The sequence below is a fragment of the Corticium candelabrum genome, chromosome 2 (assembly GCF_963422355.1).
Source record: "Corticium candelabrum chromosome 2, ooCorCand1.1, whole genome shotgun sequence".
In the NCBI taxonomy this organism is placed as follows: Eukaryota; Metazoa; Porifera; class Homoscleromorpha; order Homosclerophorida; family Plakinidae; genus Corticium; species Corticium candelabrum.
Genome location: NC_085086.1, coordinates 4,187,669 through 4,249,457, shown reverse-complemented (window position 1 = coordinate 4,249,457; position 61,789 = coordinate 4,187,669). Strand labels below are relative to the sequence as shown.

Here is a 61,789-nt window from a genome sequence, read left to right as displayed (position 1 = left end):
CGCGAGGCTCGGCAGTCAATGGACATCTTGCAACTGCGATTTTGACATAAACGAAGTGCTGTCTTCTTGCGCACCTTTCGAGTAGTAACCTGCGCCGTTTATTGAAAGGGGGCCTCAGTTTTTGTCGTCTGCTGAACGTGGTTTTCTCGACACAAATCAACTTCAATAAATTAGACGACAGGTAAAGTCATTTATAATTACTATTCTTCGCAGTTAAGCAAATTTTTATTTTTTATAAAATCTTTTCGGGTGCGATTTATGCGTCAATATTGACACTGTTGCATGCACTGCGTACATCAAATCATGTACTATTTATTGCAAATTTATTTCCTGTGTGCAATTAATTAAATAATATGCAGAAAAGTGCAAAGTACTCAGGTAATTTAATTCTATTTCACAACTACTAAGTTACTAAAAAGATTTATTAACAGATAAACACTCTAATAGGGTAGTATACAATTAAAATAACAGCATATGACATGTGTGTGTACACAATATTTACTAAGCATTATCTAGTTGGATAAACACGTACACAAAATAATGTACTCTAATAATCATTACTAATCGGATCATTTAATGTAAACAACATACTAATTACTAATGCATAGAATATGATGATGATGACGACGACATATTGATAACACTGCTGGTTGTCACACAGCTATTATTGAGGTAATCTATATTTAGAGCTAACACATTGGTTTAAATTAAATTATGTTAATTAATTTAAGTTAAGTTAATGACTTAGTTAAGTTGATGGTATCAGTCATTGTGTTGTGACACTTATAGGTGTATACATTGGATATGCATTTTGGCAACTTGCATTATATTTCAAACTAGGCATTGGTTGTTATATGGTTGGTGACATGAATGACAGTAACTGAGTTATATAATTAGTATACTGTGTGTGTGTGTGTGTGTGTGTGTGTGTGTGTGTGTGTGTGTGTGTGTGTGTGGGTGTGGGTGTGTGTGTGTGTGTGTGTGTGTGTGTGTGTGTGTGTGTGTGTGTGTGTGTGTGTGTGTGTGTGTGTGTGTGTGTGTGTGTGTGTGTGTGTGTGTGTGTGTGTGTAATGGTGTAAGGAAGTTGAAATAGAGTATTTGCACAAGGGAGAAGTCTAACAGAAGTCCTATCAGACAGGTGCCAACTGGTTCTTCTAAAGGCAGGAAAATCTTAGAGACTTGGCCAAAGTCAGTGGTAACGGCAAGCTTAATACTTAAATGTTACATGGAACTTAAATGCTGTTAGAATGGCTTTCATTGGAAGCTTAATTTTTTGTACAGTCTGAATTGCCTTTAGAATTCTCATGATATATGTTTGCAGCCAATGACTAGGAACCTTATATTTGCTTACATTAGTCAAAGTAAAATTTGTTATGTTAATTAATTAATGGTGAACTCTACCTTGGACTTTGAACAATTTCTAAATGTGTTATTAAAAGAACCTATTTTTACATGTTGTTCTTACATGTTCAATTTCCTTACATGCTTTGCTGACAGAGAATTAGGCAAAGTATTCCTTGTACAATGCTTTTTTAAGACAAATAGTCTGCACAATCGTTTCGACTAAAACTAATTTACTTACTTTTGCAAGAGCACAAACAAGAAAGAAATCATGCAATAAGGCAAACATTAGTAAAGTTTGTGAGTCACTGCTTTACTCAAATCAAAAATGCACAACTACCTGATGTAAACAAACTGAAGTTAGAACAAGTAACTGTATAATCAATCTAGACCAGAATCAGACAAGAGGAGGCAAACAATTATTGTGTGCTAGAGCACCACACTTTGCTTGATACCGGCCATTTTAGCAAGCTTTCTGTCTCCTATTATCAATACTTGTTTGAAGACTGTGAACTCTTTTTGACCGGAGCTTTCTTTTTGGTAGAGTGTGATGATATAAGTTTTTCATGTTGGTATTGTTTGATTTTCTCTGCATTAATGATGGACGACCAGCCTTAAGAGGTTTTCCTCCACACTTTTTAATGGCCCGTCTGCTTACAGCTGTTGGTTGAACTGTAATGGTGCGTTTGTTGCTTCTGATTTTACGTCCGTGTCCCTTTTCAAACTTGTGCAGAGCAGATATTAACAATGGCTTTGTGTAAGATTTCTCTTTGCTATCAGCACCTCTTTTTTTGTACTGGCTGCAAAATTCTCGTATAGCTGTTGTAAATACAGTGTTCCTACCTGCCAATCCTTTCTTAATGTCTGTCATGACGTATGTCAAATCTGTTAGAGTGTCTTCAAAATTGCTAGAGGTGGTGTGGCTCTGATGCTGTTGTGGGTCTTCACTTGCATGATCAGATTCTGGTGATGCAGGTTCATAGTCAATAGTTGTTTCTTGGTCTTCAATTTCTGTGTGTTGAGAGCTTGGAAATGTTTCGGTTCTTTTACTCCACTCCGGTTGCAACCCTAGATCTTTCACATAGGTGTCTTCTTCTTTCTGGTGCAGATGGCTGTAGAATGCAACTGGTAGTGCTGCCTCTTCGATTGCTATTTTGGCATACAGTTGGCGGTCACATACTGATGATGTTGGTATTTTATTTAAAGAGTGACGTTTGTATTTTAATGAAGCTGCCAGCTGATGTCCACATGGCTGACCGTTTCTTCCTCTTGGACAGGTACAAGTTCCTACAGTCAAATCCACTTTCCATGTTTGTTGATTGCCCGTCCTACTTTGAACGTGAAATACGTCATCTGAGTCAGTGGCTTGGATGGTATGAGATGAAACTGTATCTGCTGTACTACGTGAAATGGTAAATCGAAGAGCAACGAAGTTATCAAGACGATTGTTAGCCAGAGAAAGCAAACGCTGTTTGTAGTAGAGATCCATTGTTGTTGTAACAAATTGGAACATCTGGATACTGTTGTAGGCCTTCAGTCGATCAAATACTATAGCTTTAGTAATGCGAATTGCTGCCTCGGAGTAGTTATTTGTGTTGTTTCCTCGAGTTATAAAATCTTTTTAAGGCTAACACACCATTCTTCACGTCTTTCCCAATAGGACTGCAACCTGTTTCAAAACTTAATATTTTGCTGAACTTTTACATTACTGTCAATTCTTTGTTTAGCAGCAAGCAACTTTTCAGAAGAATCTGCGAATAACAGTTCCTTTACCATGCTCATAAACAATAGTCTGTCATTACCAGCAACGCCTGACGTTGAATTCCATAGCCACTGCCAAGTGCTCTGCAAAAAATGAAAGGCACCCAAAACAGTGTAGCTTGAGGCCATGTTGTTTTCAAGGCCTGTCGCTCACTTGTTGAGTCATCAGTCATAAATCCCATGGGTCCTATTTCTACTCCTCGACTAAAGAATGCGTCTGATGGCAAAACTGTTTTGAGAGTTTCAAAAGCCTGTGTTGAAAGTTTCTACATCTTCTCCTGAAGTCATCACTACAGCTAATGGTACAGCTCCAGCAGCAGTTGCTGCACTTATGATAAAAACAGGGGTATTTAGCCTATCCAGACTTGCAGTAGCATCGCAGAAGACCATTTCTCCTGCTTGTCGGACAAGCTTGTACGCTCTTGCCATAAGAGGGGTAACGATGGCAAGAATAAATGGTTTCTCAAGTTGCTGCTGGTCCACCTTCGACTTGGAATATGCATGTTCTTGCAGTTCGCTGTCTCCATTCTGTCTTTGTTTCAGAGTGGCAGTGTACCTCTGTATATATGCTTGTCCACCATCAGCAGCAACAGTCTTGTTGTACCTGTTTACCTCATCCTCTAACCTCTCAAACATGGCCTTGCCATTCTCAGCTCCCACTGTAGATTCTCTCCAGTTTCGAAACTGCCTTTGGACATCTTGAACATTAGGATTTGTGGATCGATCAGCTAATAGTCTTTGGATATCTGGCTTTCCATCATGTTCCAATTGTAGATGTCTCACATCCTCATGCCTTGCACTGGATGCAGAATTTCCATTCTCAAATAGCCGTATGTATTCATCTTTGGTTTCTTGTGACACTGGTCGAAAACTTAATGCATGTCCTGAGTGCAGTGGATGATTGTGGTTGAAGTGTAATTTGACAGAGCATGGATACTGTGGGTATTTTAAGGGATGTTGTTTTGCTGATACTGAAACAGACAGGTTGGATGGACATCATATTTTTTTGTCTCGTGTGCTTCTTTCACACCCTTCCTTTGGTGCACCAAACTTCTTGTCTCTGCTACTTGCTGTCATCTTTTTTGCATTGTGGTATGTTAGCGAATTAAATAAATTCTCATTTAATTCAATAGCTGTTGTCTACGTTTTGACTGCATCATGTGTATAGATGCTGATCTGCATCCTGTGAGAAAAGAAATACCGACTGCTGCTGTTGCACATACACAATGGAAGTTGCCTATTACAAGTCACAAATTATAGATCTGACCACAATGTTTGGACATGATTATAATTATAGTTCTAACAAGAGTCAGATGGCTCACGATTATTTGTGGACATCCAATGCATATGCAAGATAAGCAGTGACAAACATTTTATTGCTAAAGGCAATGTAATACTTTGTTAAAGTATAGTTATCTAAAGTCACATCTGAAGTCACAACTGTCCTCTTGGTACAACTAGCAACTAAGACTACTTTCATCACTCACAGTTCTGTAGTAGTGCAGGTTTCACTGATCACGACTCCTTCTTCTAGTTAGAGCATGGCTTCAAATGAACTCATGACAAGTAGCAGACATCAACTCATTGTTAATTAATAATGTAGACAAAGAATTTCAGTCAAACAACTGTCAGCTGGCTGGTAACAGATCATTTTAGAAGTATTAAGGACCTGCATAGCAATTGTGCTTTAATTCTACCATTTCTCTTACGGGTCATTTTGCCTCACCATGTTGATTTTGCTGTTGTCTCAAATACATGGTGTCTTTCAAGTGTCATTAACCTACAGTTGTATCATCAAAGTACACAGATTCAAGACAGGCAAATGGTTATCACGAATATCCATATTAAACATACCAGTAATGTGACATAGCCAACAAAAGGACAAACACCATGCTTGGCTACCTGGATTATTTCAGTACCAGGTGTAGCTTGATGGCCCAGGTAATGCTCTCACATTTCTAGGTACAACCACACATGTTAGGTTCTGCCATAGCTGCCACATTAACATGCAGACTAACATATACCGTACTTCACATGGCCATTAGTAATGGTCAAAACACCCAGAATGCAGCAAGCCAGACAGTTCTTGTCGACAACAACAGTCACAGACCTTGTCCACCTCAATGAAATACCAGTTACTCAATATATACACTAGAATCAAATGAGGCAAAGACGGGAGTTTCTTGTCCAATCATTGCTAGGACGATAGTAGTTCATGCATTAATGTGTCTTGAATGTACCAATCCTACGAGAGGACACTTTTCCAATTGAGTAAACAGCCATATGAATACACACACGCACGCACGCACACACACACACACACACACACACACACACACACACACACACACACACGAGTATACTAACTAGTAAATGCTCGGTTAGCATTGTGTTTGGCGAGCGATGGTGTTCCATCTTTACCTATTCGCGTAACAATGGTTGCGTTACGTAGCAATAGTTTCTGTCAAACAAACGCGTTGACTCAGGAAACAGACTTTCAGTTGCTCTTCTATAGTATTTTGGGTTCAATTATCCGAATCCGGTGTTCAGTTATCCTATTCAGGCGTTCAATTATCCGTTGCTTACCGCTGTTGTGCAATATCATGGAAAACTGAATAACTTACATAGTCTGCGGTTGGGCAGCTGCTCAAATATCATCATTCATCAGCTGTATAGACGCAATAATTTGTAGACTTTTACTTGCTCTTTTATAGTATTTTGCGTTCAGTTATACGAATCCGTTGGTCAATTGTCCGAATTGGGCGTTCATTTACCCGTTGCCAGGGGCTGTTGTGCAATATCATGGAAAACTGAATAACTTACCTAGTCTGCGGTTGGGCAGCTGCTTAGACATCATCATTCATCAGCTGTCTAGTCGCAATAATTTTGTAATTAATCTTGACTTTAGTGTAAATATTTAGTAAGTGTTGTACGATAATTTCTTTTGCACTAATCTTGGTGTCCCACGTTTCCGCGGATGTCTAACTAAGCTGTTGTGAGTGAACTAAATCTACATATCTAGGAAGCCTACAACAACGCCTTGCTCCGTCAATCGTGGTGTAATCCGCATACTTTGTAAACAGCGCGTCCTGCATGATACCATGCAACAGTCCATCATGCGTTGTAGCAGGTTCCTAGCTAATCAAGAGCTCGAATTTTACTGGTTCGCCTTCTCACCTTTCTTGAATCAATCATTTATTGTTCAGCTGAAACGTGAGTGAGCATCATAGAAAGACGTCATGAAAGAAATGTGCGCGGTTTTGACTTGACGTATCAGACTGAAACAATTATTTCTATAAATTTAGTACTTCTAAGACAGAACATCGGATAATTGAATACCTGAGTCGGATAATTGAATGCCTGAATGGGATAACTGAACGCCCAATTCGGATAACTGATTGCCTGAATCGGATAATTGAACGCAAAATACTCTAGTTGTCTTCAATTTTTCGTTCACGCTTCAATTGTCTCACTCGTTTATTAGCTGAGATAGGCGCGTAGCAATGGTCGCGTAGTCACGTGATAATGGTTGCGTCACAATAATTTCTGTCAAAGTAACGCGCGGAAACTCAAAAAACAGACTTTTCCCTTCTTTTAGCTTTTTACTTTCCATTTCGTTTGTCACGCATCAGTCTCCTTTGCTCTTTAGTCGCGTAAGGGAGCAAAATCGAGAGTCGTTTTACTCTTATCGCCACGAAATTACAATTGAGTCGACCCCTCGAAAGGGGACACGTTATTCAATTTTCGCGCATATGTTACGGAGTCAAAATTGCATTCATCTGGCATCGTCGTTTTTTCGATCCGCCTTTCCGTTTTGCCGTAAATCTATATGACAAGTGCTGACGTACGCATATAAATATATAAATATATAAATATATAAATAAAATATATCTCGAGCTCAATTGACATGACAAGAGAGAGGCTCGCTTCGCTCGCCAATTATACTAGTAAATGCTCGGTTAGCATTGTGTTGGCAAGCGATGGTGTTCTGTCTTTACCAATTCGCGTAACAATGGTTGCGTTACCTAGCAATAGTTTTTGTCAAACAAACGCGGGAACTCAGGAAACAGACTTTCAGTTGCTCTTCTAAAGTATTTTGTGTTCAATTAACCGATTCAAGAGTTCAATTATCCGTTGCTTACGGCTGATGTGCAACTAAATAACTTACATAGTCTGCGGTTGGGCAGCTGCTCAAATATCATCATTCATCAGCTGTATAGACTCAATAATTTGTAATTAATCTTGACTTTAGCGTGAATTTTTAGCGTGTGTTGTAGGATAATTTCCTTTGCACTAATCTTGGTGTCCCACGTTTCCGCGGAGGTCTAACTAAACTGTTGTGAGCGAACTAAATCTACATATCTAGGAAGCCTACAACAACGCCTTGCTCCGTCAATCGTGGTGTAATCCGCATACTTTGTAAATCGCGCGTCTTGCGTGATACCATGCAACAGTCCATCATGCGTCGCAGCTGGTTTTTAGCTAATCAAGAGCTCGAATTTCACTACTTCGCCTTCTCACCTTTCTTGAATCAATCATTTATTGTTCAGCTGAAACGTGAGTGAGCATCATAGAAAGACGTCATGAAAGAAATGTGCGACTAAAATAATTATTTCTATATTTGGTACTTCTAATTAGGACAGAACATCGGATAATTGAATGCCCGAATCGGATAACTGAACGCCCAATTCGGATAATTGCTTGCCTGAATCGGGTAACTGAACGCCGAGTTCAGATAATTGAACGCAAAACACTCTAGTTGTCTTCAATTCTTCGTTCACGCTTCAGTCGTCTCACTCGTTTACTGAGATAGTCGCGTAACAATGATCGTATAGTCACGTGACAATGGTTGCGTAGCAATAATTTCTATCAAAGTAACGCGCGGAAACTCAAAAAACAGACTTTTCTCTTCTTTTAGCTTTTCTTTTTCATTCCGTTTGTCACGAATCAGTCTCCTTTTCTCTTTAGTCGCGTAAGGGAGCAAAATCGAGAGTCGTTTGACTCTCATCGCCAAGAAATTACAATTGAGTCGACCCCTCAAAAGAGGTCCCATGCTTCAATTTTTAGCGCATATGTTACGGAGCCAAAATTGCATTCATCTGGCATCGTCGTTTTGTTGATTTGTCTTTCTGTTTTGCCGTAAATCCATGTGCTGACGTACGTATATATATAAATATATAAATAAAATATATCTCGAGCTCAATTGACATGACAAGAGAGAGGCTCGCTTCGCTCGCCAATAACTCAGTTACTGTCATTCATGTCAACAACCATAGAACAACCAATGCCTAGTTTGAAATATAATGCAAGTTGCCAAAATGCATATCTAATGTATACACCTGTAAGTGTCACAACACAATGACTGATACCATCAACTTAACTAAGTCATTAACTTAACTTAAATTAATTAACATAATTTAATTTAAACCAATGTGTTAGCTCTAAATATAGATTACCTCAATAATAGCTGTGTGACAACCAGCAGTGTTATCAATGTCGTCATCACCATCATCATATTCTATGCATTAGTAATTAGTATGTTGTTTACATTAAATGATCCGATTAGTAATGATTATTAGAGTACATTATTTTGTGTACGTGTTTATCCAACTAGATAATGCTTAGTAAATATTGTGTACACACACATATCATATGCTGTTATTTTAATTGTATACTACCCTATTAGAGTGTTTATCTGTTAATAAATCTTTTTAGTAACTTAGTAGTTGTGAAATAGAATTAAATTACCTGAGTACTTTGCACTTTTCTGCATATTATTTAATTAATTGCACACAGGAAATAAATTTGGAATAAATAGTACATGATTTGATGTATGCAGTGCATGCAACAGTGTCAATATTGACGCATAAATCGCACCCGAAAAACATTTTATGAAAAACAAAAATTTGCTTAACTGTGAAGAATAGTAATTTTAAATGACTTTACCTGTCGTCTAATCTATTGAAGCTGATTTGTGCCGAGAAAACCACACTCAGCAGATAACAAAAACTAGGGCCCCCTTTCAATAAACGGCGCAGGTTACTGCTCGAGAGGTGCGCAAAAAGACAGCACTTCGTTTATGTCAAAATCGCGGTTGCAATTGACTGCCAAGCCTCGTAGTACCAGACCACTGCAAACCGCGAGGAAGTGCATACGGGAACAGCTAAAGCCACACCCAACGGGACCCAAAAAAATTCACCACGTATTATAGTATAGGATAGAGACCCGGATGTGAATGGCAAAGTATACTTGACAAAGAAACTCACAGTTCCATGCGATGCACTGTTGTCAGATTTGGAAATTTTGATTTTCTAGCCTTCTTGCTTCTGGCAATGCAATCGCCTGGTATAATATCTTGTCCAATTGCTGATTGTGCGGTCAAAAGGTATCGTCGTGGCTCACGCCAGCGAGTATTCGATCACATTCGACGCAATCACGATGTCAGTGTCATCCCCACGGATTTCCTCATTCGAAACTCGCTAGAACCATGTCAATTTTGTGGTAAGCCCTATGTCACTCGCAGTGCCTACACCGGCTTCAACGCTCTTGAGAAACACGCAAGGATTTGTCCTGGTCGGAATCCTTCTCGCTTGACAAGCACTTCTTCTGGAATTGTCGATTCTCTTATTTCGGGTGTTCCTAATAGTCGTGGTTTGTCTAACGATCAAAGATCGTTTGAATATTCGTCTTGTTGCGATGCCGATCTCCTATTGGATAGCGCGGTGGCTGAAAAGGTGTCATCTGACCAATCGGGAAGTGATAAATTACTTGGCAATTCCCCTTCTAACACGCCACTCCTTGCCAATTCTTCGAATACGAACACTTTACGTAACGATGCGCCTATGAATGGATGGGATTTCTTGGCCAATCTGGACACTGAGTCTATTGGTAAATTTATCGTTCAGTTAGTTGCTCATGTCCCTCGTCATTTACAGGACCTTTGTAGAAAATGTTGATCTTTGTCACTTACAAGACTTGCAGAAAATAGTGGAGATGTACCTGCATGGAATTTTTTTCTGACACCAAGGCTCCTCTTGCAGTCAGTGTCACGAGGTGGAAAATCAGGTGCAAAAGAGTATGAAACGCGATTTAACAAATTCAGGGAATTGAAATTCAAAGAACTTTTTGAATCATTTGTCCATTACTACCATGAGCCTTCAGAAGTTATAGACAAGACCCAGGATTCAGATTCATCACTGCCGTCTTCTCTAATTAAATCTGTTCAAATCCAAAATCAGAGCTGGTGAATCTCCAGAGCTGCCAACATATTATCTAGCTCTGATTTAGCTAAAGCGTCCGAGACGACTTTTCAATGGCTCAAAGAGAAACATCCACCAAGACAACGTCATGTATCTGACTTTCTGAAAGACTTCTAACCAGCCTGTTCACCACTTGCAGTTCCATTTTCTTCCTTCGTAAAAGTTATTAAGGATAGCCCGAATGGTTCGAGTTGTGGCTGCACTGGCTGGAGATTTGAACACTTCAAGTTGTTGCTGGACTTTGAATATGCAACTAGTCTTCTATTTTCTCTATGCAATAGCTATTGTCTATTGTCTATTTGTCTGGCTCTATACCCGCAGCAGTTGCAAAAGTTTTAGCTGGGGCAAAGCTGATTGCACTTAACAAAAGTACACAAGATGTACGTCCAATAGCAGTTGGTGACTGTTTTCGTCGTGTGACAGCCAAAGTTGCATGTTATCATCTTAGGGAAAAGATTTCAAATTACCTTGCATCACATCAATATGGAGTTGCCACTCCAAGTGGTGCTGAGTTGATGTCGCACCTTGTTCAAACCGTCTTGAAACAAAATCCAAGTTGGATAATTATCAAAGTGGATGCTAAGAATGCGTTCAATAGTGTACACAGAGCTTCGTTTTTGTCTGAAGTGGCGAAAGAGTTTCCAGAATTCAATCCATCTGTAGCAAAATGTTACATCAACCCTGGCTTTCTCACTATGAGAATTGGCTCGATGACAAAGTACATTCTGTCAGAAGAGGGTGTGCAGCAAGGGGATCCGTTAGGTCCTTTCTTGTTTTCATTGGCTTTGCAGCCTATTCTAATATCAGCCGCTGCCAAGCACAATACAGTAATAACACCTAACTACCTCGACGACACCATGGTGTTAGAACCAAAAGAAGATTCAATCCAATGTTATCATATGGTGAAAAATCAATGTTGCAAGATTGGATTGCATTGAGAGCTGATAAATGTGAGGCTTTTTCTCCATCAGACATCAACGATAGCAATTGGCCGTTATCAGTTCCTGTTGTGATGACTAAGCGTAGGCTTCTGTAACACAACACAAGACTGTTCTGTATTTAGGAAACCCAGCTTATATATACATCCTACGCGCATGCGCAACACTACACATGACACTCCTCCCCTTAAAAAATTAAGTTCACCGTGCCATTAAAAATCTTCATCATCCTCCTCCGTGTACCGGTATTCGACCTCTTCATATCTGTTAGCGTATGGGTCTGGTGTGAGATGTCTCACACAACGTCTTTGTCTCATTGGATACCGTCTTCTATATCCTTCAGGATGCTCTCTCTGGTCTTGTGATACCGGTCCACCAAAGTCATCTTCTGTATCCAATTCACTGTCCGTCCTCCTCTTATCCATGATGTTCTTTTCCCACGATAATGTTCCTTCCTGAGCTAGTTCTAAGTCGTTGTAATGCCTTTGAATGGTTCGTGGGTTTGTACCTTCAATTTCACGACACCAATATGTGTCTCCTTGTTTTGCGATTATCACATATCTAGAACTCTTGTATGGTGAAAGTTTCCCTAATCACCTTTCAGCTGGTGACAGCTTTCTTCGTACCACTTGTCCCACTTCATATGGAACACCTTGTTGTATAGCTCGTACCTTCCGTTTTTCTCGACACTGTGCAATCCGCCTTCTTACACTTCTAAATATTTTGTCCATTTTCTGAATCGTATTTACCACTCGCCTCCTAGCCATTTCTTTGTGTGTCTCGTCATTTTCCCAATCCTCGTCTGATAATCTTCCTGATAGTGATAGCTGTCTAGCTAACAGTGTCTTTGGACGTTGTGATGCCTGACCAAGCAATAACTGATGAGGAGTATATCCAGTGGCAGCATTCACTGCGGTATTATGTGCAAACTGTACTACCGCGACTGCTTTAGGCCAAGAATATGGCTCCTCCTCTATTACACAACGAATATTATCCACCAACTGATTCTAACGCTCGAACTGTCCCTGAGATTGTGGGTGATTTGCTGAACTCAATATGTGCTTAATCCCTAAAGCTTTACAAGTCTCTTGGAAAACCAATGCCGTGAAATGTGTACCTCTATCTGATTGTACCATGACAGGAATTCCAAACTGGCACACCCACCTCTCTCAAAATACTCGTGCAGCAGTCTCCGCTTTACAATCTCTTGTTGGTATCAAAATACAATATCTGCTGAATACGTCTTGGATAGCCAATATGTACTCCATTCCATCTCTAATTGACTTGTGAAAAGGGGCGCAGAAGTCTATTTGAACCTTGTCCAAAGGGCGTCCTGGAATATCGGTATTCCGTAATGGAGCTCTGCCAGGGAATTTCTTTAGCTTATGCAACTGACACTTATCACATCCTTGAACATATGTCATCACATCCTTCTTCATACCAGGCCACCAAGCTGCTCTACGAGCTCTCTCCCATGTTCTCGCTTGTCTCATATGACCTGACAAGGGCGAATCGTGTACTAGGAACAATAAGCGTCTTCTCAAAAGATTTTGAAAGTACCACCAACAACTCCTGTTTAACACCCAAATGGTGATTTCATGTTGCCCTACCACGGAAATTCAAAAATCTCAATATCCCATCGGCACTCAACTGTAATCGTCCCTTGGAATAAGCTCTCTCCAGATCACTATTGTGGCCTGCCTTGTCCATTGTGCTATTCTGCTGGATTGCTTTGATAACTTCATCTATTTCAGACTCCTTAGACTGCTCTTGTCGGATAGTGTCCAACTCAAACAACTCTGCCATCTCCTCTTTCACACCCACATCAGACCCTTGTTGTACAACTGCAACTAAACGACCATCAACTCCCACTCGAGATAAGTAATCTGCCATAGTCATTTCCTGGCTTCGACCTGTCTTGTGTATGATCTTGAAATCATATTGCTGTAATAATTCCAACCATCGTCCGCGTCGTCCTCGTTCATCTGTCATGTCCAATGTTTGTAACCACAGTAATGCCTTGTGATCTGTAATCAAATCAAATGGCTTACCCAGATATACTCTAAACTTCTTAATTGCCAAGACCACCGCCAAGAGTTCTTTATCTGTTGTGCTATACCGTCTCTCTGCGAAAGTAAGTGTATGATGAAAGAAAGCTATTGGTTTCAGATGACCGATTATTTGATCACCTTCTCTGTTTGCCAACATTGCTCCACTCGCTTCATTACTAGCATCTGTGACTAAAACAAACTTCTTTGAAAAGTCTGGAATATTCAAAGCTTTTGAGTTTGCTGCTCTATCTTTCAATATCGTGAATGCTTTATCCATTTCTTCTGTCCAAATCAACTTCTGTCTGCCATTCTTCTCTAAAGCCCCATACAAGAGTTTCGCTATTTCTGCCACCCCGGAATCCATCTCTGCACATATGCAAATGCTCCAAGAGCTTCTCTCAACTCCATTACCGTTGTTGGTCGTTTCAGCTTCCGAATTTGTTCTACCCGTTCTGCCTTAATTTTTATCTGTCCTGCTTCTATTACATATCCCAAGTATTCAACTCTTCTAGCTCCAAAAATACACTTGTTTAGAGACAGTACCACTCCTGCTATCTTAATCTTCTCTAGAACAACTCGCAAACGACTCGTGTGTTCATCCCAAGTCCGACCCCATATCAAAATATCATCTAGATAGCATAAAGCTTCCTTGTACTGACTATCACCCAAAATTACTGTCATCATCCGTTGGAATGTTGATGGGGCTTCCGACAGGCCAAATGGGCAGCCCCTTTCCTATTGATACTTTCCCCACGGAACCACAAATGCTGTCAGTTCTTTATCTTTATCTCTAATAGGCATCTGATGATATCCCGATTTCAAATCCAGGGTAGAGAAGAAACGTGCATTGCCCAATCTATCCAACAAATCCTCTATCAATGGTATTGGATGAGCTGAATTCGAAATTGTCTGCGCATTCAGAGCTCTACAATCCATCGCTAGTCGCAACCGACCATTCTTCCTCCTAGCACACACAATTGGGGCTGATCAGGGGCTCCTAGAAGTCTCTATAAGACCTTGCTGAAGTAGATCTTCTATCTCCTTCCGAACCTCTACCATTTCTGCCTGTGATAATCGACGTGGCTTACTCATCTTAGCCTTTGCCCCTGCTTCAACTCCAACTTGTGTTCAATCCCTATCTCTACCACAGGCAATGGCTGTCCTGGCCTCCACATGACAGTTTCATATTTCTGTATCACTGCTTCTAATTGCTTGCGCTAGTCTCTTGTTAGGTCTTCTCTGATCTTATACCCCATTACTTTCTGGCTTGCCCCGTCCTTATCTCCTCGATATGCAACACACACATCAGGATATAAAGTAGCAACAAATTCTTCCTTTCGAAGGACCTCAGACTGGCTATTAGCATTTGCTACTCGAATCCACAGCGCTTTGTCCGACTGAGGAATTACGATTGACAGCGCTGGTTTGACCACTGACTCATGGTTTCTCAATGGTTCTACTAAATATTCCTGTTCTTGCCTCATGCCTATTGCTGTACACGAGATAAACATCTCCCTTTCAGCTGGAATTGACACGAATTCCTGTACTTGTGCGTGTATAGTTTCCAACTTATGTCCAACATCATTGTAGCCCTCTAACAACTTTACTGTGTCTCCACTTCTAGAAACCAACAACTTCATCTCCTGAAAATCAAAGGTCACCTTGCCAAACCTAGACAGGAAGTCAACGCCCAGAATAACTGGTACCACTAATTCTTCTACCACCAATAACCGTAGCTGGAAAACTTCCAAATGCGTTCCAGTCAACTGCACATCTCTGCATATCTGTCCTTTTACCTGAACCAACTCATGCACGTCACAACGGGTGACCCTTTCAGGCAGTTCAAACTGTCTTCTAATAGCCGATTTGCAGATATAAGGCTGAATTCTGCTCCCGTGTCTAGCATTGCAGCTATGTCCTGCTGATCCAGCACTCCCGTGACAGAAACAAATGGGCTCTTAGGTAGTCTCTTCCTTGTCATACCAAACTGTCTATGTCTACCCGAGGTATAGCCAGACACTTGTAATACCGCTGTCGTCGTTGTTGGCCAAACGTTATGCCTTGTTTGACGTTGCTTGGGTTCCCAGTGAGGATTCTCTCTAGCTCTCTGCCAACAGTTTCTCTATCCGCTCCAGTGTATTTTGTGGCAATACCAGCATTCTATTCCTCTTTTTCTTGTCGTAGTTCTTCTTTGTGCTCGCTGCCCTCTAGAGACGACTTGCTGGCGTTCCGGAATCCTTTGACATGCACAAGATTGTTCCATCCCTGGAGAGGCAAACAATCATTTCCACCTGTTACTGTCATTGGTACGGCCGCTCTCATTCCCATTTGAATTGATCCGGCTTCTTCTGCCACATTGAGGATTTCATCATATTCTTTCGGCTTTCCTTCGGCTGTCAACCATTTATGACGCAACACCTCTTGTCTGGCAAAGTCATTATTCATTCCCGCAATGAAGCACCACAACACTCGAGACCGCTTTGTTTCTGGCACTTCCTTTGCAAAAGCATAGTCTGCCATCTGTCGCAACCGAAATAAATAACTGGAGAGGGCTTCATCTGGTTGTTGCTGGGCTTCTTCAAACCTCCGGATAGCCTGTTCTTTCCCATCTGCGGTCTCAAATCTTCTTTCCAATCGTACAATTATTTCCTTAATATCACTTACCCAGGCTTCTCTGGCCGCTTCTGTTTGGTTTAACCACATTTCAATCTCTCCCGACAACTGCAAACGAAACAGCATGGCGCAGTATTCTGCATCTTTCCATTGTTGGATGTTATTTGCTTGATTGACTCGATGAACCATCAAGTAGTGACTCTTGAATGCCAACTAATGTGACGGAGACAAGCTTTCACCAAACGTACGTGTGAGACGCACCTCCCGACTTCTTACTGCGTCGGTCCTTTCAGCCATAACCACACAACAGAGAAACGAAACTAACACCTGTCACCAATGTGATGACTAAGCGTAGGCTTCGGTAACACAACACAAGACTGTTCTGTATTTAGGAAACCCAACTTATATATACATCCTACGCGCATGCGCAACACTACTCATGACACTGTAAAGAAAAATGGCATTGTTGTATTGGGAAGCCCAATTGGTCACCAGTCCTTTGTTCAAGATGTCTGTTTGAAACAAGTAGATTCTGCAAAAGTTTTCCTATCTAAGCTTCCAGAATTGAACGACGCACAGACAGCTTCATTGCTTTTATGCTACTGTGAATACCTAAGATATCGCATCTGCTACGTTGTATTCCTCCTTTAGTTATTGATACTGCAGCTGCAGAGTTTGATTGTACCATCATTAATACTTTTGAGGCCACAATAGGGTGCAAGCTATCTGTTCAAGAGATACGGCAACTCTCGTTACCAATTAGTCAAGGTGGATTTGGTCTTACAAAGTCTAGTTCCACAGCGTCAGTGGCTTTCTTGGGTGATTGGGCTAGTAGCCTTCACCATCTTCCATTGAGAGACCAAAGAATGATTGTTATCTGTGATCATATTAGTTTACATGGTGCGAGAGACTGCCCATTTAACAACAGTTCAAGTATTGGTATTCATCTGGATAAGACTTTACTTGAAGTTCATAGCTCCTGTGAAACAACAAAGCAACTGATTTCATCTTTAAAGGATTTGCCGAATCATCCAAGAAAGCTCCAGTCTCAACTCTAAACTGAAAGACAAGAATTTCATCAATTCTTGCAAGACTGTCAATCTAAGAAGACATGGCCAGAGTGATCAGCTGTGGAGGACCTACCGCTGGCTGCCGGCTAGACGCAATACCTAGTTCGCAGGATTACACATTGAGCAATGCAGAATTTTGCATGGCTTCTTTATTGCGACTTGGTGCGTCTTTGCCAGCTCTTAGAGCTATAGACAGGTGTATTGCACAGTGCGGAGAGCCAATTGATAACTTTGGATAATATCTTCTTACATGCAAGTGGGGAAGGGTGCTATTCATCGACACGATCGAGTCTTAGACAGTGTACGTCAGATGTTATCCCCAGTGGGTTTGCGATGCAGGAAAGAACTAAACGAATAATTTGAAGGCAAACAACGTCCAGAAATGTCATTGCTGTGTACGACTTTGACAGTGGGAAGAAGCTATTGCTGGACATAACCATCGCTCATCCTTGGGCTCAGAACTATATTGGTCGAAGTTGTACAACAGCAGGGTTTGCAGCAGCAGAACGAGATCGTATCAAGAACAAAAAATATTTGCAAATGCCTACTGATCTAGGCTATCTATTTCGCCCATTCTCATTGGAAGTATTTGGCCGTTTGGGAGAGTCAGCAAGAGAGACACTGATTAGCAGCACCGGTAGCAGGATACTCACCAGAAGAGTTTCTAGAGGAGTGGCGCCGCCGTCTGTCGGTTTGTTTACAAAAAGGCAATGCAAGGATCCTGTCCAACAAGGTCAATACAATTATCGGAAGACAGCAGTAGAGTTACTGTTCGCCATTTTGACGTAGCCTTTACGTAGATTTTTCTGTTTCTTTTCTTGTAATTAGAACCTAGAGTTATCGTAGTTTGCTTACCTGTAGTTATTTCACTTTAGCCTATATGAATGCTACCGTTACTGTATCTAATAAGAAGTATTGTTGAGGGAGAGAGAGAGAGAGAGAGAGAGAGAGAGAGTGAGAGTGAGAGAGAGAGAGAGAGAGAGAGAGAGAGAGAGTGAGAGAGAGAGAGAGAGAGAGAGAGAGAGAGAGAGAGAGAGAGAGAGAGAGTAATCGTACTGCTTAGAATTTATACTGCCTTTTGTAGTTTGCGTAGTCTCGCTTGATTATTTCTTTAACTGATTGATCGTTTTCAAAAGATTGTACGTCTCACTTTGCTCACAGATAAGTCTAAGATACATGTTGGGGTGACATGAACCGAATTCCGAGGCTAACGCGAGAGGTTTTGGAAGAGTCCTTGGAAAGTGACGTTCCGATCGCCTAATTCTCCTTCGAAGGTTTTCTGTTAGAGTGCATAGGGTGCGAGGAACAAATCTAGGGTGTAATGCGGTTTGTTGTAAGCTTCATATGTCTCAGCGACTACTTTCTGAAACAAGGACCAACGAGAAGCGAAACGTACTGACGTTCAGTCGACCTCGATTTTACGCTACAAGTTTCTGCTTGACTATGGTAACAGCTCAGTCTAGTATGGAAACGTCATTTGTTTCATACGATATTTTCCAGATTATTGTAGTTGCGCAGTTGGAGTTAAAATGGCGTCTAAAATACGGGTTGTCGCAACTCTATATATACGGCTCTGGAGCAGAACAGAGCCTTGCGTAGCCAAACCCTACCGCCGCGTCACACGTCGTCTTGACATGTACAACACGGCTTCTTGCGATCGTAGTTGTCTATTTCGCGTCTATAATGAGCATTAATTAATACATCATAGGAGTCATTTCAAGATCTACTTTTCTCTCCAAATAATTCTTTGTTTGCTAGATGAAGACGAGTCAAAGACTTTCCGTGCTCGGTGGGCATTTAGTAGACGTCTGCGCTCAACACTAACACAATTCTTTACGGTTCTCACCTATATTATTTATTGCACTTGCATCAAAGCAAATCTGGTGTCCGATACTAGAGAGCAAGACCCGCCCTTCTTCCTCAGCTTCCTGAAGAGCAACATGCAAAGCTGCCGATCTGTTGTTTACCTATGCGAGTAGAAGAGACATGAACCTATTATTTCAAGGTGCAGACAGTGAACTGTAGTACTAGTCCGTGGACCAGGTCTAGATGGCTTAACCTAGCTAGACAACTGAAAGTGTATTTTCTAACAACTAAAGTGTATTTCGACTAAATACCAAGCAACCAGTTATCCCAAACTCTAGTAGTTTGCTATACGTTTTATTACTTAGCGCGCGTTAGTTACTTCACATGTTGCTCTTCTGTACTGGCTTCTAGATACAGACAGCCACTTCTATAGCAATTTGTTTCAACTCCAAGAGAAACTACTTAGGCGGTTGGGGACTCTTCAAGACGTCACGCAAATGGCACTAGTCAAAAACAACAAATGGTTCTGTGTATCAGGGATTTTGTGTCCCCGTCTTAGACTCGTACCCAGTCCTCCTCCTCGCGCGCTCCACGTGTTTTGGCACGTGCTTTTTGTGTCCGCTTGCCAGGAAAAGGATTGGTAACATATTATGTCACGTGAACATTTATTTCATTAGTTTAATTAGTAATTGATCGTCTAACAAGCAGTATAATATTTGTAATTGGTTGCCACCTGCACTGATAATATGGTGTGGATTAATTAGTCTCACGAGAGTACAACGCTAAACGTACCTACAACGCAAACCTTTAGCTCTTTCTAGGGACTGTTCGGAAATTTAGAGTTGCAAAGTAGATCGTTTTTGTTGCTACGAGCGAAACATCGTCACTGTAGATTCAGTAGCTAGAAGCTAGTATAGAAGTCGCGAATACTTCTGCTCAAACTCGAGCAAAGCAGCGCCAAATTCAACTATGTCAATTAGACAAAGGATTGAGCAAGTGCTGCAGGACGTCTTTGGCTACCATTCACTTCGTGCTGGGCAGCTAGAGACATCTCTGTCAATTCTGGTTGGAGAAGACGTCATTGTCAGGATGTCCACAAGTGGAGGAAAGTCCCTCTGTTATCAGCTGCCTGCTCTTGCAGTGAAGGACAAATGCTGTTTTGTCATCTGTCCTCTAAACTCAATCATGAACGAACAGATCAGCATAGTTCCACGGAGCTCACTTGTAAATCAGGAGTTTTTTTCAGACTTTACTTCTACAAGACAAGTGCGTATTACTTCTGTGAATTACATAAGTGGACAAGCTCCGCTCTCTAGACATCCTAGCAAGGAAAGCCACCTGTAGTACAAATCCCTCACTAACAACTGACCAAGTTTCTAAGAATATTATGACTCACACTTTCAGTCAGCAGAATTTCATTTCTAGGTGTCACACTCATCTTAGCTATGACCATGTTTCTGTGTAGTCTTTATGTCACCAGAGTGCATCCTAAGAAAGCCCTGGCTCAATTCCTTTAACAACCGTGACGTCCAGAGTAGAATTGGGTTGATCGTAGTTGATGAAGCCCACTGCATCTGCCAATGGTAATTACAAAATTTCTTATTACTACAAAAGTGCTGTGTAGAATGTCAATTAAAAAGTAAATCTTGATCACAATGAATGGTATTGCCTTTGCTATTTGCTGAGACGAGCATTTATATGACAGGGAAAAAGATTTCCAAAAGCAATTTGACCAGATGAGCTGCATTAGAAGCCTTCTTTCTTGTCCCATCATTGCTCTTACTGCAACAGCAACAAAAGCATGTTGGAGTACATCACCAACTCTCTAAAACTGAAGAACCCTAAGACCTTGTCTTTTCCACTTGATCGGCCAAACATTTTTATACTCGTTCAAATATCTGTCCATCCAGGTAAAAGAACATTATGATAACTTTAATATGCGACTTGAGCAATACTGTGAATTACAGAATGCAATCCAGTCTTTGATGAACAATCAACAATCTGAATCTGGTCCCAAAACGATAGTCTTTGTCCAAAGAAAGAGCAGGGCCATTGAGTTGTGGCAAATGTTGTCTTCTGCTGATCGTGGCCATAAAGTAGGTGTTCATCATTCAAGCCTAAAAGATGACACGAGACGGTTAGTTGAAGACCAATTCAAACAGGGCATTCTATCCATTGTCATTGCAACAATTGGATTTGGCATGGTATTCAGCAACAACACATTGCAAGATCCAGTCAATAAAATATACTACAATATATATTGCAGGGAATAGATATTTCCGACATACGTCTCGTTGTCCTATGGGGCTCACCAAGTACGCTCGAAGAGATGTTTCAAGTAAAATATGACAACAACAACACTGCTATATCTGTATCTTCAATAGGTACGTTTGTTACACATCCAAATGATATGCAGAGCAGGTCGTGATGGCAAAAACGCTACAGCCACTCTGATGTTTCACCATCATGAACTCGCAAAAAGAGACACCAGGATTCGCTCAGTTGTTGTTGATGGCAGCTGTCTGAGAGCAGGAATTTTTAGATTACTAGACTCAGATGAACAGTCTCACGTTGACAGCAACAACTGCTGTTCTTATTGCAGAACCACCAGCAACGAACCTAACGGTTACTTTGTTGTCAACAAGCCTACGCGCACAAGAGTTGCTGCACGTCGCAGAAGGTACCAAAAGAAAACAGTAAGTTCTCCTAGACAATACAATTTCCAACATGAAAAGATGCGACTGGTATTTTAGGTAAGCCAAGTCCAGCAAAATTGTCTACTGCGGTCTCTCGAAGAATGGAGGTCACAGATCTTTCTCCAAAGTGGTCAACTGTTTTGGGGGCCTCAGTCGCTGATCAGTAACCGAACCCTTCGAGCCACCGCTCTAAAGTCAGGAGAGCTGCCAGAATTAGAAGACTTGCAACGCATAAACGGTCTAAAGTCGCAATACCACGCTGCAATACACAGTCTCGTTGTAAGCCCTGTCGGCTATGAGATGACGAGCTAAAAGTAAGCTCCAGCAGTCGCAAGCACGCGCTCATATCCACTCGCAGAAAAAGACAACTCAATTTGGAAGTACAGCATAGCTCCTCTGAACGGCAACCATTGACAACCATCAATTTGCTATAGCTCTGGTGTACGAGTATACGTACTGCGCATGTCCACTCGATCTCAAGATTGCCTAACAGCGTAAAACTACAGCTGCTTGTCTGAAAAGTACTGTCCTTTTATGTAAACAATGGACACGTATATATGTACATAGTAGGCACTGCATGCATGAGAACTTCATCAATCAATCAGCAATCAGTATGTGGAAGTTCTTTGGCCTCTCTGATCACCTTAGATAGTGGCAGTTCAGTATGCAGATTCACCTATATGTTGTCTTTCTATACATTGCTGTACAGTACTGCTTGCATCATGCTCCATTGCATGGGAAATCAAAATACTGTAGCCCCAATCTCAAACCTCAATACCACAGCTAATAATGAAAACTTTTAGTAGCTGGGAATGCGAGCCTTAATTAATTAATCAATCAATCAATCAATTTTTGCTCCACTGCTAGACTGTATACTCCAATATTTACCATCCCACTCCAAGCCAGCTGCTCAGTCTTCCACATCTTGAAAGTCTAAGTGTGGACTTTCTGATGGCTCCACTACTTCTACACTAATACCATGACCTATACTTGTCCTACAAAGAAAGTCTCTAATCCATCCTTGTTCTATCCTTTCAAACCCTTTTTCTCTAGGATCGTTCATCACAGAATGGGTTTGCCTTCCCTGAGATTCCGTTGCAATGCCACTTGAGACCATGGACTGCCACATCAAATGTATATCACTTTCTGCTGCTTTGGTGCATGGGCTGATGTACGTACAACAGATGGTAGTTGTTCTTCTGTCTTCTTAACAGCGTCCATAAGAAAAATGGCTGCTCTTGATAGCACTTTTAGATGGTCAAATGATGCTGTTGCAGTTGATGTCACAGCGTGCTTAATAATAATTCTACAAGAAAACAAAATGCTATATCTACCAAATTAACAAAAGACATTAGTATCTATATGTACCAATCAACATAAGCAAATAAGTAATTTAATTAATTAATTATGATACAACATAATTCTCATCTCTACGTTCTTGGTGACTATGTCAACTCTAACCAGCTTGATTTCCAAGAAGTTTAGAGTTCAGTTTGTAATCAAAGATGGGCCAATAAGTACATAATGTACCCTACGGCTAAAAACTTCATAAGTGGGTGTACATGTTACATATTATACAGTCATTAACCTATGAATTTTTGAAGAAAAAGAGTAGCAATCCAGATTACATGACATAAGTAGTAGTTAAGGCATGGTAGGGAGACGATATCCAGTCTATTGACCTCGGTCAATAAACTGGATATCGTCTCCCTACCATGCGTTAACCTATTTCTTGCATGTTTAACATCCTACTGTAATTAGAGTTCATAGATTATTCAAGTTGAATTAGATTGGTTGTGTATTGCAATGACAGCTAGAGTTTTATGTCAAACAACCACATTTTGACAGCTGTGAAGTGTTGTTGACGTGCACATCAGCCCCATAAGGCCACGTGCTCAAAAGTATTAGTACAGTACAGTACAGTATCCACGTGTTTTGCCAGCGTGATGTCGGATCAGAAAGAAGACCGTAATAGTGACCAGAACGACGACTTTCAGCCGCCAACAAAGATGAGACGCATTGGTTCCAAAAAGCTTACCACTAGTACTAGCCAGCTTGACAGCAGATTTGCTGAAAAGACGAGTACGGACAAAGTACAGGAGTACAGCAAGGGTACGGTTTGCAAGAACACGACTGCCTGCAACAGTTGAACGATGCGAACATTTGAAGCATGGAGAAGCAATCGAAACAAGGATGCGCCACAAGAAGAGCAGGTACCCACAGACATTCTCTCAACGAAGGATTCACAACTTTTGCAAGAGTGGCTAATATGCTTTCTACTGGAGGCGAGGATTCTAAGATAGCTTACTCGATCTTCACCTTCTGTTGACATGCTTTGAAGTCGTCGCCACGTTTGTTGGTAGGAAAGGGCAACTCCCAGATGGTCTAGAGTCGTAATTGCCTCCTTCTTCGTTCCTTTAGCTATAAGAACTAAAGTTGTAAGCAGTTGCATCCAGCTAGCTTTGGCATCCCTAAACTTCAGCATCAAAGAGCTGGCAATAGTCGCTCCCACGCGAGAAGTAGCTTCCGAAGTAGGAGACGAGACAGTGGAACGACTAACCAAAGCACAAAGCAGATTCCACAAGTGAGGACTATACGACTGCAAGACGTCCTGAATTTTTGCAATGAAAACGAGTCAAGGTTGTGGTAGACTGGTACATAGATTGGTGAGCATGCGTAGGTTGGGGTGTCATATACTTAGATAATTAGATAAGTGACTGTTAGCACTTGTTGGATTGCTGTTGCGTTAGAGTCTGAGTATAGCATAGACTGATAGGGTGTGATAGCTTGTGCCGATCTGGAACGTAGCTTACGACTGTTATAATATATATATATATACATACACTGGCGACGAGGATGGCGGCTCGACACGGGAAACTCTGCGAGTTCAACGCGGGCGTAGATAATGTCAAAGACTACAAAGAACGATTTTTGCTCTATTGCACGGCAAATGAAATCACGGACGACGACAAGAAGATAGCTGTTCTTCTGACATCGATGGGCACAACGACGTACACGTTACTAAAGAATTTGGTACGACCGGCGGCTCCTCAAGACAAATCGTTGGATACGCTCTTCAAGCTATTGCAAGACCACTATGAACCGAGAATTATCGTCATCGCAGAGCGTTTTCGCTTTTATAAGCGAATGCAGCGGGAAGGCGAGAATATTGCTGTTTACGTTTCGGAGCTGCGACGCCTCGCCAAACATTGTGATTTCGGTGAGCAGCTCAATACTGCACTACGCGATCAATTAGTCTGTGGGTTGCTACACGAGAATATACAGCAGAAGATTTTAGCTGAGGCAGAGCTAACGCTGGAAAAGGCTCTGCGGATTGCACAAGCTGCAGAGACAGCCAGAGTGGAGACACAACACCTCCGTGGGGAGTCGACACGACACGCAGCTAGTGGACATTCCAGGACATTGGAGACGACATTTGCTGTCAAGAGAGCGACCACAAGCAGCCGCAGCCAATCGGAATCGTTGCGTGCTTTGGATAAGGCATGTTATCGTTGCAATGATCATGGTCATGACCCAACCAAGTGTAGATTCAAAAACTACACGTGTCTGTTCTGCAAGACGAAGGGCCATATCGCTAAAGCATGTCGGAAGAAGCAACGAGATAACGCGAAAGATAACACGGAGGGCAATTGGCGTACAAAAAGGAAACCGAAGACTCAGTCTACATATCAAGTAGATGCAGAAGATGTAAGCCTCATTTGTTCTTTGTCTGGTAGAGGCGGGGTCAAGGTGACAATAGAGGTGGCAGGCAGGAATGTGGAGATGGAAGTGGACACTGGAGCTTCAGTGAGTGTTGCACCAACCCAGATATATAGTGAAGTTCTATCCCACGTACAGCTGAAGAAGAGCACTGCCCAACTTCAGTCATATAGTGGTGAACGATTGAAGGTGAAGGGAGAAGCTGTTGTACCAATCAAGTATGGAATGCAACAATCCATGGAGCGGTTGATTGTAGTAGATGTGAGTGATAAGCCAGCAGTCTTGGGACGAGATTGGCTGTCAAACCTCAAGCTTGATTGGGCTTCTCTGTTCAAAGTTGATAGTGGAGTTTTTGATGTACCTGAGAAGTTTCCTCAGTTGTTTGCAGAGGAAGTAGGTACTTTGCAAGGCTATCAAGCCAAGATAACTTTGTCTGCAGATGCCAAGCCACAGTTCCATAGGCCACGCCCAGTGCCTTATGCCTTACAACAGAAGGTAGAGGAGGAGCTTAATCGACTTCAGGAAGAGGGCATTATACAGCCAGTGGAAAACAGTGAGTGGGCAGCACCTATCGTCATTGTGAGAAAGGCTGATAATTCTATCAGAATTTGTGGCGATTACAAGGTAACAATTAACCCCTACCTGGAGATGGACAATTATCCAATGCCAAATGCACAGGACTTGTTTGCATCGTTAGCAGGAGGACGGTTCTTTACACGTCTGGATATGAAACAAGCTTACATGCAGATGCGAGTGGATGCAAGCAGCCAAAGGTATTTGACTATCAACACTGCCAAGGGCCTGTTTGCATACACACGTATGCCCTTTGGTATTTCGACTGCACCCGGAATTTGGCAGCGAGCAATGGACAACGTTCTTACGGGAATGCCAGGAGTGTCCTGTTATTTAGACGACATTCTGATTGTGGGCCAATCCGAAGAACAACATGACGAACGTTTTCATCAAGTCTTGGAAAGACTGAGTCAAGCGGGACTTCGTCTGAAAAGAGAAAAGTGTGAGTTCAAGAAAACTAGAGTTGAGTACCTTGGTTATGTTGTGGATGAGCATGGACTTAGACCGGCTGAGAAAAAGCTGGCAGCAATACGACAAGCTCCAGAGCCAAGTAACACAACCGAGCTAAGGGCATTCTTAGGCCTATTGAATTATTATGAAAGGTTCTTGCCTAACCTCTCAACCATGCTACAACCACTGTATAGTCTGCTGCAGAAGAACACATCGTGGGAATGGGGTGCAAAACAAGCAAAGGCTTTCCGGCAAGCCAAACAGAATTTGTTGGAATCTGATTTCTTGACGCATTATGACTTGAAGAAACCGGTACGTCTTGCTTGCGATGCTTCACCGTATGGAGTGGGAGCCTGTCTCACACATGTAATGTCAGACGGTAGTGAGCAATCAATCGCTTTTGCTTCACGAACCTTGACCACGGCAGAAAGAGGATATGCTCAATTGGAACGAGAAGCGTTAGCACTCATCTTTGGAGTGCGACAATTTCATAAATATTTGGTGGGAAGGTCATTCACACTTGTAACTGACCATCGACCACTGTTGAAGATATTGGGTTCGAAAGAGGGAGTACCTACTCTAGCAGCGGCTCGACTACAGCGTTGGTCACTAATTCTAAGTGCTTATCAATACAACCTCGAATACACATCAGGAGTGAGCAACAAAGAAGCTGATCTACTTTCGAGACTACCCATTCCAGTCAACGTAGTGGATCCTAATGAGAAAATCTATGCTATTGATCATTGTGAGCAGTTACCTGTTACAGCGCAAGACATTGCTAAGGAACTGCAGCGAGACTCCATACTACGACAAGTTTACGAGTACACTTTGCGTGGATGGAAGCCTAATGTAAGTACACAGTTACTGCCGTATGCACGACGAGCGGATGAGCTTACAATTGAAGACGGGTGTATACTGTGGGGGAATCGTGTAATTATTCTAACCAAGCTTCAAGGCACAGTGTTACAAGAGATTCACGAAGGTCATATTGGCCTCTGTCGAATGAAATCTCTAACACGGAGTTTCGTGTGGTGGCCAAGACTAGACCAAGATCTAGAGGAGGTAGTGAAGACTTGCACAGCATGTCAGAGTATACGGAATAAGCCGGCTCATGTGATGTCACATTCATGGATTTACCCAGATGCGCCCTGGACTCGCCTTCATGTGGATTTTGCAGAGTTCAAGGGAAAGCAATACCTTGTGGTAATTGATGCATTTACCAAGTGGCCGGAAGTCCACGAGCTCGGAATACATGCCGCTACGACTCAGACAGTTGAAGCATTGAGGAGGTCATTCAGCTGCCATGGAATCCCTCAAAGGCTAGTTTCAGATAACGGGTATCAATTCGTGGCAAGAGAGTTTCAAGACTTCGTGAGAGCGAACAGGATTAGACATCAAAGGACACTTCCGTATCACCCTGCTTCGAATGGGCAGGCAGAACGGTTCGTGCAGGAGCTCAAGAAGTCTCTGAAGATGAGGCCACCAGATCGGTCAATTAGTCATCAGATTTCGTTACTGTTGTTGCAATATCGAACAACCCCAAACACTACTACTGGAAAGACACCATCAGAACTACTGATGAAACGTGAGCTGAGAACACGGTTGACATTAGTAAGACCAGAGAGTGAACGACAAATTCGAGACAGGCAGAGTGAGAGATACGAAGAAGCAACAAAATACGTTAGAAATCTTAACCCAGGAGACACAGTGGCAGTCCTCAACACACGTCGTGATAGCCGAGGGAAATGGCTGACAGGAATCATCCTACAGCGCTTGGGACCAACAAATTACATGGTGGACGTGAACAATCACCTCCGATATGTTCATATCGAACATATCAGGAGACGAGATGAAAGGAGTGTGCCTGCTGTCATAGAGACATCAGATGAGGCGGGTACTAAAACAACTACAGATATTACTTCTAATCCACGACCAACACTTGAACAGACAGGACAAACAGAACCTACTAGTCCAGTGAGAGAAGCACAACAAGCAGAAGAACCTGTTACAATAGCCACACCATCTCTTGCTGAGGGAGCTACAGCCGAAGGAAGGGGAACATCAAGTGGAACTGATCGACGTTATCCAGTTCGAGTTAATCGTCAGTTACCCCTCCGATATAGACAAAGCTAAGGAGAGAGGAGTGTGGTAGACTGGTACATAGATTGGTGAGCATGCGTAGGTTGGGGTGTCATATACTTAGATAATTAGATAAGTGACTGTTAGCACTTGTTGGATTGCTGTTGCGTTAGAGTCTGAGTATAGCATAGACTGATAGGGTGTGATAGCTTGTGCCGATCTGGAACGTAGCTTACGACTGTTATAATATATATATACTACAAAGGTCAGACTGAGATAAAGGACCTTCTAGTAGAGGCGAACAGCCGGAAGCGCGCAAGTCTTCCATTTCTTCGCAAAGAGCATGTGTTGTCACCTCCCAGTTGGCCTCAGCTACACTTTCAACTTGAATTAGGTAGCCAGCTGCAGCGGGAAGCAATGACTGGCTTCTTGACGAGTTAGATTGTACGTGAAGAGAAGAAAGCGTGGCTAGCGAAGAACTGGATGTTTCTCCAGCTTGACTTGTCGGCCACTTCTCATTTGCAGGCGCCAAATCCTGCTCTGATGGTGTCTTCTTAGGTGCCATTACAATCCCATCGTAGACTTAAGTCATTGTTTTCCTGTCCATTCTGCGGCGCACAAATGGAAAGGCGGCGGCTACAATGCGGTGGATTTCGACATGGCTGATGTCTGCTTTATAGTGTTCTAACACCAGACGTTGCACAAAACGGACAGGAACGCCACCTTCTTCAGTAGGAATAAATATTGTTCTTAGCCTTCAGCAAACGGTTGTAAATTACAATTTGGCCTACGTTGGGATTCTCGCAAAGCAACAAGCAAGTGTAAGTTACCATTCTGCTCTCTCCTGTCGATAGTCTTTCTCAAGCCAAACTCTGCTACCAGTAGTCATTTTCACACGACAATAATGAGCTTGCAGCATGGGTGAGGAGAACAATCGCTAAATAACCGTCTATTTGTGAAGGTAATTGCTCTGTAATGTGTTCTAATAGGATCCTACGCGTGCCTTTGTAACATTTTTCGTCTCGCATTACAGTTTTGACTAATCAACACACCGAAAACCTTTCACGTGACATAATATGTTGCCAGTCCTTCTCCTGGCAAGCGGACACAAAAAGCACGTGCCAAAACACGTGGAGCGCGCGAGGAGGACTGGATACGAGTCTACCCCTGTCTAGCTATTTAATTAACTAGCGCGAACGCAAGAAAGTGGTCGTTTACTAATTATTTGCAACTGTAGCCACATTCTAACGTTTTGTGCATCTGTGGGTATATGTTTTGTGCATCAAGGGGTGGTTGTGTCGCCCTGTCTAGCTATCTAATTGTCTAGCGCTCGCGCAAGAAAGTGGTCGTTTACTAATTATTTGCAACTGTAGCCACATTATAGACGTAAAAATTACAATTCATACACATTTGAAAAGCATATTAATCGCGCTTTCGAATAAAACGATTTTGTAACTATTGATAATTGTTTCAAAGCGCGTGTTATCGACTTCCTGTCAACGCTAATAGAGCTAGTTGAGTTGCTGCTGTCTACCAACGAGAAGATCTGCTTTGTGGTGCGTCGCATCGTCGTCTGAAGAGCTAATAAACATATGGAATATTAGAAAACGGTTTTTATGAGTGCAATATACTGCGTTCTGAACCACAACATGCGGTGGGTACATAGCCATAGCAACCAAAACTGTTGCTATGCCCATAACTCAAATTCTCCCCAACGGCTAACGTCCAAACTTGCAAAACACTTACTGAAACGTTTTACTAGATTCTCAGCCAAGCAAACAAGCAGTGCGTCCATCCGGTGTTTGTCCGTCGACCCTTCTTGCGCAGTTTGGCGGGAAATAAAGATGATTGGCGAAGTTTTCCACTACTGCTAGAATTAACTGGAAACCAAAAGTTCTGGCTACTATTAGCCTTGCAGGCCGCATAATTACAATTCTGGCAATCGCGACCGGCCGCTCAGATTCAACTTGCATGCAGTTGTTCTGCTGACTGTTGCAACAAACAAGTAGCCCTCATAGTACGCTTCTGCTGATCCATCGACAAGTACAGTACTGTAGCTGCTGTAGTACTATCTCTAACGCGGGTCTGCTAGAAAACAAGTTTTTCGTACTAGCAGGTGCCCGTATACCAAATTGCGCGGGAATTTGGCAAGCAAATATCAAAGCCATGCAATCCCACGTTTTGCAATGACGTTATTAAATTAGGCGTCGGGATGCACAAAACCCCTACCCCTGATGCGCAAACCCCTGCTCGCTGATACACAAAACCCCTACCCGCTGATACACAAAACCCATACCCCTGACACACAAAACTCCTACCCCTGAATTCACAAAACCCCTACCCTTGATGCACAAAACCCTGATGCACAAAACTCCTACCCCTGATGCACAGAAGCCTTACCCCTGATGCACAGAACCGCTACCCCTGATGCACAAACCCCTACTACTCATGCGCAATTATTCCTGTTTTTTCACGTCTCACACGAGGTCATCACAACGACTCGGATTTGCTAGCAAGCTATAGCTAGGAAATAGTGTCAGTGTAGTGTCATACATTTTTGTAGAGTTAACTCAAGACGTGTGAGAGATAAACGTGGTCACCTGCTTCTAGGTCGCGCAGTGAAAAGATTCAATTTGAGCAACAGACAGATCAAGTCATTGAATTTTCTGACAATACAACTGAAAAGTGGGTAAAAGGCTACGCTGTAATTTACAATGTATACGCTATTTTGTGCATACTAGACGGCGTCCCCTTGCAAAGGTGCCCCTGTATCCGCCCCTGATCAGGCAAGGTATTTTCCATGGCGAGTCCCTATCTCCTTTTCTTTTCTGTGCTATTCATAATCCTCTCAGCGTAGAGTTACGCAGAACTGGTTACGGCTATTGGAAGAGCACTGAGCATGGTAAGCATGGTGAGACTGCCAAACGTACGTAAGCTTGTCAGTCATCTGCTCTACATAGACGATCTGAAGCTGTATCCTGATTAGCTGGGTTGTTACACGTGGTTCATACATTCTCCAATGATATCCAGATATAGCTTAATCTGAACAAGCGTGCTGTTGTGCATTGCAAGCTCTCTGAACACAATTCTGAGGTGACGGTAGGAAACACTGACGCCAATCGTCTGGAACTGCGTCATGTCTACTAAGAGTAGCGGTATCCAGCACAGAACTATGCGGGAGACTCAGTCGTGAGTATAATTTCGTAAATTAAAGATGGCTCTCCGGACCGAATTGTATATCTAGACAGTCGAAAAATTTCTGGCCATCCAACGGGTTTGCACTGTTCTCGAAATTGAGTCGAATACGGATTTTGGTGCATGTCATTCGTTAAAAACATGGACCTGCAGCTGCTTGATCAGCGGACCAGGAAACTTCGCCCTATGCATGGTGTCCGCCATCTTGCGACAGACGTTGACCGACTGTACACTCCGTGCATTAAAGGGGCGGTCGAGGGTTACATTAGGTCGAGTCGTCGGATCAGTCTTTATTGTGGAACCGGACTATTACCTTCGTAGCAGCTCTGATCTCTTTATGCAAATGGTACGTACAGGAATGTGATGCAATGAGGTCCTTCGACCCTAGCCTCGCCCCAGACGCAGTGTGGATTGCAGCCCCGGATGCGCCGCCATCACCACTGCGTCTGGTATGGTACCGCTCCTTGCGGTCAACGTTAATGATGTCCTTAGGGACATGATTAGTGTCAGTTACAAGTGTACTTTGTTGCGTAGTAGTAGAAGCATTGCAGTAGAAGCATAAGACGCATTGCAGCTTCAACTGAGAACCTGTGTACGCGTTCAAAGGCGTATGATGCACTGCAAGTGCCATTTCCCCGCTACGCTCTTTAACGTAGCTGCAATCTCTTACTAACGCTTGGCAGCGGCCTAAATCACAATATTGACAAGTACAAAGGCTAGAACAACGTCAAAGTCCAATCGAAAGCTCAGTTCCTAGCTAATACCATTGGTATGACACGCGCTGTGGAATTTAATTTACATCCTTACTCCCGCCCAGTCAGGCGGTACCATACCAGACGTAGTGGTGATGGCGGCGCATCCGGGGCTGCAATCCACACTGCGGCTGGGGCGAGGCTACTTCGACCCAAAGCAGGACATATCGTCAGTTGCAGTGCTATCAAGTTTACTTTACTACTTTACTTACGATCTAGAATTCATTTTGTTTACTGTAACCGTCAGATAAAAATTTTGATTGTAACAGTTTTGGACCAACGGCTTTCATAAAACAAATGAATTTAAAATCTTAATTAACAGAACCTACCAAAGGACCTTGCTCACGATCTAAAAAATACTTTCAACAAGCTCTCTACTTATACAATACTTTATACGTCAGAAGTATGAATGAGAAAGAAAACTGTGTAGAAAGCTAATATCAAAACTGTCTTTAGAGGTAACAATATATATACACTAAGACTGCATTAGGTTTAATTAAATTAGAGGCTATGGCTAATAACTATAGCTTATACACAAAGATAATTTTATGCTATCTAGTTCCGTGCTCATGCATGACTGTTCATGCAATGGCTTGCTTAAAATTGCCATAGGACCATCATTTTCAATTACTCACTGACCCATATCCTCTGGAGCTTGCAATGATAATTCTACAGAAACGTAATCTAGAAATTCAAAGAAGTATGGAATAAACTGTAATACCGATTTTATAGCTGTTACAAAACACGATGCAGCGCTGCTATGACTGCTACTGTACTGGCCACTGCACTATAGAAAATGTTAGGCTTGAGTCCGAAGTTTTCTGATTGGTCATCTGAGATGTACTTTCTTTGTACAAACTTTGTGTAACTAGTGAACTATTCACTTGATTTGCAATAACAGCAACAACAATTCTGCAATATCTCATTGCTTAGGGAGATAATTAAATATTTAGCTAAACGCAAATCTAAACATGAATGCCTAGCCTGTAAATGATTAATAGTGATTGATGGATTCATTCTAATCATCAAATAGTCAATCTATTTTATCTTATTTGCAATATAAATAAAAGATATCCATATGATCAAATAACAATTTTGCGTGTATACAACGCAAGCCCTAACCAAGGGCGTTACCTGGAATGGGTAGCTCCAGGATAGTGTCAGCAACAGAAATGACTTAAGAAGAAGCGTGGTCACAAAAATTGTGGACTGTAAATACGTGAGGACCAAAGCTGTTTATAGTATATACACTACCATTTTTCAGTCAGGATTTGCCACTGCCGTATCAACCAATAAAAGTGGGCGTGTCTATAAAAGTGAGTGTGTCTATAAAGTGGGCGTGTTTCCTAGCACTTGAAGTTAGCCCCCAGTTTTCGAGTTCACGCTACGCCTCTGCCTAGAGCACTAATTAGCAGTGAGTGCACATCACAGTCGCAGATGCAGACACGTCAAGTTGTAGCTCGAGCATGTCGGAACCGCGCACGATTCTCAGGTAAGAAGAGAGATTTCTGTGCGATCTGAACCCTTTGAGATACGTTTCTGCTTACCACTGGGTTTCGGTGCTAGTGGCGACGGTGTCTGTTTAGTCCGGAAAGAACGACGTAGCTCTAAAAATACGTAGGCGGATCATACATGTACAATCCGGGGAATGACTAGGGCGGGGTGAAACTGGGTTGAGTCTACTGTTGTGAGTGTACGCGTTGTGCAAAAATTCAAACAATCAATAACAAACTAACTCTTCTATTAGTTAGCGTACAAATTTATTGCGCCGTTCTCTAGCTTTAGCACTGGAGGTAGGTCGATCGTGTCGCGTGTTGCACTGGGGAGTGGTCGAGTAGGCGGAGTCACCCTGTCTACGCGTTCTAGACTACCTAACTACTACATATTGCTATGTAACTTTCTGCTTGGCATTAATCAAGCGTTCAGAGACATCGGACTGTGATAAGGTAACTACACGGGTCGCTGAATGTCTAGGTGTCCGTGTAGTATTCCCGTTTGTGCATGCATGCATGCATGTACAGTTTCTAGTACTGTACCTCTGTAGTCGATTGGACACTCTGATGCTACAGCTATACTCTTTGAGTTGCTTGCACTAGGCAAAGCATAAACTTCTAAGATATTTTGCAATAGATGTTCTAGTTGTTCTTACCGTAGAAACTAATTGATGGGACTTTGCCGTTTCACATCGCTACGATGGAAGCCAAGCGCTCTTTTTAACCGTTTGTTTGTGTGTGAACGTGTTTGTAAGATTTTACATGCTTGAGTTGAGCTGCTTGCCGTTTGTCTGTCAATCTGTCTTTCTGTCTGTCTGTTTGTCTGTTTGTCTGCATGTGTGTACTTTACCGCAGTTGTGGACATGTCATCATCTATGTATATATGTATGTATGTATGTCGTCGTGTACTTCTATTCTTGACTGTTTGTCGGTTTATTGATTGTCTCTCTATCTGTTTCTCTATCCGTTGTGTATATCTTTGTCTGTCTGTAGGTGTTTGCTGTCAACCTTTGCTCTACGTTTATTTTTGTCTGTCTCTTTAATGTTTGTCCTTCCACTTGTTGTCTGACGTTGTGAGTCTTCTAGTACCTGTCTACTTACTAGAATATTACTGTGTCTTACTACAGACTGCACGTCTCTTAATAATACAATTGTCTAATTACAAGGCACTGAAATTGCAGGAACTTTTGGAATTAGTAACAGAACAGATAACCACCTTCAACATGCTGTTGCTATTTCTTTGCGTGACTGTCGCTGTGATTCTACTGCTTTCTCAAGGTACTTAAGCTAATTGAACACATCTGCTTAGTAAGTTGGAACAATGTTAACATTAAATATTATATGTAGAACTATAATCTTAAAAATTATTATTGTCATAAGACTTCCTGTTACTCGCATTAAATATTTACTTAATTAATTGCTTACAACGTATGAAGTCACTTGTATGAATTGTTTGTTCAGGAAATGAAATATCTTTGGAAAGAGCATCGGCTAAACTGTATCCCGACAGGTACTCACATTTCGGTCAATATTCTAGTGCGTCTGTGGCTATTGATGGAGACAACAGGAAAAAAAGTAGCGGTGGGTCGCTAGAAGAAATTCTAAAATGTGCGTCTACATCTCTCACAAAACAATCGTTACCCCCTTTGAAGTATTTGGTAATTACGATGGAGTGTGAGGGCTACGTTTCATGTGTGAGATTACATCTGAGAGATGAGAGATTCAGACAGCTACATCAAAATGGTTTGACTGTCAGTGTGAGCAAAGATCTCAAATTAAGTTCTGCTAGTCAGTGTGGCAACAAAGCGTACAATGCCACAGATCACGGACAGTCACCACTGTTTGTTTGCATGAAGCGTGCAAAATATATCTGGATTGTTTTACGGAGAAGTCCGTGGCCTCTTCAAGTATGCGAAGTACAAGCATACGACGGTATGTACATGAATTGAACTGTTTTGCTAGGCTGAGCTATCTTTAGCTAAGAGTTTTTATCTTCTCAGGTCCGATGACTTTATCTTCATCTAGAAGAGACATAGCCTTGTCACACGGTCCAGTAACATTACATGGTAAAACAGCATTTACCAGTAAAGCTGTGGACGGTGAATCGTCTATCCGTCATTCAGGTGGCGCTGACTTTGCAAACTGTGCTATTAATGCATTCAAAGGAATTGACCAAACTCAGTTTCTTCGCATCTCACTCCATCACAAAAAGCTAGTTCTCTTTGCTCAACTGCACTTGAGAGATGGGTCACATCGGTACAGCTTGCAACAAGGCTTGAATGTGAGCGTCGGTAACTCTGCACTTTTACGCAATGCTCGAAGACAATGCGGGTCGCCTTATCAACCACATCAAAGGACAGTCGCCAAGCTTTATCTGCAACACTGACGGAAACTACATCTGGGTAACTTTAATATCAAATCAATATCTTCAAGTGTGTGAAGTGGAAGTTTACGCAGGTAAAAGAAACAATTTTTATTGTCTCTCAATGTCAATTGTGCACAACAGCATTTCTTGCTAATTAAGTTAAACGTTGCCAGCCAACTTTTAACTATGGCTAGTGTGTGAATTGCATGCAGCTGATACATGCATCTCTCCTCCTTCTCTTGTCAATGGATGGTACCACATTACAAAACGGTCTGTGGAAGGATCGTTGTTTCTATATTGTCATCGAGGATATGTAGCTTCATCAGCAGAGCCGGTTAGCTGTACAAGCAAAGGCCAGTGGAGCAGACCGTTTCCAACATGCAAGAAATGTAAGAGAAAATTTGATTGGCGCGGTACAGACTGCTGTTTACTACTGCACGTAATTTTGTTCAATAGTAACCATAGTAACCATATAGAGTAGGTACCCTTTGTAGCCTAAAATCAAACATCAATAACCTACACTCTTTAACAATTTTCCACTTGAAAGATGTTACATAAAGTACAGGCTTGTCGGTAGCTAAGAATTACTTACACAAATATTACGCTGGTGGTTTATTGCATGACTACCATCTTCCTCATAAACTGACAGCTGACTTGCGAGAAAAATTGCAACTTTACAAAAACGAATAATTTGAAGACATTCAACAGCTGTAAAATTATTACTGCTAGAGGCAAAGCAAGCTATTACCTATGCAAGCTATTACTTCAACAGCCAACGTAGACACAAGGTTGTAATGATAAAGCTCTAGTTTGACCGAATCTGTTCTTTTATAATTCAATTGAGAAAGTGTTTAGAATTACAACTATATATGTATACGTTCATTTTGTTTCTTAGCAACAAGTTGTGCTTCAAATCCATGATTAGCCATTTAATGTCTAGCTAGCTACGCCATCAAACGTAGTGTTACAATTGATTAAGTATATGGTTAAAGTGAGGGTTAGGGTTAGAGCTACGGTTAGTTAGGTAGTGTTATAATTGCTCTTTTTCTATTTAGCTTTCTGCAACCGGCCTCCATGGACGTGAGTAACGGAGTACTTAGTTTCAGTGACAATCACGGATATCACGACTTTGGCAGTTCTGTGACGTATGTGTGTAGCAGAGGGTACGAGTTAAGTGATACTAAAAATGCAATACGGATATGCTTACCGAAAGCAAAGTGGTCCGGTACAGCACCGCAATGTAGAGGTAAGTGTTACACTGCAGTCAAAGTTCAGTTTGTAACGTAAAATACGTTACTTCATTGTTGCGTAGCTGTTGATTGTGGAGATCCTCAAGTGCCACAGAACGGAAACTTCGTTGGAAGAACAACGTATCTCCAAAATGTCAAATTCATTTGCAACAAAGGTTATTATATGGTAGGCAAGAATTCTGCAGTTTATTTATACAACAGACACGTTGGAGCGTCAGCGCGCCAGAATGCAGACGTGAACACCTGCATGGCAACACTTGAGTGATTATGCGTATTATTTGTCGCTAACATATTTATTCGTTTATACCATTTAATAGTTTCTTTTTACTTAAATAATTATTATGTTATTTAAATTTATTCATAGATTAAAATCTATTTAGTATTTATTTAGTCTGTTTCGAAAATCATACGGTTTACCGGTACATGTATAACGGGCATGGCCTCTCAAAGAGCAATAATACAAATTTATCAGGTGTCTGTCTGTCTGTCTCTCTGTCTGTCTGTGTATCTGTCTCTGTCTCTGTCTCTGTGTCTGTCTGTCTGTCTGTCTGTCTGTCTGTCTGTCTGTCTGTCTGTCTGTCTGTCTGTCTGTCTGTCTATTTGTCTCTGTCTCTGTCTGTCTGTCTGTCTGTCTGTCTGTCTGTCTGTCTGTCTGTCTGTTTACCTGCCTCTGTCTGTCTGTCTCTCTGTTTGTCTGTCTGTCACATTGCGTTACAATGGCCCGTATATAGCAAATGAGTGTTCTAAATCAATGTCAAGCGACGAGCGAGTATTAAGCCCATGTACCTAAGCCCATGTACCTAAGACCACGTATGTTCTTTCCACCAGATGGCATTTACACTTACAATCCATGCCATCAATATCTAGTATTTTTAACCCTAGCTAAGAGTAGCGAGGGTTAGAGTAGTCGTCTCACCAGAAGTGGCGCACGACCGAATCGATGGCCATGTAAACAACTTTGGAATGTATAGCGTGGGTTCACTGGTGCGGTGTAGCGCTCGTGTAATCTCAGCATGTGGTTGTTGGAGCTTGTCCACTAGTCTAGCGGAGTCACGCAGGACGTTCCAATTATGATTACTGACCATGACTTTCGAGTGTACCTTCAAGGTCATAGCGAACGGAGAATAAAGAAAGTGAACATACAGTTAGTTAACCTGCGACAAAGCGCCGCGCCGAAGTGATTTACCGTTTGATGATAAGACTGCTTGTCTTTTCTCAGCCATCTGTATAAACAAGTGTTGGGTCTACTAGCGACGTGCACGTGGTGTTGTGCTTGGTAGCAAGTAGGTGCTTGCCAGTACATGTGCAGCAACTGTTTGGTGCTGTTGCGATTGGCGTACGTACCTATGCCTCGTTGTTGAGGCTAAAATCAATTGTTGGGTGTTCTAGGAACACACGCATAGGTACTTAAGTTTCTTGCTTTGCAGTGCGTTTGGAAGCACACAATTTGCAAATTCTAACGTACAACCAAAGTACCTGGAACTGGAAAGGCGTCAATTTTTCGTCGCCTAGGGTTCAGCACTGTTAGTGTCATTATATTATGTTTGTTGTCTGTTTCTAAGCATGCTTTCTTAGGTTGATAGAAAATTGGAATAGATCAACCATTACATGAAACATTGTCTATGATGTGAAACCGTTTTGTTTTTTGTATTGTTAGAGATAATCTGTCCTGAATTAAAGGCTGATCCGCTTTCAAATGCCTTTCTTACCTACACTGGAAATCGCTACGCAAACGTTTCAACTTACAAATGTCACTCAGGTTATGAAAGATTGAAAGGTGCTTTTGAGAGACGTTACCATGACAACAAATGGACAAACAAACCGTTGAAATGTGCCAATTCGTAAAATACATTATTTGATTATCTATACTAGACTTTAAAATTGCTTTATCTGCTAGAGAAAAAATGCCCCGTTTTGAAAAACCCAAACAATGGCTTTTTAACACAAGAAGATAGCAATAGCTACGACTATGGTAGCAAAGTTGTCTATGACTGCAACAGTGGGTACTTGTTGAAAGGAAATAGAAGAAGAACATGTCAAGCATCCGGACAATGGGAAGGAGAGAGACCAACTTGTCAGAGTAAGTATCAAACACGCTTTAGTACCAGGGCCGGATCCAGAGGGAGGTTCAGGGGTTTAAACCCCCTTTTACAATAGGCGTGGTTTAATAATTTCATAATTTCATTAGAAAAGAGAAAATTAGTAATGCTATAAATAACTGCTAACGGTGAACCCCCTTTTTCAAAATTCCTGGATCCGTCGCTGAGTACATGTATTGCTTTTGAGGACTGCACAAACAACTGAAAGCCTCAAATGGTTTCAGACCTCTTAACTCTCACTGTTTGAACGTGAGTCTCGCGGTTTGAGACGATCTCTCACAGTCTCACGGTGAAACCCCATTTCTCACGGTCACTGGCCCTACACAGAGCCTTATATATCTAACGCTTTGCCCCTTTACACAAAGCCATATATACACAGTACATACGTACGGCAGCGGGCTCTGCCTTCACACATAGTCCAGACCCTTTTTCGCACCAAAGCAAAATGCGCAGACGGAAGCTTACGGAAAATTGCTCTATTTGACATGTGCGTCAATTGTGTTAAGTCAGCCATGTCGGATGACGATCACGATGTAGTGTATAGCAAATCCAAGAAGCCGAGACACCTTGAGTACGTCGAAGAGCATGGGGATGGAAACTTATCCCGTGAGTTAGGCCCCGCCTTTGAGTCTTGCATATTTAATTATTATTTTCTCATCACAGTAGTGAATTTGCAGACTGTGATAAAGTTGACTCAAGCTCCAGTCCGACCAGGTCTCCAGATGTTACGGCTGATCACCCTGCCACTGATCCTTCTTCACAATCTCACTCCAAGGATTTTCCACCTCGCACTAAGCCTCGGATGAAAAGCAAGAAGTATGCAGGAGGAGCAGCTAAGTACAAGTTATCAAGTTCTTTGATAGCAACCCAAAATGATAGCAAATGGAATTTCTGGCAAACAGAGTGCTGTACTACTATTTTAATCTGCTGCAGTTCAGCCTCCGAAAACGATTACAGTAATGGTACATCAAGGTGTACCTAAATCTTTACAGCGCAGAAGCAACTTAATTAAAACAGTAGACCACGCCCACTCCAAATATAATTTTGCGCGTGGCCTTTAGTGACAAACAGTCTCACGGTTTTGGAAGTTTTGAAGTTGAGAGGTCTGTGGTTTGAAGTTAGGTTGTACATAATTTGGAATACGTAAGGGCAGATTCACTACAGAACAAATATGGATTGCTGAATAGCACCCTATTAGGGCATATGAACAAACACATATTTAAAGCTGAAACAAACGGGTAAATTGATTTGTAAATGTTTTTGTCGCTAAGACACACAGACAGACAAACGGCAAATAAATGTACTGGTATTTATGTAATCACTAATAAATGATGTCGCTTTAATCAACTTATTAATTATATTGTTACTTTGTGCATAGACGCATGCGCAAATATTAAGTGCCAGTCATATGAAGAGTGCAAATACAACAGTGTCAAGAAAAGTGGTGAATGTCGATGTTTGGATGTATCTAAATGTCCATCAGACAGCAGTGAAGTTTGTGGCTCAAACGGGAAAACATACCAAAACGAATGCGTGATGAAGACGTCTAGTTGCCACGAGGGAAAGAACAATGTCAAAGTAGTAGCAGTTGGAAAGTGCCATTATGGTAGTGTACAATCAATTTTTGCGTTTGTAACTTACTAATATTTGATGACGTAGGTGGAAATTGCCGAGGTCCTCAGCCTGCGCCTCCAGATGGTGCCACGTGCAGACCGCGTACTTACCGATACTGGTTCAATGCAAGTACTGGACAGTGTAAACGATTCGCTTTCGGCGGCTGCTTTGAAGGAACAAACAACTTTTACACTGTGGAGGATTGCCAACAGAAATGCATTGATAGTAAGATTTTCAATCTCATTGTTAGCATCATTCCTTTCTCTAGTAAAGGAAATCTTCCTGCATGAGTGTAATACAATATGTGAGGTTGCTCCAAAGCAGAAATCAGTCCTGTACGAACCAATGTTTGCAATGGCTAGATGGTCTTTGACAAAAAATTGCAATTTTATTGCATAATCAAGATTATATATTCAAGCAAGATTCGATTTCGGAGTATTAGATAATGACTAGCGTTGACTGAAACATTTATATCCGCGAGATTTGCCAATATAGAAATTACTGATAATCCTTGCTATATGTATTGTTAGCAGAACTGATATGTATTACTTTAATTTTTACTAAAATATTCTGGCGTTCCAGTGCATACATGCAGATGTACTAACTTAGTTCCTACAGAGCAAAATTAGGCAGGGGTTCGGGTGGTATGCGCCTTTCTTGAGACAAGTCTTACCGTACTACAGTTACTGTTAATTAATGCATTACAGACATGCAACTGATCTGTTCATTTTTTAGGGACACTACATTCTTGACATGACACGGGATATTGCTTGCAGAAGACATTTAAAATACGTTATCTGATGAGCAGGACCGCTAACAAATTGGTGCAAATCTATGGACCCTCCTCTTACAGCTAGACTATGACCTCTCCTGTATTGTGCTACCAACATTTTAGTAGTTGAGTTCTTGTAAATTCTAATAAATCGACGGCTTCTGTGTTACAGCTGACACTTGCAACCTGCCATTCGATGCCGGGAAATGCAACGTTGAAAAGAGCGTTCGATGGTACTACGACTCTTCGTCCAAACAATGTCGAAATTTCGATATGGAGGATGTTTTGGTAACGAAAATCATTTCTACAGCCGAGACTCATGCTTGAACACATGTCAGTAAACTCGACCACATTACTGTAGTGTTGCTTTTAATGTTATAATCGTTTATGAAGGTTGCGAGTGTTTTTCAAAAGCTTCCCGAAAAGTTGCAGTTAAAAAGAATGACGCAAGTAAGATGTTTAATTTTTTTCTCTCTATTTCTTTAGTTTGTTTTACTCAAAGGCGTTTCTGCATTAGTGGTTGTGGTGAGTGTAAAATCAATAAAGTCAACTAGAGGTGGCAAAGTAACATACGACGTCAAACTTGCAAAAGTATGCAAAGCAAAAAATAGCGTTTCTGACAAACTGCACTCTGGGAAAACTATTTCTTTATCTGTACGCCAAGAAGTGAATGGGAAATCCAGCTGTTTATGTCCAAAATTGGTTGAAGGTAAAGACTACCGGATGGCAGTTAACCTAGGCGCAACTTCCAGCAAGATATGGGAAATTGAATTACCAAAGTTGTACTGCATTAAACAGACAAGAACATGTTGAAAAGCGTAAAAAATAAATTCATTCCTAGTTGCAACTTGTAATACACTAATTAAATAGCTCAAAGATGTTTTCATTTTTGTGACACTGTTAGATAATTGCTTTATGGTGTTTAATGTTATGATACAAGGTCTGGAGTCATGTTGCGCTACTTGTACAATTTCACATTTTTGTGCAGATTGCATGTGTGGAAACATGCACGCGCACGCACACACATTTTTTGTTATGAAGGTCGAATTGTTATGGAGCACTTCTGTCAGACTTTGCACTTGCGTCATTAGGCCTAGGTATCAGAACGAACCCTCCGTGAGCTACTCGAACAACTACCAGGCCGTAGGCAAGGTTTATTATTTACGAGGGGTTTGTTTGCGATAAATAGCTATATAGTGCAGCTATATTAGAATACGCAAAATTCGTCCTCGTTGGTAAACACACCTTTGAGCCAATATGTATACGGGTACACCAGGTACCCGCGTAGCAGCCCCTCCCCTTTCTATTTTCGGTATCTAGGCAGAGGTAGAAAAAGGGAGGGGCTGGCTACGCAAGTACCGAGATGTCTGAATACGATTGTGTCGTCTTAGACCCGCCTAGATACAAGTACGCCAAAAAGGCCATGGGAAAGCTTAGAATCTGATTTTATATCATAACACTGTATAAGAATAAGAGGAGATCATTAATTAAAATATTATCGCAACGATTCTGAGTACTGACCGCTCCAAAGATGTGACTGGGCCTACTTTGCTATCCAGTAGGACAGCAGAGCAAGCGTAACAGCTCGCAGCTCTTTAACAGAACACGACCAATAAACAGTGATGTAGCTCTTTGACAGAACACGAACCACAGCGATTTAGTATGGGATTCTATGGGCGCGTACTGCACTGCTTTGTAGTTCCAACGTGTTGCGACATCGTGACAACATCCTACAACGTGAGGAATTATTTTTCAATCATTTCAAAAAATCTATAGCGTGAACATTAGTATAATTCAATAAAACAGTCTACGTACGCTACCTGAAATAACTCTAAAAGTTGGCAAGAAATTGGAATTGGCAAAACAGTAAATTACTCACATTCAATTTGGATCACACACACACACACACACACACACACACACACACACACACACACACACACACACACACACACACACACACACACACACACACACACACACACACACACACACACACACACACACACACACACACACACAATGGACAAAGATCAAGCCCTCCACGTCATTCGTGCAACCTTAAGGTTAGTAGCGGAGATAGCTCCCCCTGCCTCTAGAGACAGGGCCTCCATGCGCTACGTGGAGGCTTAGGGCCTGCGCTACAATCCACCTGGAGCTTGGCCAGAGTCATCTAGGGGCACTAACTACGGCGCAGCTTTGGGACTGGACACCAAAGCCCACACGCACCCGTCTGCTGCATGATGTTAGGGCCAAGCCAGCGGTCATGTCCACCCCAGTCAATGACCAGGTACTCATTTATACTCCTGAGTCGAGAGAAGCAATTGTGTGTAAGTTTCTTGCTTAAGGAAATTATGCCATAGCTCGCCATCTACCACCACCACCACCACCACCACGCACGCACACACGCACACACACACACAAGATTATCATCAAGTTGTAATAGTTCAAATTATAGAAATACATGTATCCACAGCAGCAAAAAGACATACAAACATTCAGACAGACAAAGAGACAGATGCAAACCTACAGACAATGTAAAGCAACAGTTTGTTCAGAAGAGAGTCTCAATCTGCCTTCTAAAATCCAAAACCAATGTTTCCATGAGGAAATTGCATGCACTCTCTCAGCTGAGAAAGAAACACCTAGAAGACACCAAACTACATGTAGACATTCAAACTTAATTCACTTCTATTTTGCACCTTTTGCTTACGTGCCAGAAAGTCCCAGAGCTCAAAAATAGTTAGTCATCAAGTTGTCATTTGACAAATTATACAGCATTGAAAAATGACAACAATTTTGAAACATAAGTCATGATTTGACGACAAGCAGATATATCTGTCAAATCAGAAAGCCTGTCCTAAATCAAAGACTGTCTTTTCTAAGTTGGCAAACAGATGACCACATAGCACATGCAGATAACTTCACAAAGTTGTATAAATCTTTTGACGATTGGTGTGTCATGCACTGCGTGTGAAAAGTAGGGATAGCCTTGTGTACCAGGGTCTCTGGGTGTGCTGCATAAAATGTGCTATCAATAATAGATAGGCTTCCACTCTACGCTTCCTTTGGCTGCAAAAAAAGAGCACAGTAATGTCACAAGGATCTTAGTAGCTGTAACAGAGACTAGATCAAACATACAATGTGAACAATTCTTTGTAGGAGCTGCTTGCACTAAAAACATTCTAGCTAAGAAATGTCTTCAAAAGGCATCAATGCTTAGCTAAAACTATCACTTTCATGGAAAAGACTGTGTTTAGCAAGAGATGTGTTGATTGATTTCATGCACCAAATCACCAGGTCATTAGCTAAGCATGCATTAATTAAAATAAAATAGACGTTGCATTCAAGGCAGTTTCATACCTCTTTAAATGCGCGTTAGCTAGAGTGTAACGGCTTGTGTGACTTGAAACAATGTAACTAAGAACAGCCCATACCATTAGCACCTACACATGGCGTGGCGCCCTACTGAGTCATGGCAAGAGAAATTACTTGGTCAGGTGACAAGGTGAAAGCCCCTATTTTTAATTTGGAAAATCGAGAAAATCCAAGAACTACTGGGCGGAGCTGTTAGAAACAAAACTTTGTTCAGAAGAATATCTCAGAATACGATTGACAAGAGATATATAATAATTAAAATAGACTGAAAGCAATGCCGGCAAAAAATAAAATTCTCAAAGTATATAAAGATCACAACCCTAGAATGCAAACAGCTCCCCTCCTAAACTAGACCACTAACTGTTAGTGCACGCTAGACTATAGTGCTATCTAAATACGACAGTAGCATTTACACAGAAACCGGTTAATTAATGTAAAAGTGTAAACGGTGTACTTTCGATACCGTTCCCATGTAGCTTGCACTAGTTCTAGTGTAGACACGTGGCCGGACAGACAAAAGACAGACAAAAAACAGGCAGACAAAAAACAAGCAGACAAAAAAACAGACAGACAAGCAAGCAGGCAGGTAAGCAAGCTGACAGGCAAGCAAGCAGACAAGAGAAAGACAAACCATAAAAGATGCGCATGCGCACAGTCCAGCCAAATGTCAGTGTGCACAGTGGAAATTTTTCTGCTCTTCTCAGGCCCTATGAAATGTGGGCTCATATCATCTGCATCACAGTTGTCTAGCGAGTCAAGCAAGCTGACGTCTCTGCCCGGCCGTTGCTACTAGAATATGAATTCAGCCCGACGCAGGCGATCTGCTTCTCGAGCTCTCACCTCACTTTTCTCGAATTCGTCGAATCACGTAGATACTAAATGTATGAGCCTCTCTTTCCCAGTTGCATGCGCATGCGTCGAACTGTGATCGCGACGCTGGTTTGAACATAACATGATCATGAAGAAATGGCCTATCCCACTCAACTTCAGCCAAATCAATGTTGAATTGGTGATCTAGACGTTAAATTTTGGGCTTGCTGTCATTACTAATTGCATGCATGGCTTCTACAGGAAGTGTAAAGACTGAAGAAAGCCTTAGGAAACGGAAGGAAACATTTGGCAACTGTGACAGACGAAAAGCAGAGTTGGAGAGAAGTCATACACTGCTAGAGCAATCTTCCTACGAATGTAAGATAGTTTGAAGTTACATTAATTAATTAATGAAATTAAGTAATTATCATGCAACTGCTGTGTGTCAAATTTGATACCATGGTTAATTAAGTCAAAGACAGACAAATAGTTAGACAGACAGAAAACAGATGGTTTGTTCATTCAGGTCTTTTGTCTTTTATGGGGAATGAAAGGATGGGCTGGACCCGACCAGCTGGCCCCTCGAGCCTAGCTCCAAGGCTCATTGTAGCTTGTAGCTCCTCCACTACAGTATAAAACAACTATAGTGCAAACAAAACGAAATGCCACCAGAGGCTGTCAATGGTAGATTTACGGCAGCTAGATAAATATTCTTGAAACTGAAAACAAAATTTTGGGAAAAGGTTTTTTTCAAAAAGTCTTTTGATGGGTCTTCATCTGCTATATGATGCTCATGTGATTATGCAGGTTATTGACACTTCTGGTGATCACGTTCTGGTATGCAAGTTGTGCATCTGACTGCCTCTAGGAAGTGAACCTCTATTGACAATCTACAAGTTCATTGTGAACAACATTGCTTCACCACTGGACGAGACCACCACCCAAGAGACAAGTACCATCCTAACATCATTGAGGAGAAACCTGCATTTTTGACATAGCAATTAAGCTTTGCAAATGCTTATGTGAACAGCAACTCATTCTCCTGGGAGAGGCTGATGAAGCTGGGTTAGGGGGAAATAGTTACCGGTAAGTACTATCGTCATGATGCTCTTATAGCCAGAACTGTCTTTTACCTATTGGCAGTGGAATTATTTAGAACATGGAGCACTCACAGTCTGGAAATTCTGAAGTCCAAGACACCTTTTACAGATTGTTAGTAAATCTGTGTGTAACTTACATGAGTGGCTATCACTTAGACTTTGGACATACAATAATAGCAAAATGAATTTAGGATAGACTACATTAATTTAAATGATACTGGCGACATCGGCGAGTAAGCGAGATATTTGTAAGTATATCCGGGTCTTTATGTAGACGAGTGAATGCATGTGCAGATAGCTACCACACCTCACCCTTGCAATTCTGCATGTATACTGCATAAGATGAATTATTGGTGGGGAATTTATTTTGGTGGATTGGCGGATTTTTAGTGACTGCCAATATAAAATCTGCCATTAATTTGGCCTCCAGATTATTTTGACGTCATCAGGCACGTGGATCAGTAAGGTGGTAGGTAATCCTTGCTTGCCGTCTGTTGTGCCTATGCAGTAGTTGGAGACCATGCAATAAGTTAGGGAAATGAGTCACGTGAACACAACTGCCAACCAGAAACACATCAAGACCACTTATGGTAAGGCGCACATCAGCTTTCAAACACCGATGTCCAACCGCTAAAATAAAATCCGTCAATATATTCTTCCTCAATTTCTTAGCAAACCGCCAAAATATATTCCTGCCAATGTTTCATCTTATGCGGTATATTATGTGTGTATGTATGTTTGTTAGTGTGGGTGCATGTGTGTGTGTGTGTGTGTGTGTGTGTGTGTGTGTGTGTGTGTGTGTGTGTGTGTGTGTGTGTGTGTGTGTGTTGTGTGCAGTGCTCGAAATAACGGTCGGACATTGGACATTTCCTGATTTGCCACTTGACTGATCAACTGTGATTTTGTTTGGACATGCTGTCCGAACAAGCTCTATCAAATGGATAGAAATGGTTTAAAACGGTTGCTCTTTCGTTATCCAAGCGCCTTAATTAAAGGAGAACTCCCACGATTTTCAAGTTGAGGTCAGATACGAGTCCCTTCCATGAATAGACGATTCAAAGAGACTTATGTTTTGTGCTCAACATCTTCACGGCAGGGGAAACATTGAAAGGAAGGGGCATGTCGGGTAAGCAAGGTAGATGGGTTCATTGGCACATACCCACACGCACAAATCCATTGGGTTAGATACAGTTGCGGACGAATTCGAACGCATATGCGTTGTTCTTTTATGTCTGGTGTTCAACCTTACAGTTTCGAGCCAGTGTACGGACTTACGGAGCGTGACGTCAACGCAGTTGAAGACATTGACAGCCACGATGGCAGACAGATCACCGGTGAAGATCTTTCTGATGAGAACGACGATCGAGTTGGGAACACTGCTTGGTGCAGCTGCAGCAGGTGTTTTGTAATGCGTAGCGTAGCTGAGTGCTTGTGCTGCCAAGAAGTGGACGAACTACAGGATCTGACCTGTATTATGCAACATGAGAACTTCCTTGCTGTGTGTCTCAATAATGACATTCTTTGAACAGCTGTGGTCTTAATGATCGATTGGCGACGGGATCCCATCAGAGAGCCACTAACTTCTAGGTGAGTAGCACCTAGACGAACTTGGACTAGCTTGCCTATGAAATAATTAATCCTTTAAATTCTTACGCGGGCTGCTGCGACTAACTGCGTACAGGCAGTTTACTTGCTGGATGCACGAGAGGCTGGATAAGGGTATCAGACATGTCATTTCAGCATGCGTTGTAGGACTCTTTCGCCAACGATTTTGAGAAGAAACTGGGCTTTATACAGGCTTCATAGAGCATGAGGATGGTCCTCACTAGCCAGGATAAATTTAATATTTACGTATAAGTAACACCTTTGTTTATAGTTTTCTACAACCTCTCTCTTAGCTGGTCTCTCACAATGGGCTGTATTACTTGCAATGGAACATGATGTAGTTTGTGCTTTATGTTTAGTTTGGATATTTGGCTTTTTCTCTCTAGCTCCAATGACTTTGGTCATCATTTCATCAAGATAGCTGTAGGACTTTGATTCGTAAATTGTTTTTGCAACCCATTGTTTTTTGGCTTTTGGAAAAACCAGTTTGTACCTTTTTTTGTCCTTCCCAGTTGCTGTTGTTGCTTGATTTCTTCCAGTGTTATGGTTGTGGTCTAAAGCAGCTAGCTGAGTTCGAGCTACCATTCCTCTGTAGCTGAAGTGCTGTTGTTTGGAACAGTACTTTGTAATCACTTAATGGTACACCTGTAGGACACCAGTATGGCAATAATCACTGAGTTTAGCAATATTCTTCAGAAGCCTGGTGCCCAAGATGACTGATTGCAGAGCAGCATAAGCTGGAGAACCAGAAGTTAGCCATTGTTTAGATGCTTTATCATCTGAAGAGAGATGAGGGTGATCACACTGCAAAAAGAGGTTTGCAGTAGTCCATAAATGTACATCTGTAATGTGATGGAGTATAGACAGCCATTTTTCTTTAAGGAGTTCTGAATTTCTATCACAGGATTGTGCAGACCACCATATATGGTTTGATATGGATTGGATCCATGGAACAAGGTGTTCGCAATCTTTTTGTTTGCCTTTTGCTGACAACCTCTTTGTGACAACCTCTTTGTGACAGCTTTGGCAAAGTGCCAAACGTCAAATTGATGCTTTATGTGAGCATGATCATTTTCTATGAAGTTTGTGATCTGAAAGTGTCTATCTGTTGCCAGCGTTTGCACAGTCACTTCTGCAGTTGACAGCTTTTGGAAGCAGCGTTCCAGGCTAACCTTCTCCATTGCTGGTGAGTTGGCTACCTCACTGACTTGGATTAATTGAAAGTCAAGAATCTTGTCAGAGCATTGTTCCATCACAGTATAGGTACAACATTTTGCACTATACCCTGGGACCTATCACGTCTCCCATTTCCTATGGTACTCACTGAGTCTACTTTTGGCTGCAAGAGTGTCTCTTGGTGGCTCTTCCATGTTTCATCAATGACAGGAAACACATACTGATCTTGGATTCTATAGTATGTTGACGCTGATATAAATGCGAGTTTTAGGTGTCAGCAAAATGGGAAAGTCGTTGGTAAGTTTGTCCAGAAAACAAGATGACTGCTGCGACATTCAAGTTTCCTGCAGGCATACCTGCAATCAGCGGTTGTGAGGTCCACTTTACATCGTGACCATTCAGGCAACTGATGTTTACAGTCAGCAGTGTTCCTGTACAAAACTGTGTTAAACTAGCTGTGGGTGCTCTACATGATGGACAATAATGAAGTAAGCTCTGTATGCAACTGTTGAAGACGATAAATTTTGTGTCATTGTCAAGACTGGTGGAGTTGTTGACACAGGCCTCACCTTGTTCAGAAGCTGAATCAGATGAATACATGCTGCTGTTGTGGCTGAAACTGAAAGAGGTGTCACGTTGTTCATCATGCAGGGATGTCTCAGTAAAGTTGCTAGGATGTAGTGGTGTTGAGGTTATCGGGTAGTCTAAGTCAGGCTCAAATGAGTAGATGTCGTCCAAGTTGTACTGTGTGCTTGATTTGCAGGTAGATGATCTAATGTCATCTAGGTCATATTGCAAAGAGGCATCACAAGTTTGTGAGTAGATGTAGTCTCGCGTAGCCAGACCCTTTCTCATGTCATACTTCCTCAAGAATAGGGTCTGGTGCGGTTGCTTTGAAGTCATCATGTTGCCGCTTGTATGATAAACGGACAACTAAAGACCAGATGAGCATGGCACTACCCAGTACTTAGTGGTTATCTCTTATCAACACTGGCTGGAATTTCCTTGTCTTCGTCTTCTTGCAAATTGTGTGGTCATGTGAGCAACGCAGTCATGTCTCTGCAATTATGTAACTTCTATGTGTACTTACACAGCACTCGGGGTGTCACCGACAGCCTAGACGTAGCTAGTGTCGATCAGTCGCCCTGTCTGCCAGCTGTTGTGTCTGTTCGTATGCTCATGTTTTGTCGTCTCCTGCAAGCTAGAGGTCGACCCAGAGGCATGCAGAGTGCACTCACTGCGTAGTCGGTGGCCATGGAAACAATGGACATTCCAGTGTGAAGATGTTCGATTCTTGCTGTCATTGATGTCGACGCCCCGAGTGCTGTGTACGTACACATAGAAGTTACACATTTGCAGAGACATGACTGCGTCGCTCACATGACAACACAATTCGCAAGAAGACGAAGAGAAGAAAATTCCAGCCATTGTAGATAAGAGAAAGTAACCACTAAGTACTGAGTTGTGCCATGCTCATCCGGTCTGTAGTTGTCCATTTATCGTACAAGCGGCAACATGACGACTTGAAAGCAATCACGGCAGAGCCTATTTTCGCAGAAGTATGACGTGGGAAAAGGATCTGGCTACGCGAGACTATCAAACATGTACATGTATCTTGAGTAGATTGATGGGAGACATCTTCAAATGTTGTTGTAGTCACACTGTCTGATTCTGAAGGGGTTTTCATTACTTTAGACAAACCGCTCTGAAGAATCTCAGCAAGTTCGTAATGGTAGATGATTTAGTTAGCATTTTAGAAACCGACACACAAAACTACTAGGTGACTTAATTAATTTATATGACTTTCGCCGCATGAGCCTGCTTCTGTCCAGTAGTACGCTTCGCCTTTGATGGGGCGAAAGCAAAAATAGTGGGGACTGCGTTTGGCTTCAGATGCCTAATAGCTTTTGCACCAAGTAACTCTGATTTGAGGTTTCGCTCAAAGCACTCGGGCTTAAAGTGATTCGAACAAACGTGGCTGTTTTTTTCAGATAGGTGGATCCACCAGAAATAACTTTGCTAGCCGTGACTTTAACAAATCTGGCTTCTTGAGAGGAAGCCTGAAGAAGCTGACACCTCTGGCGATGTTGCTGCTGTTGTGGCTACAGCCAAAAGCAATGCAGTGGACCCGTTTCACGTCGAATAAGCCAGGTAGATAGCACGCCTCGTGCACGACACATGGAGGGCATGCACCAATTGTGTCATTAACCATGCCTATGCTAAAATGCCTTCTTTCTGCAGTGCATTTCCTACATTACAGGAGCAATGAAGGGAACTCAAAGTTTTTTAGTGCAGTCATGATAAAAAAACTTGTATCTGACCCCAACTTGAAAATTGTGGGAGTTCTCCTTTAATTGTGTAGATAAGAGGAAAAGGAATGAGTAATCTAGTAGCAGGTACCGCTTTTATCCTTTGTCTGCATGGGCTGTCTTTGTCCGTTCTGCTTCTTGTTTGGTTTGTTGCCATTCATTAAGTAGCCACCTGCTGTGATAAAGTTGCTTTTTTAATTGGCGATTGAAGCTAGCCTCTCTTTTGTCATGTCAATTGAGGTCGAGATATATTATATTTGTATAGTTATATATTTTTATATATAGAACTTTAATATGGATTTACGGCAAATGGAGAGATTGATCAACATAATGACAATGTCAGATGAATGCAATTTTGACTCCTCAACACATGCACTGAAATTGAATCAAGGCTCTTTTTAGAGGTCGACTTTAGTATAATTTCTTGGCAAGAATATTGGCTTCTAATTGACTGATACGGTAGAATCACTAGCAGATCCAAACTTGAAAGAAGGTGGTGTATATACTATATACAGCTTTGCTCCTTACTCGTAGTTACAGTTCACAATTTTTTGTGACCACGCTTACAAATGATGGGGCTATAGCCCGGTCTAGCTCTTGCCACACTACGTCTCTGTCTATTTTTGCTGCAGCAAAGCCCGCTATTGAATGACTTTTTGTTATGTACTTTTTAATAGCTTCTGGATGAGCAATGGTGACATCAAGAAGAAGCTTTTTTCATCTTGGTAGTCATAACTTGCAACGTTTGGCCTTTCTTTCCCAGAGAATTGATCATGCAGTCAACTCTTTCTGCAACGGAATCCAAGTGAAGACAGATTTTGGTATAGGCAATCTGAAACACTATCATGACGACGAATAAGACCACCTCATTTGCACGCTAGTAAATGGTAACCATTATTGTGGTGTCAAGTGGTTGCTTGCATTGAGGATGCAATGGTCCAGGCTTCTCAGGCAAGGTAAAGCTGCACCAAGTCGCAACAAGGATGCAACGCGGAAGTCCATTTTACTCATAGTGAATACCTGTATACTAGGAATTGCATCTAACCAGCATCCAGCCGTAGATTGTCCACAGCTGATGACTTTTACATGATCGGGCTCATAAGAACTACCTTTCAAAAAGAGTCTGAAATCTTTGTCTTTGCAACAGAGTTTAATTTGATTGTATATCTTGAAAGGTGTCAATTTGTTCAAAGAACTTATCAAGATTTGGGATGATGTACGTATATACTGTTCACTGTCTGAAGAGAAGGTCAAGCTAACAGGTGATAAGCAATTGAAGAGACTCTGGGAATAGAGTGATTCTCAGCAGAGCTAACAACTTAATCACAGTAACTAGCTAGAGTAGTCACTCTTTGGGGCATTTTGTGACTCCATCAGATGTAGACGTAGATTCCAATCAGAAATACCAAGGAAAGAAAATGCTTCACATTTTTTCTTTGAGTTCTAATCTAATTCCCTGCATACCAGACTTCAATCATTTGAAGCAATTGATGGCATCATTTTTTGGACCGAACACATCAGCATCATCTAAATAGTATGTAGCAAGAACGTGTTCACTTAACAGTTAGACTTCAGAATTGGTTGCAAAGCAAGAGCAAACAAACAAGACCTAATGGGTCTTCTTGCTGAACTTCTTCTGATAAGATGCGATGACAAGTTCCTGAGCCGATATTGACAGTCAACGGAGCAGACTTTATATAATTATACGACATTTTGAAATGAAGTTGTATATCTCAGGGAAGTGATTGGTGATCTCAGACAAAGATAGACAAATGACTGACTGAATTAAAAGCATTTTTAGCATCTGTTTTTATGATGATCCAATCAGGCCTTTTTCAAGAGTTAACTGAATTAGGTGTTCATCAGTTCAGCACCTCCTGGAATAGCAACTCCATACTGATGTTGTGAAAAAGGGTTGAAAACTTTTCTTTCAACTGACATTCACCTATGGCAATTGGCCTGACATCACTGGAATTTTCTGAAGGGAGCAATTATCTTTGCACCCGCCAACACCTTAGTCACAGTGTCAGGTATATTACCAGACAGATAATTGTTGCAAGTAGAAAGAAGAGACTAGCGCAGTAATCAGAACCTAACAGCAACTTGAGATGTTTGAATCTCCATCCAGTGTATCCGCAGCAGGAAGCATTTGGGCAATCTTTCAGAATCTTTGTAAATGTTGTGAATGGAACTTGCATTTGACAACAAGATGGTTGAACATGTAGTGAATGATCAGGCATCACCTTTTGCCTGGAATGATGTTTTACTCTTCAACTTTTCAAACGTATCTTGAGATGGATTGGCTAGACCTAGGCTAGATAGTAAACCTGCTGCTCTAGATATCTCTCCAGCTTTACCTTTAGCTTCCACTGAACGAACCAAAGAACTTGGAAGAGTAGAATCATCATGCAGAGTCTTCTAGATTTCTCTTTGGTAAACATTGATGGGGTGTAGATGAATAGTAAAGCTCTTTAAATCTTTGTTGTCGGAATTTCCTAAATCTGCTCTCAAGTTCTCTTTCATCTGACTTCCCACCACGATTAATGGGTTGAAGTAAAGTCTGGGGTGAGAAGAAACAATTTCCAAACAGTAGAATCTTGACTATTTTTGGACAGCCTGAACAGGGACATTGGACAAGCTTCTCTGAAGCAGTCCTGAAGATACTGCGGAACATGAGCAATTGAATTAATAATATAGTCACTGATTGATTTCATATCCAAACTTTCTATGAACTTCCATCCCATAACATTCTCATTGGAAGATGTAACTTGAGAAGACATATTAGAGACTGCTGAAGTTATGCTAGATGCCGCATTAACCATTTCTATGTTGATATTTTGACGAGGACATGTAGTCTCAGGTGACACCTGATTATAGCCAATGGTGAAACCGTGAACAACATTCAAATTTCTTGATCTTTTGGGTAGATTTTGGCAAGAACTGCCAACGTTAGTAATGAGAGATGGCTCAGAAGAAATGTGACTGAAGAATCGTTACGCTTGTCTTGCAACTTCTCTGAGGTTTTTCAAGAGCGTTGAAACCAATGACCACACCTCCTCGAGGCATACAGCTTGCCACAAATGGAGCGGGGTTTAAGAGAGTGACAATGGAGAAAATCTCTGGTTATCTCATCGATGACATGGTTTATTGGGAGGTGGTCAAAAACTCGTGCGCGTTTGCTTGACAATATCATTTGACCCGACAATCAACGACAGGGCAAGAGATAATATCCTCACACTTCATGAACATGAAAAGACAAGTAGCAACCACATAAAACGCAAAATAACAGTCAAACTGTTGCATCAACGGTCAATAAGCCACACATCCGGGACTCATGTACAGACAGACAGACAGACAGACAGACACAGTTACGACTCATTATGAGAAAGAGAGATATCCTGGGGATTTGTTTGTGAAACTTTCTTCCTTTGGTCCTGGAACATTTTGGATGGTGGGGTAAGAAGGCGGAGTCCTGTTTAGATGACCTATCTAAACAATCTTGAGACGACTTTGGGAGACCAAACGGGGCAGAGTTTAAAGATTACTGGAGGAAAAGATTTGCTATTTAATGGCAAAGACGAATTTGAAACGCTAGTGTTCTGTTGAGAAAGTATTGTCTAGTATGCAGAATGACACAAGTGGCTGTTTTGACTCATAGTTATTTAGAAGACAGGGGGTCAGTGGGTCAGTGGATGGTCCAGCCATTTAATTTTCTACATTTCAATTTTCATGTTTTCAATTTTCAATTTTTAATTAATTTTTTAAATGTTTTTTAATTTTAATTTTTTATTATTTAAAATTTTTGTGTTTATTAAATTTTTAACTTTTAATTTTTGTTTTTAATTTTCATTTTTATTTTTTGTTTTTGTAAAATGGTTTTTTATTTTTTTGATGTTTGATTCTTGTGATCTTTAGATTTATCTTTTAAAGATTGAGTTTTACGCACCTATCATATGTGCTTAAAACTAGAAACTTGAACGCGCAGTTCACTTTTCTATTCCTAACATGAATAGAAAATAGAAAATTGAAATGACCCAAGACCCCACACAGCGGGGGTGTCAGCGGGGGATCTCAGCGGGGCTTCCATTGGAACGCGTCAGGAGATCACATTTCCATACACTAGCAGGTGCTTGTTTTTACTTTTCTTTCCGTCACGTGCCAACCATGTTGGCTGCTCTTCGCCGCGGACAACTCCGCTCTGACACACAACGTTGTGCCAGTGAATACCGCTGTCCCTAGCTTTGTAGGTACGTGCATTGTACACAACACGCTACCTTTACCGTAGATGAACTGGTTGGAGGGGAAATGCTACTAATATATATGTATATATATATATATATATATATATGTATGTATGTATGTATGTATGTATGTATGTATGTATGTATGTATGTATGTATCTAGATAGGCTCCACACTAGCGGATGGCCGAGTTGGCAACGGTGGTGACCAAGTATAGGGACTCGTTTGTTGTCTAGGAAAAATCGAGACACAATTAAAACGTCGAAACCGTCAACCTACTACAATTAATTAAGTAGTAGACTGCGCGCTTTCACAGGCACACTCTAGATGTAGTACAGGATACCGGAACCCTATACAAGGGTGGGCGTGGTACTCTATAGCAGGTCACATTTGTTATTTGCATGACGTTGCACAGCTCACCAAGTAAACAGACATGCACGTCCATCGTTTTCTACAACGCCTTCTGAACTTTAGTAGAAGTCAACTAGCTAACGTAGAACAGTGTGCGACTACAACTGAAAGAACATGGTCATAGCTAGTCAGCTACAGCTCAGCTAGAGCTAGGTATAAGTAGACTACTATGTCAATGCTAGGTATAGCTATTGGAGTCAATAGTGCTAGACAATGATTGTAGGACAAGTTCTACCGTGTCACTCGATGATCTCTGGGCTGTCATTGTCGGCGCGTACGTTCACATCGGTCGGTAGTCGTCAATCGTTAGTAAAATCGTTGCAGTGTTCGTGTGGAGACGATGAGCAGGCAACGACGGTTAAGCGGACCATCCGACATGGTGACCATTTTTCGAGGAACGCAAGAGCTGTCAATGAAATTGTCGGACGTGAGCAGTTTGCGACTGTCTCGAGTTTTCAAGGCAAGTTAATTTGTACACTGCGCGAACAGCGTTAGATGTTAAAACAATCCTACAATGTTAACTAATTAATTAAGATGATCGATAGAATTCAGTGTTGCATATCACTGTGTAGGTAGAAGTCATTTACCTGAAAAGAGAGGATGGAAACGAGGCGGCAATATTTCCCCAGACTGGAGGTCGATTCGACGGACTCTCGGCTAGTCATCGCTATCAACTCTATGGCGACCCGCTCTTGGAAGAGTCGACTGTGTCCGATGCCTCGTCGTTTTCGCACAATCGTCGCCTACAGCTGCAGCCAGTTGTAGGTGTAACCAGTGAAGCAAGTCGCCATACTGCTAGGACCGCAACAGCTCCAGCACCCGGAACGTTATGGACGCCGGCCCCGTCTTCCTCTTGGTCTGCGTTTAGATCGGTAGCGCCGAGCAGCAAGAAAGCGCGGTTGCAATCTGCAGTCAGAGAAATCAAGAAGAGTGTTGACCTGTGGTCTATGGAAGTCGTTCGAAACAAGCTGCAGCTAGCCGAAGTACGTTCGCAGACGTGCGTTCGCTTTGCCGAAAGTGACGTCAGCCTACTACATATTACTGACTTAGTTCAGAGTCACTTCGAAGCCGAAGGTGGTGTTCCGTGTGACGACCGAATTATCCTAGTGGACAACCGCGGCGTACCGTTTGGAGATGTCGGCGGAACAAGAGGTAGGATATACGTTACATCTATGCATGTACAGTATGCATGACGAGGTGTTTATACAGGAGTCTCTGCATCATGCAGCGCGGTCTTCTTTAATTTGTCTGTGCATGAACATGTCGATCACCCTAAAGCCTTTCATGCTCAAGTGCACTAGCAAGCATGCATGCACTCTAGCTGGTATAGATATACGTTTACGCTTTAACTAATTAACCTAGTTGCTTTGGATGCATGCAGACGTAGACTTTTGGAAGGCACCGTCTCGAAGAATGTGTGCGGTACTCCAGTCACACTATGACTCATTGATTTGCTACCTCGGTTCTATACGAGAGACGGCAACGATCAAAAGAAAACGAGCTTCATCGGCCACCGCCTCTTCAAAAGCGTTTGGTTACGGCCAGCTGCAGTCTTTGAGCTCGAGCACTCATGCCTCATCTCCGGATATGGATATCCTTTTCAAGATCGACGGCGAAGTAGAAAACGTGCGAACTCATCTCGGCCGCCTGAAGTCCAGCTTCGAACGAGCACACGAACGACTCGAGAACGTCGAAGACAAGATGGAGCAAGTGACTTGCCATTGGTTGCCATTGAAACGACGCACTAATCGAAAGCAGCGACAATAGCAGCAAGAATAATGCGTTGCAAGATTTGCCACCTGCTCAGCAGAAGTCCGATAACAGTGTCTATTTGCTGCCGACAATGGCTCGGCTGCGAACGTTGCACTTCTCAATGCGTGCGTTGCCCACTTTGCAACGCTACTTGGTCAGACGACAAGCGTCCACTGTCTCTTCGCGGTTTCGACAACATAAAAGAGCTCAGAAAAGAAATGGGAAATGAACTTGGTAGCGACGTAGCTCACGACGACAGCTCGTCGGACACGGAGCTACCAATTGTGTTTCCATCTGCCACAACCCAAGGTGCCAGTGCCTCCTCGTCACGCAGCTTGACTGCAGATGTGAACGTACGCGCCGACAATGAGAGCCCAGAGATCATCGAATGACACGGTAGAACTTGATCTACTATCATTGTCTAGCACTATTGACTCTAGTAGCTATACCTAGCATTGACATAGTAGTCTACTTAGTAACTAGCTCTAGCTGTACGTAGCTGACTAGCTACGACCATGTTCTTTCAGTTGTAGCCGCACACTGTTCTACGTTAGCTAGTTGAGTTAATTAATTAAGTTGAGTTGAGCAAATAGAGTTCAGTTGAGTTGACTTCAACTAGAGTTCAGAAGGCGTTGTAGAAAACGATGGACGTGCATCTCTGTTTACTTGGTGAGTTGTGCAACGTCATGCTATTGAAAAATGTATAACCTGCTCTAGGTACCACGCCCACCCTTGTATACGGTATACCGGTACCGTGTACTACATCTAGAGTGTGCCCGTGAAAGCGCGTAGTCTACTACTTAATTAATTGTAGTAGGTTGACGGTTTCGATGTTTTAATTGTGTCTCGATTTTTCCTAGACAACAAACGAGTCTCTAGACTTCGTCACCACAGTTGCCAACTCGGCGATCCGCTAGTGCGGAGCCTGTCTAGATGCCTATATATTGGTATCATTTCCCCTCCAACCAGTTCATCTACGGTAAAGGTAGCGTGTTGTGTACAATGCACGTACCTACACAGCTAGGGACAGCGGTATTCACTGGCACAACGTTGGGTGTCAGATCGGAGTTGTCCGCGGCCAAGAGCAGCCAACGTGGTTTGGCACATGCGGAAAGTAAAGTAAACACAAACACCTGCTTGTGTGTTGGAAATGTGATCTTCTGACGAGTTCGAATGGAAGCCCCGCTGAGACCCCCACTGTGTCTAGTGTCTTCGGTCATTTCAATTTTCTATTCATGTTAGATATTGAATAAGCGAACTGCGCGTTCAAGTTTCTAGTTTTGAACACATAGGTGCCTAAAATCAAACTTTAAAACATAAATCTAAAGATCACAAGAATCAAACATCAAAAGATGAAAAACCAGTTTACAAAGAAATAAAAGGAGAATAAAAAATTAAAAATTGACAGTTAAAAGTTAGAACTTAATAAAAACAAAAATTTTAAATAAGAAAGTAAGTAAAAAAATAAGAAAAATAAAAATTAAATTAAAAATTAAAAATTAAAATTGGAAATTGAAAAACAAAAACATAAAAATTGAAATGTAGAAAATTAAACGGCCGGACCACCCACTGACCGGTTATTAAGCCATACTGACATCTGACTGGACTCGTTGGATGTATCAAAGACGACAATTTCTATTGTATCATCTGTTTTAAATACTGGTGTCTGGACAGACGGACAGACATGCATAGAAACAGATAGACATGCAGACGGATGCACATGGAAACAAACAGACAGACAGGCAGACAAACGAACAAACAATGTAACTTACTAATACACAAAGCAGATTTGCCTCATGGCAATAGAAAGTAGAATTAAACAAATCAATATAGCATTAGACAGCAGCTTTTTTCCAACCATAATCATGCTTTTATCATGTATGTCTCATTTCTCCACCTATATTTTCATAGTACAAAGTAATACTTTGTCTAGTCTAATGTAATAAGGTCTAGCTAACGCCAATTATCATTCAACTGCAAGATACGTATTCAGAAGTGCTAATGGTTGCAAGGGGATTTCATGAAATTTCAGTAAGTAGAACTATATGCGTTGTTTTCTGAAGACCTGCAATCTTTGGTAGACTATATAGCAGTACTTGTGAAAATGTTCTTGAATTTAGAGGTCAACCATGTTATATATATATATATATATATATATATATATATATATATATATATATATATATAGTAATGAACATATATTGGATTAATTTGAGATAGTTGTTTTGGGGTTGGGGTTGGGAAACTATAGTAGAATAGAGAAAATATATGTATTAAAATATATATATTCATATATATATATATATATATATATATATATATATATATATATATATATACGGTTAGCGCGCGCATCTCGTTTTCCTTACTTTTGTATGCAGACAATGATCTTGTTTACACCAAGGTCACATTACAACAATTGGTTTACGTCTCAATGTCAATACAGTACATATACCTGCGTTAGACCAACTTTATACAATACGTCTTGTTGGAGGCAGTGGCACAATGCCTAAGCCTAGTTTACAATGTTGATGCCCTGACACTGAAATATAGAAATGAAATCCTACTCCATGCAGCGTCAACATCAAACAACGCCGCTTCTGTCGAAGTGGTCCATGAAGTGGAACCATGCAGGCTTTACTTTGTGTAAGTGTCTAGAATGAAAGGGACGGTGGTTTCGAACGATTGCCGCTCGGCAAAACGGCACTCTCCACAGCACGCAGCTGGAGATAGTCACTAGGAAACTTTCTTATCTAGCTAGGCGGCAAGTTGCGGCCGGTCGTTGAATTTAACCAATCATAGGCTAGCGTACATGCAGTCAGGTGGTCACGCTTTTTGCGGGACATTTTAAAAGTCTCGGGAGACATGCAGACGACAGGACACCGCGGACAAAATATTATTTGTGACACAGATTGCGACGCTGCAACAAGTTCTCGCGGCATTCGGAAAGACAGACAGACGGACAGACAGACAGACAGACAGACAGACGAAGTTAAACACAGAGACAGACAGAATTACGCAGCAACTGGCGGTCTGCCGGGCTCTGTTGTGGAGGTGAGTGGAACGCGTTGTAAACCCTGGTTTAGAATGTGTTCGCATTCATCTGTAGA

At 41.7% G+C, this 61,789-nt stretch overlaps 4 protein-coding genes and 1 long non-coding RNA gene across 5 annotated transcripts; all 5 read left to right on the top strand.

Moving 5' to 3' along the window:
* Positions 1-24,391: 24,391 nt before the first annotated feature.
* Positions 24,392-28,031, top strand: LOC134176318 (uncharacterized protein K02A2.6-like). Its single transcript, XM_062642989.1, has 2 exons — positions 24,392-27,929; positions 28,015-28,031. The coding sequence occupies exons 1-2, from the start codon at positions 24,392-24,394 to the stop codon at positions 28,029-28,031; spliced, it is 3,555 nt and encodes a 1,184-aa protein (XP_062498973.1).
* LOC134176629 (uncharacterized) lies at positions 28,029-28,537 on the top strand. The gene has a single exon (XM_062643300.1). The coding sequence runs from the start codon at positions 28,070-28,072 to the stop codon at positions 28,409-28,411; it is 342 nt and encodes a 113-aa protein (XP_062499284.1). The 5' UTR covers positions 28,029-28,069; the 3' UTR covers positions 28,412-28,537.
* A 7,941-nt stretch (positions 28,538-36,478) lies between these two features.
* LOC134176317 (sushi, von Willebrand factor type A, EGF and pentraxin domain-containing protein 1-like) lies at positions 36,479-41,415 on the top strand. Its single transcript, XM_062642988.1, has 7 exons — positions 36,479-36,551; positions 37,218-37,408; positions 37,475-37,567; positions 39,070-39,189; positions 39,310-39,492; positions 40,890-41,117; positions 41,171-41,415. The coding sequence occupies exons 1-7, from the start codon at positions 36,541-36,543 to the stop codon at positions 41,413-41,415; spliced, it is 1,071 nt and encodes a 356-aa protein (XP_062498972.1). The 5' UTR covers positions 36,479-36,540.
* Positions 41,416-49,975: 8,560 nt separating this feature from the next.
* LOC134176149 (uncharacterized) lies at positions 49,976-50,781 on the top strand. The gene is made up of 3 exons (XR_009969254.1): positions 49,976-50,263; positions 50,317-50,454; positions 50,529-50,781. It is a non-coding gene; the product is annotated as an uncharacterized LOC134176149 (long non-coding RNA).
* Positions 50,782-56,685: 5,904 nt separating this feature from the next.
* LOC134198311 (uncharacterized) lies at positions 56,686-59,293 on the top strand. The gene is made up of 3 exons (XM_062667679.1): positions 56,686-57,387; positions 57,500-58,079; positions 58,309-59,293. Exons 1-3 carry the CDS (start codon positions 57,268-57,270, stop codon positions 58,692-58,694), a joined length of 1,086 nt encoding a protein of 361 aa, XP_062523663.1. The 5' UTR covers positions 56,686-57,267; the 3' UTR covers positions 58,695-59,293.
* Positions 59,294-61,789: the final 2,496 nt, after the last annotated feature.

Bases quoted from the DNA above. Each gene is read 5' to 3' on its own strand.
- LOC134176629 (XM_062643300.1), top strand. From the start codon at position 28,070: ATGGTGGACGTGAACAATCACCTCCGATATGTTCATATCGAACATATC.
- LOC134176318 (XM_062642989.1), top strand. From the start codon at position 24,392: ATGGCGGCTCGACACGGGAAACTCTGCGAGTTCAACGCGGGCGTAGAT.
- LOC134176317 (XM_062642988.1), top strand. The intron at 37,409-37,474 runs GTAAGTGTTACA...ATTGTTGCGTAG, and splicing joins TACAGCACCGCAATGTAGAG to CTGTTGATTGTGGAGATCCT. The intron at 39,190-39,309 runs GTGCTTTTGAGA...TTTATCTGCTAG, and splicing joins AGGTTATGAAAGATTGAAAG to AGAAAAAATGCCCCGTTTTG.
- LOC134198311 (XM_062667679.1), top strand. From the start codon at position 57,268: ATGAGCAGGCAACGACGGTTAAGCGGACCATCCGACATGGTGACCATT. The intron at 57,388-57,499 runs GCAAGTTAATTT...ATCACTGTGTAG, and splicing joins GACTGTCTCGAGTTTTCAAG to GTAGAAGTCATTTACCTGAA. The intron at 58,080-58,308 runs GTAGGATATACG...GGATGCATGCAG, and splicing joins AGATGTCGGCGGAACAAGAG to ACGTAGACTTTTGGAAGGCA.